This window comes from Prunus mume, linkage group LG2 (genome assembly GCF_029339155.1).
Source record: "Prunus mume cultivar Tortuosa linkage group LG2, ASM2933915v1, whole genome shotgun sequence".
Lineage (NCBI taxonomy): Eukaryota > Viridiplantae > Streptophyta > Magnoliopsida > Rosales > Rosaceae > Prunus > Prunus mume.
Genome location: NC_142699.1, coordinates 41,693,536 through 41,765,624, shown reverse-complemented (window position 1 = coordinate 41,765,624; position 72,089 = coordinate 41,693,536). Strand labels below are relative to the sequence as shown.

The window sequence follows — 72,089 nt, the reverse complement described above, 5'->3', positions numbered from 1 at the left end:
GTCGGTTTTAATTAACGTCGTTATAAATATATTATAACGTCGATTTCTATTTTGGTGCGTCGTGTGAAATTATATACTGCGTCGTTTGTTTATAAATAACCGTCGTGTGTTTTCTTGTGCTGACTTTTTTGTATGTCTTTGTTTTAGGATGAATTGCAAAAACAAGTGGCTGAAGGCGTCTGAGTGTAACTGGCAGTAATGATGTCTTGACCTTGGCTTTGGGTCCCGAGCATCCAGGGAGAGTAAGAGGGGTAGGTGCTGGGATTTCCCCTAGGCAATTCTTCAATTTACCTAGACCACAGAGGGTAAAGTTTGCTGATCAATTGAAGGAAAGTGTAAGACTTGTCCTTCAAGAGGAGACTAAGAAGATGGAAGCTAGAACCAAACAATTAGTAGAGGCTGAGAGGGAACATTTACTAAGTCAGCTTTCCCACCTCATCCCCAATTTTGATCCAAGCATGCTTAAACCGAAAACTAGCCCCTCTCAAAACCAAGGTCTACAGCAAAGTCCCATAAATCCAATGTCTGATAAAGCAAGCTGTTCTGGGGCTGAAGGGAGATCCCAACATTTAGAGGATGATACTTGCCAAAAATGGGGAGCAGCAGGAAGAAACGGTAACATAACTGAACTTTGAATTCTCTGTTTTTTTACATTAGACGTCGTTATTATGAATAAACCCGTCGTTTTAAAAACATACCACGACGATTTTATAAATAACCCGTCGTGTTTATTTAAATATCACGTCGTATTTAGTTTACTTGTTTTACACGCCACTAGACGTCGTACTTTGTGGTTTTTAGACGACGGTTTTAGTCCTTAACGACGTAATATACAATTACCACGACGTTTATTATTTACCATCGTTTAATAATTTTAAGACGTCCATAATTCTTACATACCGTCTTAGGTTATGCCTTACCACGACGTTTTGGTTTAATTTTTTTACTCTCTGTACAATCTGTCTTATATATATATTTCTTTATTATTTAAAACAGAAATCTGGGGCTTTAGATAATCAAGATGAAGAGAAGAAAGGAGAAAACAAAGATGAAGGGAAGAAGGAAGAAAAAAAAGAGAAAAAAGATGAAGGCCAAAAGGAAGACACAAATGATGAAGAGAAGAAAGAAGAAAAACAAGAAGAAGAAAAGCATGACGAGGAGGTATATTCTCATAACTTTGCCTTTTTAATTTGTTTTTCACATTTCAGACGTCGATATTTTTCTTTAAACCGTCGTTTGTTTTCACATTAGACGTCGGAATTTATTTTCTACGACGTCGGTAGATATCTAAAACGACGGTATTTAATTATCGTCGTTTAAATTATAATAAGACGACGTTTTTTAATTTAAACCGTCGTTTTTAATGAATTACCACGTCATTTTATTTTGCTTTATTTCTTTAAACAGGGTAATGAAGTAGTTGATTATTCGAATGTGGAGGTGCCATCTTCCTTACAGTCCCTTTGTCGTTATGTGGAAACGACACTAAAGCCTCAGGAGAAGATCATGACCTTCAACATTGAGAAGGAGGTGTTTGGTGCAGATCGAAGTACCTTCGTCTTGCATGAAGATATTACACAGTTTGCAGGCATGGAAGAAATTGGGGCTACTGTGGTTGCAGTATATATGAGGTTTGTCCTAATCAAATATCAAACATTATATCATAAGACGTCGGTTGTTTAATTATTACGTCGTTTTAAACCACTAACCACGTCGTTCTTTTTTTACCGTCGTGATAAATTAGTTATCACGTCTTTTCTATTTCATTCGTCGTGTGAAATTGTATAATACGTCGTTTGTGTATAAATAACCGTCGTTTGTTTTATATATTTAGGTGCTTATATGATGTTTTGAGAGAAGCAAATATGTGCAGCATGGTTGGCTTTATCGACCCTGCTCAAGTTAGTGCCAACGCTGGGTCACTAAGCTGACAGATCACGAATTGTAGCCAGTCGACTTCAAAAAACAGATGGTGAACAGATTTTCATGATGCCTTACAATCCAGGGTTAGTCTCCTTAAAAGGATTTTGTTTGTATGATTTTCACTAATTGACCACTTATAAAACTGTTTAACTAATTCTGTGTCGTTTGAAACATCTAACCACGTCGGTTATTTATTTATTGAGTCGTTTGAAACAACTAACCACGTCGGTAGTTAATTATCGTCGTGATAAATTTATAATGACGTCGATGATTAAGTTATTACGTCGTGTGAAACTATATAATACGTCGGTTTTTATAAATAAACGTCGTTTTCCTTACAGTGCTGACTTTTTATATTAACCGTCGTTTTTATTTTATTTTTGTGCAGCCGTCATTGGGTCTTGCTTGATTGTGAGGGCAAAGAGGGAAACCGTCTATTTTCTGGATCCTCTGCTGGAAATCGTGGGTTGATGAGGAGGGCAAAACATCGTGAATGTGCTTTAAAATTTATAATTCCCACATAGGCGACCAGGCCGTAAAGCACCAATCTGGAAAACTCGCCAGGCACACCAAAGCAACCCAGCAGTGTCGAATGCGGGTATTATGTGATGCGCTTCATGAGGGACATCATCATGGATCCTTCCTTGGAGTTTGAGAAGAAGGTAAGAATAAAATTTTCAGAAACATTTTTTGTGGTTTTTTGTATTATCAACGACGGTCATTTAAAATTACCGTCGTTGAATCGATATACTACGTCGGTTATGAAAAAAAAACGTCGTCTATTTCTGAATTTCTTTTTATTTTGTAAAGCTTAATAATCATTATTTATGGATTGCAGTTTGCCAAGGGAAAAGATCAAGCGTCATACCCCCAATCAGCCATTGATGAAGTCAGGAAAGAATGGGCAGAGTTTGTTTGCCTTCATATGGATTAGAGGATTTTTGGAACACTTGATATTTTTATATGTACTAATTTTGTCTATAATATATAATGTACAAATTTTGTCTATAATATACATCCTTTTTTTCCCTGAAAATTTGTTGAGGTTTTCATAATATAAAAGAAAAAACTACCGACGTGTAATAACTTTCCAACGACATAATTATGTAAAAAACCGACGTAAAATGATATTTAGACGTGATGGGACGTACATAAGACGTCGTTTTGATGACAATTTCGCCATGGTTTCGCTTTTAAACGACGTGCTTTTGAACAAGTAAGTCATTTATTAGGGTTTAGGTTAATACCTTATAACGACGGTGATTAGGTCGTTGAATATGTATTTTACGTCGATGGTGAAACAACCGCCATGGTTTCTCTTTTAAACGACGTCCTTTTTACATGTGAGTCGTTTATTATTATTTACAACGTCGTGGTTTGTTGTTGATATAAGAATATTTTATTATTTTTAATTCAAAATTTTAAAAATAAATTTAAAATAAATTCAAAAAATTCAACTTCAACTCCTATGAAGTCATTGATATATTTTCTTCCCCTAAAACCCAAAAAATGCAGTTTGTGTAATAAAAGATTAAAATGTCCAACCTAAATAAAATTGTTTTGATGAGTCATAGCATCACTTACATAGTTTGATGGTTTAGGGTTTAGGGTTTGGGGATTAGGGTTGTTATTTATTAGGGTTTATGGTTAAAGTATAATTTTGGGGTTTAGGGTTTATGTTTGTTATTTCTTAGGATGTAAAACCATAAACAATTTTATAAAATTAAATTTTACAAATATATAATTTAGGGTTTTAAAGTTTAGGTATTACTTTTAACGACGGTGATTGAGTCGTGGAATATTGAGTTTACGTCGTATGGTAAAAATCCGACGTCGTTTCTCTTTAAACGACGTTTTGTTTACACGTGAGTCGTTTATTATTGTTTACTCGGTCGGTAGTTAATTAACCCCGCCGTGGTTTGTTGTTGACATAAGAATATTTTATTATTTTTAATTCAAAATTTTAAAAATAAATTTAAAATAAATTCAAAAAATTCAACTTCAACTCCTATGAAGTCATTGATATATTTTCTTCCCCTAAAACCCAAAAAAATGCAGTTTGTGTAATAAAAGATTAAAATGTCCAACCTAAATAAAATTGTTTTGATGAGTCATAGCATCACTTACATAGTTTGATGGTTTAGGGTTTAGGGTTTGGGGATTAGGGTTGTTATTTATTAGGGTTTATGGTTAAAGTATAATTTTTGGGGTTTAGGGTTTATGTTTGTTATTTCTTAGGATGTAAAACCATAAACAATTTTATAAAATTAAATTTTACAAATATATAATTTAGGGTTTTAAAGTTTAGGGTATTACTTTTAACGACGGTGATTGAGTCGTGGAATATTGAGTTTACGTCGTATGGTAAAAAATCCGACGTCGTTTCTCTTTTAAACGACGTTTTGTTTACACGTGAGTCGTTTATTATTGTTTACTACGTCGGTAGTTAATTAACCCCGCCGTGGTTTGTTGTTGACATAAGAATATTTTATTATTTTTAATTCAAAATTTTAAAAATAAATTTAAAATAAATTCAAAATTCAACTTCAACTCCTATGAAGTCATTGATATATTTTCTTCCCTAAAACCCAAAAAAATGCAGTTTGTGTAATAAAAGATTAAAATGTCCAACCTAAATAAAATTGTTTTGATGAGTCATAGCATCACTTACATAGTTTGATGGTTTAGGGTTTAGGGTTTGGGGATTAGGGTTGTTATTTATTAGGGTTTATGGTTAAAGTATAATTTTTGGGGTTTAGGGTTTATGTTTGTTATTTCTTAGGATGTAAAACCATAAACAATTTTATAAAATTAAATTTTACAAATATATAATTTAGGGTTTTAAAGTTTAGGGTATTACTTTTAACGACGGTGATTGAGTCGTGGAATATTGAGTTTACGTCGTATGGTAAAAATCCGACGTCGTTTCTCTTTTAAACGACGTTTTGTTTACACGTGAGTCGTTTATTATTGTTTACTACGTCGGTAGTTAATTAACCCCGCCGTGGTTTTTCATAGTTTTAACGCCTTTTTTGATTTTGCGTGGTACATAGTTTTACCACGACGTCCTTAATGTAATAAGCGTCATGTTTAATGTTAAATTTTAACGACGCGTGTTTTTTCGGTCGATGTTTTAAAAAGCGCGCTTTCTTAAAATATTCGCGGGACCTAAAATTTTCAGATTTGGCTCTTATTTTTATACTTCTAACCCTGAACCCTAAAATTGTCAGATTTCGCGCAACATAACATTTCGCTCTCTCACTTCATCTCTAATTCAAAGTTGGGCCAGGCTGTGTCAAATCCAATTTGGTCATAATCTGTGAGCTCTGCCAACCTGTAAGTACAAACCCTCTCTTCCCCTTGTAAATTCATTGAATGATATATTACGTTGTTTTGTTAAAGGGTTTTAGGTATATGTTTTGCGATCTGTTAATAATGTTGTTGGAGGTATGGGTTCATGGATTTTCTGTTTAATGTTTTCTTGATCACTCTCTGTTATGTTGAATTGGGAATGGATTTCATTTTGTCGGATCTTTTAATCACTCTCTGTTATGTTGAATTGGGAATGGATTTATTGTTTTCATGCTTAGTATATGTTGGTTTCACGTATATGTTGGTTTCTTGCTTGGTTTCATGTCTATGTTGTGTTCTTAATAGGGTTTTGGGATCTTGAAAATAAACTGGATATCGACGCGTTTTCAGGCATACGACGACGGTTTTTACTTTAAACCGTCGTTATTACTTATACACGACGGTGTTATGTAACTACCGTCGTGGTTATAATTAGACGACGTAAAATCCGTCGTCTATATATGTCAAATACGTCTGTTTTTGTTTAAAAACCGTCGTCTATGTTGTATATTACTTGCTATTAGACTTTATATAATCTGCTATAGTGATGGTCATTGCTTTCCTTTTCACTTTATTATATATAATAGGGTATAGTGTCGGAGATGGATAAGTCATGGATGCACTCGGATAGAAGATCGAAGGCATATGAGTTAGGGGTGGAAGCATTTTTGAACTTTTCTGTAGAAAATCTTCTAACTACCACACATATCCGTTGTCCATGTGTTAAATGTGTTAATTTGAAATTGTTTGGGGTTGGAATTATAAGGGATCACTTATACTTTAATGGAGTTGACCAAAGCTATAAGAATTGGACATTTCACGGAGAACCTTGGGAAGCAGCGACTACTAATGCTAGTAGAAATGTTGAAGAAGATGATGACCATAGTAGGTACAGTTTTGTGTCTGAAGAAATAGAGATGGATGATAATGATTTTGGTGATTTTGGATCTGATCCTTATGAGTTTGCCAATGTGATTGGGGATGGAGATCAACCATTGTACCCTGGTTGTAGAAAGTACACGAAGTTATCGGCATTAGTGAAGTTGTATAATTTGAAGGCAAAATATGGGATGAGTGATGCTGTTTTACAGAATTATTGATACTTCAAGGCGATTTGCTTCCAGAAGGAAATACAATACCGGCCTCTATGTATGAGGCAAAAAAGACTTTGTGTGCATTGGGGCTGAGTTATGAGAAAATGCACGCATGCCCCAATGATTGCATCTTGTATAGGAAGGAGTATGAGGATTTAACTCATTGTCCTAATTGTGGTATCTCAAGGTGGAAGGAAGGCAAAGATTCAATCTTGAAAGAGGGTGTGCCAGCGAAGGTGGTGTGGTATTTTCCTCCAATTCCAAGGTTTAAAAGGATGTTTCGATCACATGAGACCGCTAAGAGTTTGACTTGGCATGCTGCTAGAAAATCAATTGACGGTTATATGTCTCATCCAGTGATTCCCCGTCTTGGAAACTTCTTGATGATAAATGGCCCGAGTTTGGTAATGAGCCGAGAAACTTGAGATTGGCTCTGTCATCTGATGGATTCAATCCCCACAGTTCTCTAAGTAGCAGATATAGTTGCTGGCCAGTTATCTTAGTTACATATAATCTCCCTCCATGGCTGTGCATGAAACGAAAGTTCATGATGTTGACCTTATTGATTTCCGGTCCTAAACAACCCGGAAATGATATAGACGTCTACTTGGAGCCTTTGATTGATGATTTAAAATCTTTGTGGGATGGGATTGGAGGAGTGTATGATGCACATAATGGAGAATACTTTACACTCAGAGCTGCATTAATGTGGACAATTAATGATTTCCCCGCCTATGGAAACTTATCTGGTTGTGTTGTTAAAGGATATAAAGCTTGTCCAATATGCGGCGATGATACACCTAGTCACAGGTTGAAAAATGGCCACAAAATTTGTTACATTGGGCATAGAAAATGGTTACCGATCAATCATCCATATAGGAGGCAACGTGCAGCTTTTAATGGGAAACTGAATATGGCACGCCTCTGAGCCATTAACCGGAGAAGAAGTGCTGCATATGGTTGAAGATGGTGAGAGTTTGTTGGAAGAAGAAATCAATATTCTTTGATCTCGAGTATTGGAAATACCTTCCTGTGAGACATGTCCTAGATGTTATGCACATTGAGAAGAATGTTTGCGATAGTATCATTGGTACATTGCTGGAGATCCCTGGAAAAAATAAAGATGGGATTGCTGCTCGATTAGATTTATTGAACATGGGGGTCAAAACTGATTTGCAACCCGAGTATGGAGAAAGACGTACTCGTTTGCCTCCAGCCTTGGAATTTGTCAAGAGCAGAGAAGAGAGAGGTTTGCAATTCTTTCTATGGTATGAAGGTCCCTGAAGGTTATTCTTCAAATATAAAAAATCTTGTATCTTTACATGGATGTATCCGTTTGAAAGATATATGAAAGTGCTAAAGGGGTATGTTCATAATCGTACTCGTCCCGAAGGTTGCATTCTTGAGCGGTATATAGTGAAGAAGTGTAGAGTTTTGTACCGAGCATTTATCTGATGTTAGTACAGTTGGAGTGCCTTCAAGCCAAAAGATGGGAGTTTCAAAGCCATTATCAGGTTGCACAGTGAGCGTAGTTGATCGGGACCTGTTAAACCAAGCACATCTATATTTCTTGGAGAATACGGAGAAAGTCCTACCTTATATCGAGTACGTATGAGTTTTATTCTTTAAGTTTCCATTTTAAATTATTTTTTATGTTTATCTTATATGTTTGGGACCGTAATACTTGAATTTTGTGTGTCATGTAGGCAACATATGATCCACATCCAGACCACTTATCCAAAATTTAGAAAGAGAACAAAGTGGCTGCAGGATAAGCACAATAGCACTTTCATTCAATGGCTACGCTTCAAGGTATATGTTATTCAATAACATATTGTTAGATTGAATTAAGTTATATGATTAATTTGCAGGTTCAAAGTGAACTTAATGAGGAAGACAATCATGGCGTATCAGAAAATTTAAGGTGGCTAGCAGCTGGTCCAAACATGGCAGTGCCATTATATAGGAGCTATCTCATTAAAGGTATTAAATTCAACATCAAGGCACAAGATGATGTGCGGACAACTCAAAATAGTGGAGTTTATTTACTTGCACATACTATGCAAGTTGCTAGTGCCAAGGATAAAAACCCAATTCTCTCAAATATGGGTTTCTATGGTGTCATTCAAGAAATTTGGGACCTTGACTACCAAAAGTTTACAATCCCAGTCTTTAGGTGTGATTGGATTGATAATACTTCTGGTCTTGTAGTGGACGAACTTGGATTTACCCTTGTAGATTTGAGTAAAATTGGACATAGGAATGACCAATTTGTTTTGGCTTCTCAAGTCAAACAAGTATTTTTTGTTGACGACCGATGCATCGTGGTTGGTCGGTAGTGTTATCAATGCCTAATAGAGAATATAATGATGTTATTGGTGATGATGTCTTAGGTGATGTGAGAATTGAGTGTGAGCCATTTACTAGGGGATGCCAAATGTTGACACATTTGATGAAGTGGTGGTTGAGTTAGGGAGTCAAAATATTCGAGATGGGTGTGAAGATATATGGGTTGAATGATGCTTTTAATTGGCAGTGTATGACATTAATTTTGTAATATATTGTAATGTGATTTCTTCACTTTCATTATACAGGTTTTGGCCACAAAACAATCAGAACAAAAATTACTGGTTCCAGATTACAAAACACGACGGTTTTGATAAAAATGTGAAAAACAAACGTCTGTTCTAATAAATAACGACGTTTTGGAGCATTCAACGACCGCAATATATTTACCGACGTCTTAAAGCAAAGTAACAATGAAGAACCACGACGCTATTGTGAAACAGTAATCCAGGATAACACGTCGGACAAGCATAAAGAACCGCCATGTAATTCAAAATAACACGACTCCAATCCCATAATACCGACGTCTAAAAGATGAGAATTTTAACCTGAACGTTACAAAAGACGACGTCGTCATGAATTTACCACGTCGTAAGTTCTTTAATAAACGAAGTGGAAAAGGATGAATTCACGACGGTATTTGAAGTCCATTAAATTCGTCGACGTTAAGATTTATGAATTAGACGACGTTAATTTTTTTAATGAAGACGTATAAATTATTAAACACGACGGTCTTTTTCATGGTACCGACGTTGTATATAGACTACAACGTCGTCATTATAAATTACTGTGTCGTAATTAATGACACCATCTTTTTTCATGTCGTTTATTTTCAAAATATGACGTATAAATTCTGTAATACGGCTCTCATTTATTTGGAATCGACGTTATTTATCAAATTCAACGTCGTCTCTGTAAATATATGCGTCGTAAGTAATGACCCTGACATCTATTTCCACGTCATAATTCATAAAAACATCGAAGTGGAAAATTTATTTTACGACGGTTGTGGGAAATGTTGTGACGTAGTAGGTGTCAATAACGTCGTCTATTATGATTGTAAAGACGTCGTATTTATATTTGTCATCTGTTTCCTTTTTAACGACGTTTTTTTTGTTGGAGTTGGTCGTCTATTCTCATCCTCGATTTTTTTTATGTCTTTTTGCAGCACAAAGACGTCGGTTTTTATTTTTTGATGACGTTTTTGTTTTAACAACGACGGTTATTCACCGTCGTGGTTTTGTTATGGAAAAGATGTCGGTGGATTCCACGACCATTTGAAAACAGAATACACGACGGTGAATTCCCGTCGTGGTTTTCCTTTTTTGTAGTAGTGCCTTACCAGTTTCCTCATTATTTTCTCTATATGATTCATTAGTTTGCCTAAGGTTTTGCAGGTTTGTTCTATTGCATTAACTACAGATGGTCCAGTTGAACTATATTGGTCTTCTGCCCACATGCATTCTACTTCAATTAACATATTTTGATATTCTTTTTCTCCTAAAATGTGTTCTAATCCTATATTTAAAATTAAGTCTTTCATTTCTTCATATGATAATCTATGTAATCCTAAATCATAAGTCTTATACTTTTCTTTATATTGTTCTTCATTTAAATTATCTATGTCATCTATGAGTTTATCAACTATATTATCAAAATTATGCTCAATCATATTTATTTCTAAAATATCAAAGAGATATGAATTTCTTGTGCTTCTCTTTCTAAGTCTATCTTTTTCTTTTAGTATGCCTAAATGTCTTGGAATGCTTCCTATGGATTCTTTACAAACTTCTAAATGATACTAGTTCCTTATTATGTTATTATGTACTTCTAATTTCCTTATGGGATAATTACTTACTTCTGGTGATTTTATTAATTATGCTAGATTCCTAATTTTTACTTGGTATGCGAATTTTTGGCATTTTCAATTCTTGCAATTTTTCTTTTATTCTAATAGGTGTCCACTAAGGTCCAAACATGAAACGGTTAGGGCTCCAAACCAATCCGTCAAAACTAACTAATCCAATCCAATCCAATTTTATTAGTTTCGATAATATTGGTGGATTGGATTGGATCCAAAAAATGAAAAATCGATTGGATCAGTTTGGTTAGCAGATTCGGAGTTTGAAATCCAATTCAAACAGAACCAATCCAACCTTTTAAAAAAATATCCAAATGTTTAGCTTTTCTAGTGTTTGAACCTAAACCACTTTTCACGTTCCAATTACACAACCTTGTTGATATTCTTTCGAAAAAAAATATATTAATATAGCATAAAAAGTCTAGATTTCTAATTTTTTGTTGTTGACTTTTGCGTTTCTTGTTTTAAGGAATGGATGTAACTTGGGCTCTAAAATTTATTTATGTATATAACATGGTATTTTCTAAAATTTATTTATGCATATTTATGTCTAGATTTCTAACTTTTTGTGTCAAACTTCATGTTGTGGTACCAAATCAATGTGGTGTTGTATATCTCTCAATAGCGGCAACTTGTCAGAAAATAGTTCCTGAAATTTTGACAAAATCTGTTGCATTTCAGGAGGAATTACAATTTCTTCTTTGCTGGCCTTTAACAGCCCCCTTCAACACCATGGGACAAAAATAATCTACTTCTTTTATTGCCTCATTTAACTCTTGCTCGCTGCTTATTAGAGTTAGAAAACTAGAACTCTTAGTTTCAGGCTCAACTGATTTTTTTGAGGGCACTATAGTAGCCATCGCAATCTTGTGGTTGTTCCAGGAAAACAAGATCACATTATCTCGACCCTTGAAGGTTGCATCCACATCAAATTGCCAAGGTCGCCCCAACAAGATATGGCATGCATCCATTTCAATAACATCACATCCAACATCATCTCTGTAATGCTTACCAATGGAGAGTGGCCCACTGCAAGTCTTAGCAACACGAACTGGAGGTCCCTTTTTAACCCAACCTAGTGAATAAGGGCTGACATGTGGCTCTGTTGGTAGTTTCAAACACTCCACCAATTTTTTTGACACAAAATTCTCGCAACTCTCATTGTCTACGATCACATCACATATTTTATTTTTGATTGAACAAAGAGAACGGAAAATGTTGTCTCTGCCCTTCCTCTTTTGGTGCCAAAAGAACTCGCTATAAAACCAAAGTAAGCCTTTCCATTCCCTCCTCAATTGCAAACTCAGCCCCTACATAATCATCATCTACAACGTCATCATTTTCTTCATCATCACCAACATCTTTTATAAAATTAGCTTGCCTCCGCTCGAGACAAACGTTGGAACGATGCCCTGGTTTTTTGGCATCGGTAACAAATATCCATCATGGGCTAAGCATACGGGCTCTCCTTCTGGGGCTGGTTCCAGGTCTACACTCTACTGGAAGTCCGATTGCTGCCTTCATTACCGCTTTTACTTTGGAAGTTCGACGGTTTTGACGATCCTCTGAAGTTTTGCTGCTGCGTTTTTCCTTTATCACTAGGAAAAGAAGCAACACCTTCTGAATGTTCCGTTGTATTCCTGTGGTAATTAGGGGGGTGTATTCAATTGAGATTTTAAAAGACTATTTATAAATAAAAAAGTCTAGTAGATTTAAGAAGAACATAATGACTTATAGGATTTTATTTATGGATTTATATAATAAAGATTTTTTACTTAAGGATTTTAAAGATTTCTATAATAGGATTTATAAGATTTGAAAGGACCACATGGATTTTTTCTAGGTTCGACATAAGATTTTTTTAGAAGAAATAGACCTGTAAAAATTAAAAGCTATTATTTCATTGTTTGTATGTCTTTCTCAATACAAAAATAAGTAAGAAATAATATTATTTCATCAACTTCCAAACTCTTGCTGCCCCGTACCAGCATCCCACGCTTAGCATACAGGTTTGCCAATTGCACAACCACACTCTGGCTCCAATTGCACAGGTTTGCCAAGCTATCTGCAGCCTCTATGCCAATCCACACGCTTCCATGAACCTTACACTTACATGAACCTTACAGGATGAAAGGCTGCGACGTAAGGCTGTGCTGGGCATATATACCTTGCAATCATGGAGTTCCAAGTTACATTATCTTTGCCATCCAAATTTTTGAACATGTAAAGCGCATCTTTGACATCCCCAAGATACATTATCTTTGCCTTCCAAGATACATTACTTAGTTGTAGTTCTTTCATTAAGTAGGTTTTGGCTCTGGTGACTTTTCAGGGTCCACTTTACTTAAATTTATGAAGGCCATTCTTGATTATGAAACAACTAACCAATAACTTTACAGTGCTCTAAAAGATTTCTTAGTTGACTTCAACTTTTATGGCTTAGTTTGTGACTGTCAGTAATGACTTGTTTATTGAGATGACATATCACTTGCTGGCAGAGAGCACTTTTGCCATGCCTAAGAGCTACACTGCCTGTGCAAGCACTCAGAACACTTGCATACGTAAAATCATTTGGTTTTGAAGAATGCCTTATCTCACTAAAAAGCTGCACACACACATCAACCTGCCACTCTTGTGCAAACCCTGAAATAATGGATGTCCATGACACCACATTTCTCACAGGCATTTCATCAAACGCCCTATAGGCAGTCTGTAACTCACTGCATCAACCATAAAACTTACCAAAGATCTTCCAATATACACATTGGCAACAAACCCACTTCTTATTGGTCAATTATATAGAATCAGAGGAAAAAAAAACACAGAAAAACTCTCTATGTGCCCCTCCATGTCTTCTATCTCGTCAGCCCACCCCCCAACTGCCCCACCACAAAAAAATCAGAGAACAAAGTTGAGATTTTTATTTGTGAATTGGGGGGTTGAAGGTGATGGAGAATTCACAAGATTTTATTATGCAACAGAAAGGGAGATGGGGATGGAAGGAAGGTCGTTGCCTACACCCAACAGCAAGTAGCTCTAGGTATTGATGGTTTGGTAGTGCACAACTGCTTGGGCGGAGGTCAAGGTGAGGAAGGAATTAATAAAAAAAGTATCACGTGAAAATCTGATGGGTTAAGGTGGGATTTGAGATAGGGTTTGGTATTTATACCTCTCACTGAAAAATCTCACATATTCCGCATAAAATTAATATTTAATTAAAATCCTAGAATCAAAATTAGCAAGTTTTTGAATACCACAAAACTTTTTGTTACTTGTTTAAAGTCTTGTTTGAATACCGCCAGATTTGGTAACCCTCTTTAAAAAGTCTTAATAGTCTTAATGGAATACCACAAGACTTTTTAGATTATTTAAAAGTCTTAATTGAATACCACAAGACTTATTTATCCCAAAATAATCTTTTAAAATCTCAATTGAATACACCCCCCTTAGTTTGGCTTTTCTCACAGCTCAGCCTTTAATGTCATATTAATAGCCTCCTGCAAAGTCCACATATTTTGCAAACCAATTTTTTCTTGAATGGAAATTTTCAGGTCATTAATATACCTTGCAACCTTTTGATTTTCGGTCTCGGTCAAATGATTACGCTTCGCTAGATGCATAAACTCTTGTATATTCAGAAACCGAGCGATTGCCTTGCGCATAACTGATGTACATGCGGTACAAAATTTGTTCATAATCAGTAGGTAGGAACCGATCCATCATAAGCTACTTCATCTTTCACCACGTACGAACTCGTTGCTTTTCCTTGCCTCTGTCGTGAATTCTACAACTGATCCCACCATACAGCCATTGTAACTTTCAAACGGAAAGCAACCATCTTCACCATTTTGTTCTCTGGAACCTCCATAGTTTCAAAGAACCTCTCCACTTCTACCCACCAATCCAAGAAATCTTCAATTTTTAGGTTTCCCCAAAAATTAGGGATTTCGGCTTTAATCCGATAATCACCAAAATTGTTGTGATTACGATGATGTGGATTGTTAACCGGTGGTGGTTCCTCAAGTTCTTCTTTGAACTCCGACTCGCTCTTTGGAACACGTTGTCTCCTATTATTTTTTCCAGCATTGCCTCTTTGGTTGTTGTCTCTGTCTTCTCTTTTATTGTTATTTATGTCTTCTCTTCCATTGTTGCCGCCAATAACTTGTAACAACAACTCATGCATCTCCCTAAGTTGATTGGCTAAATTGTCGATTCGTACTTTTTGAGCGTCCAAATCTGCCCGAGTAATTGGGACAGTAGTTTCACGATCACCCATGATAAGCCAATAATACCGAAACGAGAGAGACCTACTCTGATACCACTTGACGCAGCACAAGTAAATAGATTTTCAAGCGAAAATCCTAAAAAACAATAATCTGGAATCCACCAAGAAATTAGAGAGAAAATTCTCTTTGAATTATTTGATTAAAGTCGAGATGGTTTCAACCAAACATGACAGCTGATTAAATACAATGTTCTCACTCATTGAACTGCCCTGGGGAGTTATTGAAAACATAAGAGAAAAGAAAAAAAAGTCTGTAAATTGAATACAACGTTGTCACCCATTGGACTGTCCTGTGGAGTTATTGAAAACGTAACAGAAAAGAAACGGAAAGTCTGTAAATTGAATACAATTTTTAAATGCACTTTTGGAACGTATTATGCTACCCAATCAGAATTTGGATGTCAAATCTGTAAATTCCTGCTACGTCATTTTTCCCTTCTTCGCTCCAGTTCTTCTTCAATTCATTCAACCATTTGTTCTACCTCACTTAGGTTTAAGTGGTGAGCAAAAACATTTTCCTCTTTAAATAGCTTTTGTGTGTTTTTAGCTCAATTTTAACAAAAAAAATAGATACCAGCATCTGCTTTGGGCAGGTTAGTTAAGGTTGGCCTGTTGAAATCCAAATCTAGCTTCATCTTCATGGTAAAAGAATTTAAACAAGTCTGTAATTACCAATGACATTGCATAAGAAGCAAAGTTACTGACAGTTAAAAACCATTATATCATCCTATAAATTAAAAACCTAAATCGCTCAAGTAAGGGTGTCAAACACGAGTCCACCCAAATTCCGTTGTAGACCAACTGTGTTTTTCCTCCAGCAGAAATTGACAAAATAATTGACCCAATCATTAATGTGCTGGGTAGCAATAGCAAAGCGATGGGTTCAGGTAGAAGAAACTATAATTAACATGCGCATCATCATTGTAAAAAGAATATTAAATGTAGAACATAAACTCCATGGAAACAGAATTTTGTTTTTCTTTAAAAAATATTTAATAGAAGATGCCAAATCCGTTTGTAACCGCAACTAAGAATAAATTAGAAAATAATAAATGAATTACAAAATTTAAAATTTTTAAAAAAAAAAAAAACAGAGAGAAAAAGATGCCCAAAAAAATCTGTAATGAAGGCACTACATGCGCAGTATGTCCTTCTGCCAGCTCAATACATCATCATTTCTTCTTTCCCTTGCTGTCCAAAATTCGCACCATCGTCTTCGTCTTCCGGTCTTTCTCTTCTCTGCTCTGCTGTGTATCTCCCTCTGCAACAAAAAAAAACAAAAAAAAACTCACTCCCATTCTCTCCATTCTCGAACTGCGAGCTCAATTCTCTGCTAAACAACTTCAACGAAGAAACCCCGAAAGGAAAAAGAGCAGAAAGAAGAGAAGACCCAGAAAGACGACATGTCGTCTTCAGACGAGGAGGGGTCAGGGGAAGAGTACCTGTTTAAGATCGTGATAATTGGAGACTCGGCGGTCGGGAAATCGAACTTGCTGTCTCGCTATGCGCGCAACGAGTTCAATGCACACTCCAAGGCCACGATTGGGGTGGAGTTTCAGACACAGAGCATGGAAATCGATGGCAAAGAGGTCAAGGCTCAGATTTGGGACACTGCTGGCCAAGAGCGCTTTAGGGCTGTCACCTCTGCCTATTACCGTGGCGCTGTTGGAGCTCTCATTGTCTATGATATCACTCGCAAGACCACTTTTGAGAGCGTTGGTCGCTGGCTCGATGAGCTCAAGAGTAAGTTGCTTGCTTACTTGGGACATTTGCTGTTTTTGCTTTTGATTTTGGTGCTATGATTCTTAAGCTATGAAATGCTAAAGTATGGAGGATTTTGAAATTTGTGGTGGTTGAGTTTGTGGGTTTGTGTTTGTTTTTTCTGTTTGTCGGTTTGGCGGCTTTTTGGGTTTGATTTGGGTGGATATGACTTTAGATCTAAGCTTATGATGATAAATTCTATGGTTGAAGACTTCATTTTGAAGAAAGCTTTATTTCTTTTTTGTTTTTGTTTTTGGGTGGTGGTGTAAATTCTCTTAAACTTGAAAGAAGGTCTGCTTATGTTGACTAGAATATGTATGCTTTCTTTTAAATAGGTTCCAGGAGCCAATGGTATAAATAATTCTATGTTCATTTGGCTGTAGAATCTAGGCCTTAGGTGCATCGTTTGGCTAGTTGAGAAAATCCAGATAATTGGATGGTTTTGGCCGTCTTATTGTATCTGATTTAGGGATTTGATAAAGAACAAGACACATCCACATTTAACACTTCGTGGTAAAATGTGTGTAGTGTGGCATGGGAGCTTTTGTAAGGAGGTATAATATATTATATATAGGAACCTTTACATTTGTAAGGAGATGTTTGATAGATAAACGACGATTGGCTGATTATAGCATCAGAGATATCAGTACTACGGTGGTACATCTGAAAGTAACAGTTTTGACCATCTGAATTTATTTGTGAAAGAGCATCAGCAAGTGTAAGGATGGCTCTTTTAGAACTCCTAATTGGATTTTTTAGGAAGGGTTCAGGGATGTGCTTTCCTATCAGACCATCTAGTTAACCAAATGTTTTGTATGGTATTTAGATACCCCATGAAGTTCTTATTAAAAAAAGGTACCACATTAAGTTTATGCCTCTGTTAGTTGATTTTGTTCTATGTCTGAATTAGGCTAGCAAGAACTTGTCATTTAATCTCCAGTGTCCCCTTATTTCCAAAAATTCAGTCAACCTTATTGTAAAGCTCCTTTTATGGTTTAGCAGGGGTTCCATCTCTACCCTATTTCTTTTCTGAAAAATTCAAACTTTACAAATAAAGTTAATTAAAACAACTTCTTTTCATTTTCCAGTAGTCAAATACAGTCTTTCTATTGTATTGTGCTGGTGAACTGCTTGTCCATTGTTATTGTAATTGTTATGTTCTTAGTTTTTTTAAAAACAGACAAACAAACATACGATACTTTCAGTAGTGAAATACATTAGGTTTTTTGCGCCCACAATGGCACTCCTTTATTTTCAACCCTTTCTTTTTCCTTTTTATTTTTATTTTTTGGTCTGAACCGTTTATGAATATCAGTTGAGTCTATTCATGGTTTCTTGTGTTAGCTACTCCTCTCCAACCACTCGCAGGCTCACACAACCATTCTGTGCACTTTCTTCGCATAAGCTTTTCCTTTAGGTCTTTTTTTTTCTTGGTGCTACATCTTCATGATGGTTATGATCAAGCCATTTCTTTTGTTAACATTATTAATTCCTTTTTGCCATGGTCACTTAGTTTCTTTGAGTTAGGATTGATCACCAAGTTGTTGTTTTTTGTTAGTTGTTAGGTGAATTTATTTTCTCTTCATTTAAACCCTGCATGGACCATCCCCTTGTGAAACTGAAAAGTATTAATTTAAACTAACTTAAGCACTTCTGAAATTTTTTGACAAACTAGTAACAATACAGGACTCCTCCCTATGACAAACTAGTACCATTCACTTAATTTCCTGCTCCCCAAAAAATTTTTCAAGCAGACTACTTCTCTATTTAGTGTACCAATCCAGTCCATCCACCTCAAACTGCACCTCTTAATCTTTAGTATAATGCCTGTATACAATGCCTACCATCCCCACATCAACCCCCCCTCTCCTCCAAAAAAAGAAAACCAATCCTTTCCAGTTTTTATTTATATATTTATTGATTTAGTGACCTTCACTCTTGTTTTATGCTCCAAGGTAACTTCTTTCAAACCCATTTCCCTAAAAAAATCGTCAGCGTTCAAACTCTATATCATTCTCCCTTCTTCAACTTTTCTTTTTTAGTCAAATATATTAACACTAGCCCAACAAGGACCTTACACATTTGAAAATCACCACTATCTCATCTCTCATCTGGAGGAATGAACTGTATAATGCCACATGTTAACTTAAATATCTCACAACATGAACTGTAAATTTGGTCATTCAACAACGGTTGTTATGCGACCTTGAATCTTAACCATACAAACCAACATGGTGTCAATCACTGTATATGAATAAATGAGTATTGAAGATTCTATTTTCTTTTGGATTATTCTGTATGGCTTGTCTGATCTACAGATGCAGCATTGCATGCTTTGCATAGCTTGGAAATCTCGATTGATCTTCAATCTTGAGATTTTTGTTCCACTGGTAGATAAAATTGTACCAAACCTATGGCTTCTAAAATCAAATATGAAGGAATCTCTGATGTCCAATAGACAAATTAGAAAAAAAAAATTGGCATCACACCGAAGGTTTCTTGGAATTGCTCCAAGCCAAGCTGTGATTCATGCACCAGTTCTGTCAACAACTCTGTTTTTTTTAGTATCCCCTTTTATAAGGTCATTAGTGCATGGATCTGGAAAGATCCATATTAGTATACTGAGGAACTCTAAAGACATTACCTAATACATTAATCATCTGACCTAGAGAGTAAGAAACAAGAAAGACCCTCTTTTATTATACTTTTGAACTTGGCCTCGGCATCAAGTTGTGATGAACCATTTTTAGGTATGATGTGAGATCTTTCTTCATTAGGAATTCAAATCATGAAATATGTGCATGAGATATGGTGTCTCATTAAAAATGATGTGGTAGCATCCCGAAGTGGTGCCAGTTGGTCAGCTTATAAAGTTTCTTGTTGTCATACTCATACAACAAACCTAGCATTGGTTCTGCCCTAAACAGGAATTTAGGTGTTTAGAGATATGTGAGGGCTTCTACTCACAGCATGGCACATAAAGCCAATGGGTCTCCAGGACCCAAATTTCTAGCAACAGTTCTGTTGTAGTGAAAGCAATACTGTCTTATCAAGAAATACATACCTTGTGTAATATATTTGTACCTTGCTATTATTTTATGGTTTGAATGATTTTTTAAGCTGAGTTTTCTTTTCAGCTCTCTTTCGTGTCCCTTTTCTTCAATAAAGATAGCTTGGATTGTAATAACTGATTATGTATATCATTTAATTTGTTTTACTGCATGTATTTACAGAATGTATCCTTGTTATTGTTTCAATATCCATATTGCTCAACTCTTTGCTTATTGATGATTACTTTTTGGTTGCCATAATCTCCATTTCTTGTTTTTTCACTAATTCTTTTATTATGCTCTTGGGGTTTGATGTGTTAATTATTTGAGCTTGATTAATCAATGCTGCAGCCCATTCGGATACAACTGTGGCAATGATGTTAGTGGGGAACAAATGTGATTTAGAGAATATTAGGGATGTCAGTGTTGAGGATGGTAAAAGCCTTGCTGAAGCAGAGGGGTTGTTCTTCATGGAGACATCTGCCCTGGACTCAACAAATGTTATAAAGCATTTGAGCTTGTTATTCAAGAAATATATGACAATGTCAGCCGGAAGGTCTTGAACTCAGACACTTACAAAGCAGAATTATCTGTCAACAGGGTAAGCCTCGTTAATAATGGGGCAGACGGATCAAAGAAAAGTCAGGGCTACTTTTCTTGCTGTTCCGGGTGATATGGTTTATGTCTCTGAAAAACATGTAGGAATGGGCACTTCAGGGCATTTCCAGGGCTGGTTATTCAATTTGGTTCAACAATTGGTTTGTTTGTTTAGTACTGGATATGTACTTAAAGGTTTCCAAATAAGTCAATATTATACAAAGAAAACGTTATCTTTAGTTCATGTCAAACAAGTCAAAGTTTTTTGAGGTTTACTCTGGATACAAAGCCAATGTAACTGCTAGAAAAAGAAGGCAGGCACCCATTTTGTTTTGTGTGATTGTATTTGTTTGGGGTTAAGCATATTAAGTTCAGCAAGTAGACAGAAGTTGTATGTGATTTTATAGTGCAGTGAAGAAAACATCAAATGATGTTATTCTGATTCGGGACATGCGCATTTATCAAAGAAAAGATTTTAACAGACTTTCTTTTGTGAAATGCGTTCTGTGATTTGAATCCTAGAAGTTTTATAAAGTGTTTTTGCCAGCAGGTTGTATTATGATTTTCTAGTGAACTGCAGAAAAAGGAGTCAAACCTTTTACTTGTTCATGGAAACATGTTTTTACACAGCCACTTACTTTTATGAGGTGTTGTCTGGTGAGCTGATTAAGTTGGCAGCTACATTCTTTGAATTTCGCCTATCCAGTTGTATGAGATTTTCTAGTAAAGAAGCTTAAAGTGCACATACCATTCTGATGTGGCCTTGATTGATGATTGTATGCCAGCATATCCTCTCTTTTTCCCTTTTTTTTTTTTCTGTTTTTGGCTTGGATTCTTTTTCTTTTCCTGGTATGTAGGAAAAATTAACGCGGTTGCTAAGGTTATAAGATTGGTTGCTAACCAATTTATCTGCGTAACGAACAATAATGATACGGTCACCAAATTTGCGAGGAAGGAGAAAATTTGATGGTAAATTTGTGAATTAAGAGAAAACTTGAAGGCACTAGTTTTGTGTTGAGGTATCAATATCTACCTGTTCACATCTTGGAATGAGTAATGAGATGGCAGTTGGTTGCTTGCTTGCCTAACCTCACTTCTCATTTTGCCACAAAGTTGAAATTTTTCAATGATGCACCACCGCCCCCAAAGATCCGTGTTCTAGCACAAATCAACCTTTGTCACAAAATTCAACACTTTAGTGTGTCTGAGAAGTGGTTCTAGCAATCACATTGTAGGTGGAACATCAGTTTGGGGTGTCAGATATGATTGAGAACCCAACTCACAAGAAAAAGCCAACCCTACCACTATTTCCACCACCATCAAAACCCAATAGAAAAGAAATCACCAAGACAATGCCAAAGTAAGCAAAATCTAATCAAATTCAAACCATCAATTACCACAAAGATTACTTTTAAGACAAAATACAATAAAAATAAAAAGCATAACTTGTTGAAAGAAAAAGATAAAAAATCAACCAAGATAAGCTGACCCACCATCATGACTTCAGTGGGTAACCAGCATAAGCTTGGAATCTTCTAGAAGCTTTTGCCCCTAATGTCTCTTGAAATCTTTCTTTTCACTTCCCACTCAATTGCTTATATGGATGGAGATAGTGACACTGATAAAGATAGTTGCTTTATCTTATTTTTCTTCTGTTTGCCCTCACATTTTCTTCTAGAACTTGAGGGGTTTTAATCCATTTCTCCTTTTTTTTTCAAATATTTTTTTTTGGGTTCCTCAAACTCATTGAGACCTCCAAGACTTGGCCATTTCAAATCCATTCTGGCCATAATGATAATCCTGAATAGTTTGGTTAATTTCATCCTGTGAGTTCATCACAAAAGGCCCATGCTGAACCACTGGTTCATTGATGGGTTGCCCTCCCACCAACACAAATCTCAACGGCTCTGATGACTTGTTGCAGACACTTAGACCATCTCCAGGACCCAAAACAAGCACATGATGAGCTGATGCATGCGCTGACCCAAACACACCTTCTCCTTCAATTATGTATACAAAGGAAGTCCAGGTTTCTGGTATGCTTTGATGAAGTTGAGCTTTGGGTTTTAACGTGAAATCGAAGAACAATGCCGGGGTTCGGGTGAAAACAGGGGAGCTAACTCCCATTGTTTCTCCTGCTATAACTCTGACTTCAACTCCATCTTTCTCTGCCCTCCTTATGTCCTTACTTAGGAGTTCTTGATATCTTGGCTCAATCCTGCAAAAATAAATAAATACATAAGTAACAGCTTCTTTTTCAATTTAGAACACCATGACCGATTCCACTTTCAATCAATTGAAAATTCAATTCAATTCAAACTCCTTGAAATAAATAAACATATATATATATATATATGGAGAAGTGGGGATTCAAACTCACAACATTTTAAAATCAAGTGGAGAAAAATACTACTAAATCAATAGTTAGTTAAATAAAAAAATTTTGAAAATTGGCTCTTTAAAATGGTTTTATTTAGCAGATCAATGATCTTATATTCAAACCCTTATGCCACCTTAGTAGATTGTATGCAAGAAATCCCTCTCCTTGTAGTTTAGATTATCGCTTGTATTCACACAGAAAGTAAATGGACTTTTTACTCACAAATCTATAAAAATGTAATGTACACCATTTTCAATCCCTCAGTAACATTGTAAGTGCCTTAGAGTAGAGGCAGAAGATGAGGAAATAGATGGAAGAAGAAAAAGAAAAAGGTTTTAGTAAATCATTATAAGTTAAACAAACAAACTTTAGTTTCTTTTTTATTATTATTTGAATTGTTAATAGAGTTCCACCGAAACCACATGTAATGAGCATTCCATGGTCAACTGTTTAAATTTAAAGATACAGAAACCAGATGTACCAAAAAAAATAAAATAAAAAGGCAGGCGTGGTGAGTTGGCCACATATTGGGCATTATAATTTTATGCATAAATGGTCAACTGAGGCCAGTGTGAATACAAAACAGTTTTGGAAATTTCGTTTGGCAATATACTACGAATATTATGTCAGCCTACAAAAAGGATCCAGGTAGATCCAGTTTACACACAAAATTACAGATACCAGTCATATTCACCGAATATAACGTCAACATTTCCACAAAACCTACACCTTTTGATGGGGAGAAAAGAACAAAATTACACAAAATTACCTATCCTCTCAAAATATTCCTAATTTTAACTTCTTCTTAGAAAATCTCGACAGTACGGGAGAAATTTTTATTAAACACCAAAGAGAAAATGGGAGGACTTGTTTGACAATAGAACCGACTTTGAATCTTTTTTAACATTGGAAAGAAAATTACCACTAAATCAAGAACTGGTTAATCCTAATTTTAACTCTTAATTAGTTTTTATTGTTCAATATGTTTAAGTTCTTAAAATAGGCTATTGTGACGTTGTTGTTGGCCTCATCAGGGCCAGCCATTTGCTAGTCTCCCAAGAAGTGGCCAGTTGCGACTGGCCTCCAAAGGAGACTGACTGCAAACCAGTGCCTCCCAAAAAAAAAATTCAGCCATGGCTGCCTTATTTTTATTCTAAAGATTAATCCTTTAAAGTATTAGTAGAAACGGGGTAGCAACAACACCAAAAAAAGAGACAAAATTATTATAGACACCATAAATTTTGTGCTGTGGATGAAAAGAAGAACGAGGAAGTACGTACATTTTGTCTTTGCGGGATAGATTGATCCAGAGCTGCAAGCCTGTGTTGGGTCCTTCTCCTGCAGGCATTTCAGAATGAACTATACCTCTGCCTGCTGTCATCCACTGCCACAAAATCACATCCAAGACAGCTTAATACATGTCCAATGATATAAAGATTACTGATAGAATCATCAATATTATGTGATAATTCTTCTTTGATTTTGAATTTGAGTCTACTTCGAAGCTCGTTTATTTCCAACAAGTAAGATATTGATACGTATACGAAAACACAATTTGTTTTACGAAGAAAAAAGAAAATTGGTGAATAAATTTAGTGATCTTAGCATTATGAAATCAATAGTTACCTGCACATCCCCAGTCCAGATTGTACCCTTATGCCCTGCAAAGTCTTGGTGAGTGATGCCTCCCTGAAACCCCAGTAAAATTATAAATTGAATTCTTTAATGAAATCAGAAATCCAGAATCCAAATATGTTTCTGAAAAAGTAACCCCAAAAAAAAAAAAGTACCTGTAGCATGTAGGTGACAGTCTCAAAACCTCTGTGAGGATGATCAGGAAATCCAGCAGGAGGGGATACTGCAAGATTAAAACAAAAAACAACAATGTCAACACAAAATCAATCTCATCATCCAAAATGTAACCGAGACATGAAAATTAATGACAAAGTTTACAGACATGTAAGTACATAATATACCTGAAAAGTCATCTAGCATGAGAAATGGATCCAGGTTCCTCAAATCACGGCTGCAAATCAAATGCCCAAGAAACAGAATTAATCCACAAAGCAAGGAAAACCCAGAAGTCGAAAACTTAAGACCACAAGAACCCATAAATTGAAACGAGGAAATGAAATCCCAAAACAGAGCAGAGGAAATATGAAAAAAAAAAAGATGAAATGGGCAAAAAACCATGAATCAAACCTTCCAATGGCTCTCCTGACAGTAGCGCCATCGCCCTCAGATTGGGACTTGGCGAGGACCTTCTTGACCACCATTTTTGGGGAGGTAAAAGCAGGGGATTGATGATCCGATTCAGACATGATGTTTCTGATAATGGAAGGAACAATGGTTTTGATGTGGCGGTTGTTGGGTTTGGTAAACAGTAACTTGCTGTATCTTGTTGTAGCTATAGAAATAATATCTCTCATAAAGCTGCTGCTGCTGCTTCTTTTATAAGGGTTTTGGTGGACAGCTTGAGAAGTTGGATGCGTGTCTTTATAACTTCCATGATACGATATATATAACGACTTTGAGCCTTCCCTTTGATGAGCAGCAGTGTGGAAGAGAAAGCAGCGGAATGGAAAAAAAACCAAAGAAAGGCTTTTTATTTTTATTTTTTTTATTGTTTTTAATTTGTTTGATTTTTTTGGGGTCAGGGTTGGTTGGGTGACTGGGTCTGACATACACAAGGAAAAAGAAGGAAGTTGGATGCGGGGGAAAATATGGGAGTGGGGACCACATGGCCTCCTTGGACCAATCATGATTGGTGATGTCAAGCTCTTGTCACCATGAGGTTAGAGGATGTGAGCATTGGAGAAGAAAATGAAGACATTGCCCTGTCCTTTCTGTTAAATACATATTTATCTTCTCTCATCTTTCTTCTTTCTTCTGTCAAGTGTGAAACTGAAATATGGGATTTGACCTACTCATGTGGACATATAGCATTCAATTATTCATCCTCCCGTCATCTGCTCACTCTCTTTAGGTCATCAAACAAGAAATCATTTATCAAAACCTTCCCATAAAGTTTCTAAACTATTCACCTCAACAGAATCTCAATCATCAATGCACGATTTTTATTCTATTATTAGGAAGATTACAAATTTCATCATATTTTAAAGTGTGAACTCTTAGGATTTCAGAAATAAAATTTAATGAATTGTGATTAATTTGCATAACACGTCTCTCTAACAGCTACAAACGTGTTCACATGCAATACAAATTCGCATTGTACAAAATCCAAGGTGGTGGAATATGGAAACGGAAGAGGAAAGAGGGCATAAATTCTCTCTCTATTTCTATGTCTCTACTGTATTTCTATTTTTTTTTTTATCCAATAAAGAACTTTCATTCATTTGGAACCAACATCAATACAACAAGAAATCCTGGAATCTCTAGGTGCTGCAACGTGGCCTCGTTAAAACTTTGTCATAAAAATCGTCAATTGAGGAAATCCGATCAAGAAAAAAGAGTACCATAACACCACAACACAAATTCAAAACTCACATTTATATTATTTCTATTTACTTTAAGGGGAATGCTAGCAACCTTTTCTCCAACAATCTTCTTTCCAACCTTCTCTTTTGGACCTTCTCCCTTTTCCTCATGACATATGTCATTTTCCTTACACTAAAAATAATGTAATTAATGCATCAAATAAGGTAACATTTGTTTCCAAATTTACCCTTATTTTTTGTATTGATTTTAATGTTTCCTTAAATTTATTACAACTTTCTTATCACCTTGTTAAAAAATTAAATAAGCAAAAACATTAGTTTTTTTTTTTTCTTGAAAGACTCCAACAAATAAGACTTACCTAATTAATGGTTTAGAAAGAAAAAAAAATCAATAATTAGACTTATCGAATTAATGGTTTGAAAATGCAATCAATGAACTTCCTTTTAAATTCTCCTTAGAAGGACGCCTTTTGTTTGTATAAAAAAAAAGGATATATCTTTTGTGGATTTTTTTTAGGTCATTATTGTGTTTTTTTTTTAACCCAAAAAACCTCTAAAAAAAATAGACATTTCCTTTTTTAAAAAACAGAAATTTTTTAATTTAATTTTTTACATACGGTAAGAGAATTGTAAAAAAAAAATGATAAATTGAAGGACAATACATTTACTAAAGGTAAACTTGGAAAACAAAAGGTGGTTTGTTTGATGTATTAATGTCATTATTTTAAGTATATAGGAAGTGACGCATGTCATGAGAAAAAGGGAGAAGGTCCAAAAGATAAGGTTGCTAGCTTTCCTCTTACTTTAATGGCATGTTTACTAATCCGTAATTAAATTATGAGAAATTGAATTGAGAAGAAGTTTGATTGAGGAGAATTAGATTCCGGATTCCTATTGAAGTTGTTTACTAAACCATATGGATTGAGAAGAGTTAGATTCTGGATTCCTATTGAAGTTGTTTACTAAACCATATGGAATTGGAGCAGGAGTGGTACTAATTACTAAAATGTCCTTGTTGTTGGGTTAAAGTAGATGGCAAATTTGGAAAGTTTAAATTGTGTGAGGATATAATAGGTAAAAAAGTTGAATTCCTAATGAGTTAGTTCTCCAGAAATTAGAATACTACCTCCCACTTAAGAATTGAATTTATTCCTAATTTTGTGTGGGCCACACTTGGCTTTGACTTTATGAGTTTTGGTACTACATGTTACACTATGATGCAATTTACTCAAAGTGGCATAGCTTTAGTGATACAAATGTGACAACATGTATTGGTTTTTATTAGCTTGTTTAAAGTGATGTCTTTAAGAACTTTGTTTTGACGTAAAACGTTTGTGGGTATTGTAACTGGTAAATCCTCAGGAGACACAACTCCTCATACTAGGAACACCTAGAGGTTTACCAGCTTGTGGCACATGCTAAGTGCCAATCGAGATTACATGCGAAAGTGGTTTAGTTAGTTTTTCGTTTTGTTTTTGTTTTTGTTTCTAGTTTTGCTTGGGGACTAGCAAAAGATAGGTTTGAAGTAGTTTGATAAGTGCATTATTTCCTATATTTTTATACTTTTTATATTTGGTTTTTGAGGTAGTGTATGACTCGTGCTTGTTTTTGTACCCATTCGATAACAATGGAAGCTCGTGTTTCTGTGCTAGAAGCTTATAATTCCAAAACCCAACACCTTCTGGAAGCAATTCAGCATCTTCTTGAGGAGAAATTCACTCGTCTTGAGACATGATTTAATTCAATTGATTCTCATCGTGAGGGTTCTGATTCGCCCCTTACATCTGATGTCAATGATGTGGTGACTGATTTCGGCGGCGGGGAGAGAAGGAAAAATGGGTTTTTGATGCATCATGAATCCATTTTGCTGCCCAATTCTGATGAAGACATCTTTTAGAGTCCTTATTGCAAGAGTGAGAAGACTTCTCTACTTCCTGTCTCTGTTGGTACATTCATGCCATCAGAAATCACCACGCCTAGGGATGCTATGCACATCAAGTTGACAACCAATGGGAAGCATTTTTTGTAATTAAAGTGGGATTTGTTGGTTTTCAACTGTTGGTGCAAGCGACATCCCTGATTCCGGAATCACCATTCACACAAGGCTTGCATGCTTACTTGTCTTCTTTTTCCATCAGTTTAGTTCAACAAATTATTGGGTTTTTTTGTCTTTGAAGAATCTTGATCCAGAAGCTTGGAAGCAATTGGGTTTTCGGGTTCATACTTATGGCAGATCACCACATGCTCTCCGCCTATTTGCTTGAAATGCCACACTCATGTTGGGGATGCAATGATGGTAATGTAATTCTTGATTTTGATCTTGGCTCCCATATGGGCATTCAAGACAAATGTGGTGGTGCATTTCTCAAAAGTTACTTCATTGGAGTGCTGATGATGGAGTTTCACTAGGCCTTGTACTTGCTTTGTCATGTTTCTATTCAAGAAGCATTTGCTATTTCTTTGCAATTTCCTACCAAACTGGCAAATTTACATTGTGGGTTGGGTTTTCAGTGTGATGCACGCTTTGTGCATGAGCATACTTGTGCTAAGAAGCAATTCTTGTTGCTTGTTGTGGAGGGTAATGATTTTGGAAGTGAATGGGTTAATTTTGAATTGCAGCATATTGAAGTGACTGCTTGTGTTTTCTTTGGCACACCAACTCCAAAATCGATTGAGGCTATGAAGGTTCATCATCGTAGGGCCTTGATAACACATGTGGAGCTTATAAAATTGATTAAAGAGCATGCCTTTTCAAAATATTTTCATATTTCATTGCTCAAGTTGAAGTTGCTTTCAATAATGAATGCTGTTGCGTTTTTCTAGCACCTTCTTGTTTTTCTTCTAATAAGTTTCCAATACTTGTAAACTTAGTTTCAAAGGGAGAGGTAATGATAGGAATCTCCATGGCAACTTGTTAGTCATAATTCCAAAATTTCATCCTTGAGGACAAGGATTATTTTGGTAGGTAGGATAATGATAGGAATCTCTATCTGAGATAGCACTATGGTTTGTTAACCATTAGCAGCTAGGCTATGGCTAGTTGAGAGTTGGTTAGGTTAACTCTATATTAACTGAGAGAGTTTGTATTGAGAAGTTATGTTAAGAAATATACATAATTGTTCTTTGTTTCTCTCTGTTCTTGGTCAATTCCTAAGGTTGAAAGATAGAGTCTTATCATGCGCTCTTGGAAGGGTTTTGACTGAAAATTGACTTTTCAAATGAATTTTAGCGCAAGGCTAATTGGAGAAGAAAAGTAAGACATTGAATATCATTGTGCCAAAGTTTCATAATTTTCTATCAAGCCAATTGCTCCAGACTTGCAAGTCAAGACAGCCTAAGTTGAAATCCCGTCAGAACTGCGCTGCTATGGAAGATTGAAGAGTTGAAGACTTTCCCGATTTTGCCTAGTGGCGTGTGATATATTCTCGGAAAGCTTAGAGATCAAGCTACATTTCTCATATATTTTTTTCAGAATTTTCTAGGTAGTAGAACGACCCAAAAATGTGCGTGCAAATTTACTAATGTGTTTTCTAGTCAAAGAATGATTCTTTTCTAGTTTGTTTCCTTATTTTTTTAGGATATTAGTTTGCTTTAGGAGAATTTTTTCAGACCTTTTTAGAGTAGGGTTTAGTTATTTTATATTATATAAGACCACCCTAAGCTCTTTCTATGATAAACCATATATCTTTTCACCATCTTTCAATACACCCACAAATATATCAGAGAGAGAGAGAGAGAGCCAAGAGTTTGGTGCTGCGGTGCTTTTGGAGCTTACGAAGATGTTGCTATGGAGATTCCAGAGATCAAGTCCATCGGCCTAATTGGTTTTATGACAATGATTATTTTGTTTATCTTTTCTTCTGTCATGAACTAATTTCCCTTACTAAGGTCACGTTGTAGCCAACCCATGAATACTTAATGTTTTTTTTTTTTTTTTTATAGTTACATTAATTTCTAATTACTATTCCATGTTGAGTATTTGTTAAATTTCTTAATGCTTTAAATATCTAGCAAATATTTAATTGATTTGATTATCCAAGCGGAGATCGAGAAGAGATGTTTGGGGCCCAAGGCCCATCTTTTGACAATTAAATATATATATTTATTACCCAAACCATGATGAGGCCTATATATTCCAAGCCCAAACCATGATAAGGCCTAACTTTGCCTCCACTAGACCCATACCCTATTAGTATTTCTAAAGTGTTGGTGCTTATAAACCATGGAAGGAAACAACTCCCTTCCAATATGGGACTAAATGCAAGTGTATTTTTCCTATACAAACTCTAATAGCAGGCTCTCATAGAACTTAATGGATTCTTGATTTTCTAAATTCGTTGCTCAAGAGAGAATGAATTGTTAATTGAGAATACTTTTGGTTGAGCTCGAGATTGGACATCGAATAAATTAAGAGAAACCAACTGTCAAAATGGGTAGTATTTGGCTATATGAATTAAGTGAAATTGGTTATGGTGAAATCAGATGGTCTAGTGTCTCCTCAACTTGATTTTCTAAATCGTTACTTAGATTGTTATTTTTCATATTCGTTTTAATTTAATTTAAATAGATAAATCACTCTCCTTAATCAATTGTTCAAATAAACTTTGTAATTAATCATAATTGGTAATTAATAGGAAAGTACAGTTTTCATGGAAACAACACTTCACTTATTTCAATATTACTTGTACGGATTGTGCGCTTGCAATAATTTTCACAACATAAGATAGTAATGGGTGCTAACTAAATGAATCTGAGCTCAAAAGGCCCCTCTTCCAAGAAAAAGGAGTTGGATCAAAAGGAGTGTGGTCCAAGATGAGGCATGGGCATGGCCTGCCTTGCCTCTGGTCCGGCCCTAATCCCAAGGGGTTATTCCAAGTCCAACATTAGATGTTGCTAGAACGATGGTTAATCCTACTATGTATGGGAGTTAGCAGAAGTTAAAATTCCACCTATAGGAGATGAAAAGATATGCATACATAATACATGGGGATAAAAGATAATTTTCAAGGTATCACACTTCATACTTCCTTTCTTAGTATTTGAATACTAATTTGAGCATTATAGTCTTTTTGAAAAATTATCTCGTATACATGGACTTAGCTAAGTTTAAAACAGATGTCTCCCTACTCTGCACCCAAGTTTGAATTCTCCTCTCATAATTTAGATTAGATTAAAACAGAGTATCATTTGTATTAAAAATAATAATTATTATTATTATGATCTCAAAAGGCCCATAGCTTCCATATTTATTGATAACTTCCATCCACTAACAACAATTTTTCTATGTATTATGTAGGCTACTTTGCATGCCAAAGAGCTCCCACCACAACAAAAAAAAAAAAAAAAAAAAAAAACCTTCAACAAAGAGAATGACTATTGACTGCACATTAGGGTTAAATGAACTGGGTTGATGTGGTCTATGTGATGAAGGATGGCAATGGGCAAGAGGGCGCTGTCACCTCTGTAGTTTCAAACATATGTACAATAACATGCCATTGTATATACATATTGCAAGAAAACTCTCATATTTACATTAATGGCCCTCCAAACAAGTGTATGGTATGTTAAATTTAATCAGTCAAACTAAAGTTTGTTCTTTATATTTTGGCCTATTATATTTAAAATCCTAATTCCGTCCGTGGCCATGGGTGGTCATCAAGTCAGTATTGAGCCAAATTTGTGTATGTACATATTGTAACTTGGCCTCCACCAAAACTCACACACAGACACGACACTAATCTTGAGAGAGAGTGGACTTGGCGTAGATTATTTTGTTTTTCATCTTGTATTGAATTGAACACCAATGTCTAATAATATTATTTTTCATCGGTTGTCATTTGTCAAAGAAGAGGTAGAAAGTTCATGTGTTCTTTATGAAAATGAAAAAGAAAAATAGATGTTCAACATCATAAGAAATATGACAACACTATGATACATATAATAATATTTCTATGTAATTAATTGAGAATAACAAAACAATGTCATCCTCTCCGTTTGAACTAAATTTTTCTCCGACATCACACCTTCCTCTTTTGTCATGCAACCTTTGAATGCATTAGCTGTTAAGCATTTTAAAAGACATCCCTTCAGTGTGTAACGTGGTTGGGCCAATTCAAGAGAGTTGTGATTGTTGAAGGCTGTTCCACCACGTCAGTCTATAGAGAAATCCAATCAACGGTATGCAGAGGACAATTCCGATTTAAATTCCCCACCAATACTGTACACAAATCACGTGTTTTAATACGAATAAACAACGAAGTTGATATTTTTCGCTACGAGCATATAAGGTTTCAGTTGATATTTTCGCTCTATCCAAAACGAGCCGAATATCATATGATTCACCCATCCTATGCGTTTATGGCCATACCTTTTAGAACACATGTATTATTCTTCCTCTTCTTCTTCACCATTCCATATAATTCTCAGCCAAATCCAAATAAACAGAAAATCCCAGAGACTAAAATCAGAGATGGGATTTGAAAATGAGCATATTGTGATGCTGCCATTCATGGCTCAAGGCCATCTCATACCATTTCTAGCACTAGCAAAGCAAATCCAGCAAAGAACAAACTTCACCATCACCATTGCCTGCACCCCCCTCAACATCCAGTCCCTCCAATCCACCATTGCCACCTCATCAAACAACAACACCATCCACTTGGCTGAGCTTCCATTTTGTAGCACAGACCATGGCTTGCCCCCAAACACTGAAACCACAGAGAACCTGCCTCTCAACAAAATGATCAATCTTTTTGCTGCATCCCTCAGCCTTGAAACTCCTGCTCGCCGCCTGATCTCCAGCATCATCGAAAAAGAAGGCCGCCCTCCGCTTTGCGTAATCTCCGATGTGTTTTTCGGATGGGCTAATGATGTTGCAGACAGCTTAGGCACTGTCAATGTGAGCTTCACCACAAGTGGTGCTTATGGCACCGCAGCCTTCGTCTCCACTTGGCTTAACCTCCCACACCGCTCTACACACAGGGACTTCTTCACCCTGCCCGGGTTCCCAGAACGGTGCCGTTTCGATATCTCTCAGCTGCATCCATTTTTAAGAGCTGCAGATGGTACAGATTCTTGGTCAAGATTTTTCCAGCCCCAAATTTCACTTTCTGCTAAATCTTTTGGTTGGCTGTGTAATACTGTGGAGGAAATTGAACCCTTTGGATTGGATATCTTGAGGAATTACGTGAGGCTTCCTGTTTGGTCCATTGGGCCTCTCATTCCTAGAGAGGCACTCAAGAACTCATCCACTTCGGATGTAAGTGTCTCAAGGCAACGTGCAGGAAAAAAACTGAGTTTTCCTGCTGAGAAATGCCTTGAATGGCTCGATTCACATGGTTCAGATTCTGTTATTTATATTTCTTTTGGTTCTCAGAACACAATCAGTGAAACTCAAATGAAGGAATTGGCTATTGGGTTGGAAGAAAGTGGAAGGGCTTTCATTTGGGTCATAAGGCCTCCTGTTGGGTTTGATTTGAAAGGAGAGTTCAGAGCAGAGTGGTTGCCTCAAGGGTTTGAAGAGAGAATGATCAAAAGCCAACAAGGGTTGTTGGTGCACAGTTGGGCACCTCAGTTGGAGATTTTGTCACACAAATCCACAAGGGTGTTTGTGAGTCATTGTGGGTGGAATTCAGTGATGGAGAGCTTGAACCAGGGTGTGCCAATTGTTGGGTGGCCATTGGCAGCAGAGCAGGCTTATAATTCCAAGATGTTGGAGGAGGAGATGGGTGTGAGTGTGGAGCTGACAAGGGGTGTGCAGAGCAAAATTGTTGGGGAGGAGGTGAAGGGTGTGATTGATCTGGTGATGGATGAAAGCGGGAAAGGAGGAGAGATGAGGAAAAATGCTGCTGTGATTAAGGAGAAGATAAGAGCATCAATAAAAGATGATGATGAAGAAAAAGGGTGTTCTGTTAAGGCAATGGATGATTTTGTTGCTGCTCTTTTATCAAAGAGACAAGAATCATCAAAATCCAGTAACTCCATTGTTAGTAATTAGGTTTTTCTCTTGAAGAGAAATGAAAGCATCTTTGTAACTTTCAAGTCATTTGAGAAATGACCTATTGTTTGGAGTTCTATTTTTATTTATTTATTTATTTTTTTTGCTCTACTGTCATTTCTTATAGACTATTCATAGAGATGGGAGTCTCATATACAAGAGATTGTCATTAATTTATGGACATTCAAGAGAAAGCATTAAAAAAGATTGTTAATTGTGTGGATGTTCATAAACATCTTTGGGCACAACATGAATATATCTTATTAACAACAAAAGGCAAACTCAATTCTGCCAATTGCTCTGTCTCTTACTCACTCTCTGTTATTTCATCATACACACACACTCTCACTCATTCACTCTCTCTCTCTCTCTCTCTCTCTCTCTCTCTCTCTCTTTATGATTGGCTCTTGAAGTGTTTGGTTCTTACCTCTTTGATAAGAGGAAGATAGAGGACTGGAGAGAAGCTCTGCAGAAGCTGAGCAAGATTCGTCCAGGTGATCTTCATGATGTGCTAAAGATAAGTTATGACGCACTAGACAAGCCAAACAAGTATATCTTCCTAGAAATTGCATGTTTATTTGTAAAGATGAACATGAAGAGAGAAGATGCAATTAACATATTGAAGGGTTGTGGTTTTGCGGGCTGGATAGCCATTTCTGACCTCACAGCAAAGTCACTTATTAAGATCACTGAAGACAGTACACTGTGGATGCATGATCAGATTAGGGACATGGGAAGGCAAATTGTTAGAGACGAAAACCTTTTGGATCCCGGCATGCGCACTAGACTGTGGGATCGTGATGAAATCATGAATGTCTTCAAGGATGATAAGGTAAAGATTCGAGCATGATAAATTTTATTCTAATAATTTTTATTGTTTATACATATTCATACCTACTCGACAATAAGGAACAAGACATATACAAGGGATAGTCCTAGACTTCGAATCAAGGACAATGAAGGTGAGGGATCCGGGTGGTGACAGAATTTCTTGGAATAACTTTCGAAGAGGCCCAACTTTTACCTCTGCAGTTACATACGTTAAGGAAAGATACAAAGCACATCACCAAAATAAAGCAGAGAAAAAAAGAGAGGTTATAATTTGCTCAAAACCCCTTGCAGCAATGGTCAATCTTAGACTGCTTCAAATTAATTATGTGCATTTGGAAGGGGACTTGAAGTTTCTTCCTGCTGAGTTGAAGAAGTTACAGTGGAAAGGTTGTCCTCTGAAATCTCTCGCTTTGGATTTTTTTCCTCTCCGACTTGCCGTCCTTGATCTTTCAGACAGCAAACTCAAACGTTTGTGCGTGGGCGTGGTCACAAGGTACGTATAAGCTTAATTATCAGATCCATCATCTTCATTATTATTTTGACATTGTATGCATGTGCATGACTGATCTTTATTATTTTATCTTTCTATTTCCAGGTGGCTGAGAAACTGATGCTCTTGAATCTGACCGGCTGCTTCAATCTAACTGCTATTCCTGATTTATCTGGTAATGGGGCCTTGGAAAAGCTTATTCTTGAGCATTGCACCGGACTCACTAAGCTTCACAACTCTATTGGGAATTTGCAGACATTAGTCCACTTCAACCTTCGAGAATGTTCCAACCTCATTCAACTTCCAAATGATGTCTCCGGCCTGACAAAACTTGAGAACCTAATCCTCTCTGCTTGCTTGCAACTGAAACAACTGCCAAACAACATGGACCGCATGGTATCATTAAAAGAACTTCTCCTTGATGACACTGCTTTAATAAGTCTTCCCGAATCTATCTTCCGGCTTACAAAACTTGAAAAGCTCAGTTTGAACAGGTGCAAATATTTGAAAGGGCTCCCCGACTTGATAGGAAAGTTGTGTTCTCTGAAAGAAATCTCCCTTAACAGGTGCGAAAAATTAGAAAAAATACCGAATTCACAGGATCTTTGGCAAACCTTGAGAAACTAACTTTGCTCTGGTGTACATCACTGAGCATTATTCCCGATTCAATTGGCAACCTCAAATCGTTGATGGAGTTTTAGATTTACGGTAGTCCAATCAAAGAGCTGGTGTCCATTGGTTCATTATCAAACTTGAAGTAATTGACAGGGAACGGTCAATTTTTCAGCAGATTGCCTGATTCAGTTGGAGGTTTGAATTCTCTAGTTGTGCTAAAAATAGATGACACTAATCACAGATCTCCCACATGAGATTGGTGCCTTGAAAACACTTGAGAAGCTTGAGATGAGGAAATGTGCATCTCTTAGATCATTACCAGAATCAATTGGAAGCATGAGAGCCCTAACTTCTATAATCATAACTGAGGCTGCTATCACAGAACTGCCAGAATCAATAGGGATGTTGGAAAATCTTACCATGTTACAGTTAGACAGATGTAAGCAGTTCTGTAAGCTTCCAGCTTCAATAGGACAGTTAAAGTCCTTGCACAGATTGCTGATGGTGGAAACTGCAGTGACAGAACTACCCGAAAGCTTCGGAATGCGTTCTTGTTTAATGGTTTTAAATATGGGAAAGAAGCATCAAAAGAGGGAAGACACAGAAGAGATTAATTTTATAGTCCCAGCTTCTTTCTCAAATCTATCCTTGCTATATGAACTGCATGCTCGTGCTTGTAATATATCTGGTAAAATTGCAGATGATTTTGAGAAGTTGTCATCACTCGAAATCTTGAATCTAGGCCGTAATAACTTTTCCAGCCTTCCAGCCAGCCTGAGGGGCCTGTCTCTTCTCAAAAAGCTTCTATTACCTCACTGTAAAAAGCTCAAGGCTCTGCCTCCGCTTCCCTCGAAGTTTAGAAGAGGTGGATGCTGCAAACTGCACCTCATTAGAAAGTATCTCTGATATTTCAAACCTGGAAAACTTGGCGATGCTGAACCTTATAAGTTGTGAGAAAGTTGTGGACATTCCAGGACTTGAATGCTTGAAGTCCTTGGTAAGGTTGTATGCAAGTGGTTGCACAGCTTGCTCATCAGCTATTAAGAAAAGGCTTGCTAAGGTGCTCTCCTAACTCTCTCTCTGTCTCTGTCTTTCTCTGTCTCTCTCTCCCTCTCCCAGTGTGTATACTATATATGTATGTGTGTGTACATGTATATATACATATATAAGAAAGTGAAAGCTAGCAAGTACACACACTTATATAAGAAAGTTATAAGATAAATGTAATGCGAAGAGAGCCGCCGATGATGAAGGGGGTTGAGCTGAAGATGTGGGGGATCCATTTGGTCTATGAAGGTGATGATGATTATGAGGGAGACGAAGAATCATTAAATGAAAGCCAGCAATCTCCTTCAGAAAAGATGGCATGGTTCTTCAGCTCTTTTGAAGAAGGTGACTGAAGAAAATACTTCAGTTGACCAAAGCAAGTGAACAAAGAATGTATATGGACCCTCAGTTACGTTATCTCTATCTTCTCAGTGCAGCCTCCTTATATTCTTACTGAGTTTTATCATTTTTATTTTTACCTTAAATTTTTATGTGGCTACTTTTTTTTTGTTTTCGAGCACCTTTCCTATTGAGAGGGCAAAGAACCCTAGTGCATTGGTTTGGAGCGATGTCCAAAACGTAAGGCACAACCCAAGCGACTGGCAAGAATAGTCCAACACTTATATCACGAATGGTGCATATATAGCTGCAACTTTGATTCGAAATTATCGATCCTTCAATTGGCATCTACATTTCTCTGCACGCATAACAAGTGAAGCAGAAATGGCTGGCGAAGACGACGCCGACGACGCCGTTTCACCAACCGCGGGAGGTTTCCGGCTACGCTGGGACGTGTTCCTGAGCTTCAGCGAAGACACCCGCTCAACGATCACGAAGAATATCTACGAGGAGCTCGAGAAAAGCAGCATCCGAGTCTTCCGAGACGACGAAGGTTTGAACCGCGGGGACGAGATCGCCTCTAGTCTGCTGGAGGCGATCGAAGACTCGGCGGCGGCCATCGTCGTCTTGTCGCCGAGATATGCCGAGTCAAGGTGGTGCCTTGAAGAGCTGGCTAAGATGTGCGAGCGCAGCCGGAGACTGCACCTGATGATTCTGCCTGTGTTTTACCAAGTGGACCCCTCCGACGTTCGACGGCAGAGGGGCCCATTTGCAGAGCATTTTAGAGCTCATGAGCAAGTGTACGAAAACGCCGTCGTCTCTAGGTGGAGGAGCGCCATGGCGAAAGTCGGTGGTACAGCTGGGTATATTTTCAACGCCAGGTAGTAATTAATCGAATTAAATTAGTAATAGTACTAAAATTATAATCATAATTCATAACTAGATTCCCACTCAATCAGTTTGAAAACCCTCAAAACCCTAGCTTAGCTTAGCTACCATGCAAAAATTGAGATATGATTAGAGATTTAGTTATCTAATGTTTAAGGTTTTGGTATACGACATTCAGATATAACAAAGTGTTTTGGAAGAATTAATTAAATAAGTGTGGTGGGGTATTCTTTTCACTTTGTTTAATTCGTTCATTCATATGTAATATAGTAATTTAAATTGGGCAATACTGTATAAGATTAGCTAATGTATCTTTCTTTCCTCACCGCTCTGTCGTTTGACTCGTTTTCATTCGGATTTACGTTCTGAAGTGTGAGATTTTGGCTTGTTTCTGAGAACCACTTGTTTTCGTAAATAGCTGCTTCGTGTGTTTTGCTGCATAACATGATTTCATTCTGAGGACCACCCGTTAACTAATTGGTGTTTTCATTCTACGTCCTGTTCCTCTTGTATGATCACTGATAACATGATTTGCAGTTGATTTGTTACTTTTGGCGTGTTTCAAGATTTTTAGTTGTCAAGATAAACTTGTCTGTAACAGATACAATTAATTCCCAGGCGTTCTATGTTTTGCTTATCACCCTAAGGGCCTAAGTGATGTATTTGTGATTATGTATATTGACAGCAAAGAAGCAGAGTTGATTCAATTGTTAGTCAAAATGGTTTTGACTGAAATACACAAAACCCCTATGGGTCTTGCTGCATACACTGTGGGACTTGATTCCCGAGTTGAAGACATGATGAGGTTGTTAGATGTAAGATCTAAGCGCATTAGAGTTGTCGGAATTCATGGCATGGGCGGTGTTGGCAAGACAATGCTTGCCAAGGCTCTTTTTAATAGACTTGTGGGTTATTTTGAGTGCCACAGTTTCATCTCAAGTGTTAGAGAAATTTCAGCAGGGCTGGAGGGTTTAGTATCACTTCAAAACGGACTTATTGCTGGTCTTTCTTCTAATCAGGTGTCTGTAAATGAACTTAATATTGGCATTTCTGAAATCAAAAAAATTGTATACGAGAAGCGAGTTCTTATTGTATTGGATGATGTTGATAATGTAAACCAACTAAATGCTTTAGTTGGCAACAGACAATGGTTTTATGAAGGAAGCCGAATTATTGTTACCACAAGAGATCGAGAAGTCTTACCCAGTCATCTTGTGAACGAGTTGTATGAGGTCAGGGAGTTGCAATTCCCTCAGGCACTTCAACTTTTTAGTTACCATGCACTGAGAAGAGAAAAACCCACAGATACTTTCCTAACTCTGTCTGAGCAAATTGTGTCTCTCACAAGTGGGCTACCATTGGCTCTTGAAGTATTTGGTTCTTACCTTTTTTATAAGAGGAGAATAGAGGAATGGAGAGATGCTCTGCAGAAACTGAAACAGATTCGTCCGCGCAATCTTCAGGATGTGTTAAAGATAAGTTATGATGCACTAGATGAGCAAGAGAAGTGCATCTTTCTAGACATTGCATGTTTATTTGTAACAATGAATATGAGGAGAGAAGATGCAATTGACATATTAAAAGGTTGTGGTTTTGATGGTGAGATAGCAATTGCTGACCTCGTAGCAAAATCTCTCATTAAAGTTTATGAAGACGGTATCTTGTGGATGCACGATCAAGTTAAAGACATGGGAAGACAAATCGTTACAGAGGAAAATGTTGTAGATCCTGGCATGCGTAGTAGACTTTGGGATCATAATGAAATATTGAATGTCTTCAAGTATGATAAGGTACAGATTCCAGCACTATTATTTTTATTGTTTATATATTCTTCTGGCTAAATATAGATGTCAAAGACGCTTCGACCAAAAAAATAGATGTTGAAGACGCTTGAATGTCCTAAAGGATGATGCATTATTGTTTTTCTTCACTCAGGTTCTTACATATTTTTCCATACCTTGATAATAGGGAACAAGAAGTATACAGGGGATAGTCCTAGACTTTGAATCAATGAAAAGGCTGGTGAAGGATCCAAGTGGTGATAGAATTTCTTGGGATAACTTTCGAAGAGGCCCAACTTTTACCTCTGCAGTTACATACCTAAAAGAAAGATACAAAACATATCTTGAAACTGAAGAAGAGAAAAAGAGACAGGTTACAATTTGCTCTGAACCCCTAAGAGCAATGGTCAATCTTAGACTGCTTCAAATCAATTATCTGAATTTGGAAGGCGACTTCAAGTTTCTTCCTGCAGAGTTGAAGTGGTTACAGTGGAAAGGTTGTCCTCTGAATTCTCTTCCTTCTGATTTTCCCCCTAGCCAACTTGCCGTCCTTGATCTTTCACGCAGCAAAATAGAACATTTGTGGCATGGGGGCGGTAACAAGGTATATGCTTCACTATCTGATCCATCGTCTTTATCATTATAATTGTGTTGTGACCAGCAAGAATTTATATCACTGATCTTCATAAGTGTCTGCCTTGTATCTCTGTCTCTTCCTTTCTATTTCTTATGCACAACTAATGCAGTTTGGTAGATGCTCATACACTTTTGTTGTTTCCAGGTGGCTGAGAAATTGATGCTTTTGAATCTATATGGCTGCTTTAACCTAACCACCATTCCTGATTTATCTGGGAATCGGGCCTTGGAAAAGCTTATTCTTGAGCGTTGCAGTAAACTGACTACGCTTCATGCCTCGATTGGGAATTTGCATACATTGGTCCACTTGAACCTTCGAGACTGTGAAAACCTCATTGAACTTCCAAGTGATGTCTCCGGCCTGACAAAACTTGAGAACCTAATCCTCTCTGGTTGCTTGCAACTGAAAGAACTGCCAAGCAACATGGACAGCATGGTATCATTAAAAGAACTTCTCCTTGATGGCACTGCTGTAAAAAGTCTTCCTGAATCTATTTTCCGGTTTTCAAAACTCGAAAAGCTCAGCTTGAACCAGTGCAAACATTTGAAAGGGCTACCTGAGTTGATAGGAAAGTTGCATTCTCTGAAAGAAATCTCCCTCAACGATTCTGCTTTAGAAAAACTACCTGTTTCCTTTGGATATTTGGCAAACCTTGAGAAACTAAGTTTGCTCTGGTGTAAATCACTGACAACTATTCCTGATTCCATTGGCAAACTCAGTTCGTTAATGGAATTTCATACTTACGGTAGCGGAATCAAAGAACTTCCTGTGTCCATTGATTCATTATCAAACTTGAAGGAATTATCAACCGGACACGGTCAAATTTTGAGCAGATTGCCTGATTCAATTGGAGGTTTGAATTCTTTAGTTGTGCTAAAAATAGATCAAACATTAATCACAGAACTTCCACATGAGATTGGTGCCTTGAAGTCACTTGAGAAGCTTGAGATGAGGAAATGTGGATTTCTTAGATCATTACCAGAATCAATTGGAAGCATGAGGGCATTGACTACAATAGTCATAACTGAAGCTGATATTACTGAGTTGCCAGAATCGATAGGGAAGTTGGAAAACCTTACCATGTTACAGTTGAACAAATGTAAACACCTCTGCAAGCTTCCAGCTTCAATAGGACAATTGAATTCCTTGCACAGATTGCTGATGGTGGAAACTGCAGTGACAGAACTACCCGAAAGCTTTGGAATGCTTTCCAGTTTAATGGTTTTAAATATGAGAAAGAAGCATCAAAAGAGGGAAGATACGGAAGAGATTAAATTTATACTCCCCACTTCTTTCTCAAATCTATCACTGCTATATGAACTGCATGCCGGTGCTTGTAATATATCTGGTAAAATTGCAGATGATTTCGAGAAGTTATCATCACTTGAAGTCTTGAATCTAGGCCGTAATAACTTTTACAGCCTTCCAGCCAGCCTGAGGGGCCTGTCTCTTCTCAGAAAGCTTTTATTACCTCACTGTAAAAAGCTCAAGGCTCTGCCTCCGCTTCCCTCGAGTTTAGAAGAGGTGGATGCTGCAAACTGCACCTCATTAGAAAGTATCTCTGATATTTCAAACCTGGAAAACTTGGCGATGCTGAACCTTACAAGTTGTGAGAAAGTTGTGGACATTCCAGGACTTGAATGCTTGAAGTCCTTGGTAAGGTTGTATGCAAGTGGTTGCACAGCTTGCTCATCAGCTATTAAGAAAAGGCTTGCTAAGGTGCTCTCCTAACTCTCTCTCTGTCTCTCTGTCTTTCTCTGTCTCTCTCTCCCTCTCCCAGTGTGTATAACATATATGTATGTGTGTGTACATGTATATATACATATATAAGAAAGTGAAACACAATCATAGGTTTGGAAAATTTTGTTGCAGAGCTACATGAGGAAAATAAGCAATCTTAGCATGCCCGGGAGCAAGATACCAGACTGGTTTTCTCAAGATGTGGTTAAAACAAAAAACCGTGTTCTCAAAAGTGTGATTATAGGTGTTGTAGTCTCTCTCAACCAGCAAATACCAGATGACATAAGAGAAGAACTCCCTGCAATAGTAGACATTCTAGCACAGATCCTCATACTGGATTTTTCTATCTTCCGTTCAGCTTTGAACTTATTGGGAGTGCCAAATACAAATGAAGACCAAGTTCATTTGTGCCGATACCCAACTCACCATCCCTTGGTTTCTAAGTTGAAAGATGGATATAAGATAAGTGTGATACGGGGAGAGCCACCGATGATGAAAGGGGTTGAGCTGAAGAAGTGGGGGATCCATTTGGTCTATGAAGGTGATGATGATTATGAGGGAGATGAAGAATCATTAAATGAAAGCCAGCAATCCCCTTCAGAAAAGATGGCAAGGTTCTTCAGCTCTTTTGAAGATGGTGACTGAACCGAACCTGGAGTTTTGAAAAAGATGATTGCATTGCACCTCTGAATGAATCTAGTTTTTAGCAGATGAGGGAAATAGTTCAGCCGAACAAAGAATGTCATTATATATGTGACCCCTCTGTTACACATACATTATTTTTTCTGTTGCTTTATCAAGGATTTATATACATAACCAAAGCCAACTATTTTTTTGCCTCCTTATAGTCTGTCTGAGTTTTTATTTATTTTACTTTTCATTTTTATAAACAAAAGTAGCTACTTTTTGGATAGCTTTTTTTGATCGCAGAGTGACTTTAGTATGTTATGGCACTCTCAATAATAAAGGTCTTAAAAAAAAAAAAAAATAATGAATGGACACAATGTCGAACACGTACGGCATAAGCCCAAGTAACTGGCAAGAGTTCAATACTTTTGGTTAGCTGCAACTCTGATTTGAAAGAATATTAATTAGTTTTTCTATTTAAACTCCGTACTTTCTCTTTGTTTACCCTAACTTCTAATTTAAATTTTCTTAATTTTTAAGAAAACATTACTATCTTCCCAAACTACTCCTAAATACACACCCATCAAAAAAGAAAATTTTAAAAACTCATCAACCTCACACCCTACACCCTATTATCTTGCCCCTCACCACTCTAAGTTCACCTCAACCTTAGAATTACAGGTCTTTAATTGCAGCATCCTCAATCATTCTGGGAGGAGTCCCAAATCAAAAATAATCTCACATTATATACCTCAATTGACGACCAACAAGTCACAATTTGTATATCGTATTTAGGATTTGTGAAGAGAAGATGAGAGATAGTAGGTTTCTTGGATCGAAAAAAAGAAAAGTAATCTGGCAATAGAAAGGAGTTCGTGTTTTTTGGTGGGGGCGTTGGATGACATTTTTTGTCTTTTTACACAATAATAAAACTTAAGACCTTAATGATTTAACTATTAGGGTTTAAATAGAAAAACTTGTTATAAAACTAGGGGGAATTGTGGAGAGCAATAAGAGAAAGAGAAAGACATATAATTTGTTCTATGAACTTGTATATCATTCATCTTTGATACCTACAATTTATAGGCTTCCGGGATAGACAAACATTCACCGCCCATTATTGGTAGGTTACAAACACATAATTACAACCCATAAATGTACTAAATACAATCCTTAGTGTATAGGTTACAACGATATTATGATGTGTTTAATGGTAGTTATTATGAGTGATATTATGGTAGTCATCCACAATTAATAGATTTACAACACAACCAGAGCAATACTTCAAACTAACTTACAATTCCTAGTCATATCCAAGCAAATGTGAATCTTAAGAGAAAACAACTTTTAACTTATGTTCCTTACTAATTCCAAGCATTTTCTTGACTTCCACAAAGTCATAGAATTAGTATTGGTCATGAAGGCTCTTGGAAACACTCTCCCTCAGACTGCACCTTTCACCCACTGCAGGAGCTTGGCATCCCATAAGTTTCTCTAGAAAATAGGCAGGACATACACAATTGCTGTCACAAAATCAACATTTTTTCACAAGTCAAATGTAAATACCGAGTGTAATATATGCTGCAGCTGCATTCATCATTCAATCATTATATTTGAACCTTCCGGGTTGGTGCTAGCTCTACGAGTCACCATAGATACCTGAAATTATGTTTGAAAGAAAACTTAAAACTACATTTTAATCTTTAAGTCCAGCTGTAGACAGTCCATAAAAACCTGGCAGAATGGCTGGAAGAGCATCGAATTGCATAAAAGTGAACAAAATTTGTACTGTTTCAGTGGGACGAACACACGTCCTTTTGTGTTTATTTAATGGCCATGTGTTCATCCCACTGAAGCAAACTAGAGAAAACCCCAGTATTTTACTAGTTTAAATGATCCAAACTATTAGATCGCAGGTTATGTAAACCCTTCAAAATGTTTGTATGTTGTGGTTATGGTACTGCTTTCAATTTGTAACACATGAAACCTCACATTATGAAACATAGCTCTAGCAACTCATTCAAGCACTTCGGAAACCACGCATTATGAACGAGGCTACAGCGGGTGGGTGCAATGAAGAAGGCATTTCAGTTATGCGGAAATAGGTAAGTGGATGGAGAGGCGGTACGCAAACACAAATCAACATCTGAACTAGCCTTAAAAACATTAATGCAAGAACTGATCTAATTTTCGCAACGTACCGAACCAAGAGTTGTAAACTCATTCATTTTGCATCCGAATTCCACATGATCTAATTAGCATTGTCCTATTATCGTGAACCATTGTAAAGAATTAACCACATCAACACAACAACCAAAGTATCTGTCAAAATTAAGGAACTCACAAGAGCAATATAACAACACAGAGGAAGGGAGAGAACTTCATTTTTTTTTTTAATTATCGAGAATTATGCCTTAGGCAATTTTCTTTACTTGTGTTGTGATCAATTACTGTTGAAAAATTAGGCCTCAGGCAATTTTCTTGAATTGTGTTTTTTTTTTTGGGTATGATGATAAGCTCTGTTTCATTATTTATTTTTTTTCATTGTGGGAATTATGCCACAAGTAACGTGATTAGTGTTCTGGTTAGGCTTCTCTCAGATTTGCTAAATGTGGTCCTTTATCAATCTTGCAGATTTAGCTCTGTATTTTTTAATAAGACTGTATTGTATTTTCTAGTAATTTAAATAGATAATAATAACATGAGAGAGGATGGGTAGCGGTGACGGGGGCGGTGACGGGATTCCCCGAAAACTCTTAACCGGAGATGGGGTGGTGACGGGGGAGGGGATGGGAAGCAGGGACAGAGATGATATTGTCATACCCGATCCTTACCCGGCCCGTTGCCATCCCTACTCTCTCCTCTCTCACGGCCACGCTTTTCTCTCTTGTACAGTAGAGAAAACTCCATTCTTTTTAGTTAAAGTTGTATCTTCCGAAGACCATTTAGCTGACTTAGGCATCAAAGGACCTTTAGCCAACACCCCCAGGTGTGCTCCATTGACCGAATCTATTTTTCAGGGATCGGGGAAGAAGAGGATTGCATGTGAAGAAGAGGATCAAGTGTGAAGATGATCTTTTGCGAATATTCTCACCAGAGGAAATTTGCACAAACAAGCTTGTCATTGAAAGAAAGATGGGAAGAGGTGTGCTCAATTTTCAGGCATTACGGCTAGAGAGAGAGAGAGAGAGAGAGAGAGAGAGAGAGAGAGAGAGGGGAGAGTCCCCCCTTGGGAAACACACAGCCCCGCTTGGAAAAAGAGAGTTGAGAGAGATTTTTAGGGTTTCCCATATTCGATATTTCTTTGGTCCTTGTTTAAAAATCAAATTTAAAGCTATAGACATGATGTTCAACCTCTTGCCATATCCACGAATAGTGTTTAATATTAGAATTCCAAAGCACTTATTCTTAAGTCCCTAAAACATTGGCTCCATAATTTGCAAACAATAGTTCATTTATCAAATGACTTGGAAGTCACAAATATTCGTCCATTTATTTTAAGAGAAAAACTAATTACTAACACAATAGTTACTGGATTTTGATGATTCTTGTTTCTTTGATAAAAGAGCAGCAACCAAATCATCCATTGCCTTAACAGAAGACCCCTTTTCTTCAGCATCATCTCTTATTGATGCTCTTATCTTCTCCTTAATCTCAACGGCATTTTTCCACATCTCTCCTCCTTTTCCACCTTCATCCATCACCAAATCAATCACACCCTTCACCTCCTTCCCAACAATATTACTTTGCACACCCCTTGCCAGCTCCACACTCACACCCATCTCCTCCACCAACATCTTGGAATTATAACCCTGCTCTGCATCCAATGGCCACCCAACAATTGGCACACCCTGGCTCAAGCTCTCCATTACTGAATTCCACCCACAATGACTCACAAACACCCTTGTGGATTTGTGTGACAAAATCTCCAACTGAGGTGCCCAGTTGTGCAACAACAAGCCTTGTTTGCTTTTGCTCATTCTCTCTTCAAATCCTTGAGGCAGCCACTCTTCTCTGAACTCTCCTTTCAAATCAAACCCTACTGGAGGCCTTATGACCCAAATGAAAGCCCTCCCACTTTCTTCCAACCCAATAGCCAATTCCTTCATTTGGGTTTCACTGATTGTGGTCTGAGAACCAAACGAAATATAAATAACAGAATCTGAAGCATGTCGATCAAGCCATATTCAAGGCATTTCTCAGCAGGAAAACTCAGGTTTTTTCCTGCACGTTGCCTTGAGACACTTAAATCCAAAGTTGATGTGTTCTTGAGTGCCTCTCTAGGAATGAGAGGTCCAGTGGACCAAACAGGACGCCTCAAGTTTTTCCACAAGATATCCAATCCAAAGGGTTCAATTTCCTCCACAGTATTGCACAGCCAACCAAAAGAATTAGTAGAAAGTGAAATTTGAGGCTGGAAAAATCTGGACCAAGAATCTGTACCATCTGCAGCTCTTATAAATGGATGCAGCTGAGAGATATCGAAACAGCACCGTTCTGGGAACCCAGGAACGGTGAAGAAGTCCTCCTCTGTAGAGCGGTGTGGAGGTTGAGCCAAATGGAGGTGGAGGCTGCTGTTCCACACGCACCACCTGTGGTGAAGCTCACATTGACAGTGCCTAAGCTGTCTGCAACATCATTAGCCCATCCGAAAAACACATCAGAGATTATGCAAAGCGGCGGGCGACCTTCCTTTTCCATGATGTCGGAGATTAAGCGGCGAGCAGGAACTTCAAGGCTGACAGAAGCAGCAAAAAGATTGATCTGTTCGCTGAGAGGCAAGTTCTCTGGGGTTTCAGTGTTTGGGGGCAAGCCATGGTCTGTGCTACAAAATGAAAGCTCAGCCAAGTTGATGGTGTTGTTGTTTGATGAGGTAGCAATGGTGGATTGGAGGGACTGGATGTTGAGGGGGGTTGTGGCAATGGTGATGGTGAAGTTTGTTCTTTGATGGATTTGCTTTGCCAGTGCTAGAAATGGTATGATATGGCCTTGAGCCAAGAATGGCAGCATCACAATGTGCTCATTTTCAAATCCCATCTCTGATTTTGGGTTTTTCTGATCCTTTGGATTTGGGTGAAATTATATGTAATGGTGAAGAAGAAGAATAATATATATGCTGTTTTGAAAGGTATGAGCATAAATGCATGCGTGGGATGGGAGAAATTTATGATATTAGGCTCCGTTTGATGGAGGGATGTCAAAGGAATTATTTGGATTTGACAAGCCCAAATTTGCTATAAGAACAAAAACCAGGTTAGATTGAATGTATTTTAAATAACTAAATGTATTACATTTAAAATCACTACTGCAAGGAATAATTTGAATTGTAATTTTGTTCCTTTTTCTCTTGTCCCAATTCTTGGTATACATGAATTGTAATAGTCGATACAAATAATTTTACTCGATAATGTTATCTAAATTCATCGATTTAGAATCCCTACATCCAAATGTAATATGTGCTCGAAGTTGGTATTAGAGTACATCGTTGTAGTATAACTCGTCCACGTGTTTGTGTAAAATATCATAACATGTGAAACTCAATATACCATGCTACCACATTCATGTACCATACGATAATTTCTCCGCATTTTACATAGATCTAGTGAATTGGCCAAACTTTTGGTCTTAATCTTATCCTTAAAGGTCTACAAAAATTCACTATTTAACAAACTCTTAAGGGTTCGTTTGGATGAGTCACTTGGACAAGATTTGGGCTTTCCTGGCACTTATAAGTTCTGTAAGATGAGACTTTGTGAAACCCAAGTCCCTTCATTAAGGCCGGCCTAAGCAAGCGTTATTTCGAAATTCATTATGATCACCACCAACGAACCATAAAAGTCATTAAATATTTGGATACCACTAAGCATTTAAAGACTTTTTAAAAGTCACAGTCAAATACCACTAGACTTTTATAAAGTCTTTAAAAATTTGAGTTAAATACCTCCAGACTTTTAAATTTCATCAAAATCATAAAACGCCACATAAATATGGATTGAATACACTGCTGACAACTAGTTTTAGGGTTGTGCAAGATCCAATCCAATCCAATCCAATCCAATTTAATCCAATTTTAATCGATTTTGATGATTTGGCATATCGGATTGGATCGCTAATTTTCAAAACAGACATGATTGTCTCTAATGATGGATTTGCTTGTGAGAATCCAATCCAGTCTAGTTAGTTTCATGCTTATTTGCTCGTGTAGGTATTTGTAATAGAAAATTTTATGAAAATTTTAAATCATTTGATGGAGTTATGTTTAATATATTATAGAATCAAAATAATTTTCTCTAGCATTTTATTTATATTTTACATTTTACGTCTATAAATATGTTTGATTAGATTAAACCTAATGTTAAATGTTTCTTATTTCATTTTTATGTTTTCATTGTCAAAACCGATCATTCAATCCAATATCAATCTGATCGGATTAAAGAGGATTAAACATTTAACTGATCAGATTGGATTTGAAAAATCATAATCTAATCTATATTGGATCAATTTCGAACCAACGCATACCCCTACCTTATTTTAAAAGCTTTGAGGAATTAACAAATCAATTTGTGTGCGGTGTTGGTGGGGAATTGGGCGTTGCATGATTTAATTTCTATCAAGACTGACATTGTGGAAGAGCCTTCACCACAAATCATAACTCTCTTGAATTGGAGTCTGATGCTGACCCAACCATTACGTACTCTAAAGGATCTCTGTTCTTATTTTATGCTAAAAACGAATGCACAATGACAACCCATGACAAGTTGCAATATGTGCATATATGAGTTTGGTAACCTTTGACCAAAAAAAAGTTTGGCTTAAAACTTAATTCATTAACCCCAACTACTGCACAATGACAACCCATGACAAGTTGCAATATGTACATACACAAGTTTGGCTTAATCTAGACGTAATTCATTAACCCTAGGTAATGTATAGTCAATAGGGCGGAGCCAGTATATAGCCTGCAGTGGCCCTGGCCCCAAAAGTTCTCAAACATTGTCGATAAATTGGCTGTGAGAGTTAACGTTTTCTGAAATAACTCTCTTTAACTAATACTTTTGAGAATTAGCGATAGATACATTACATTGGGGAGGGGGGCACTTATCCTAGAATTCGAACAGTATTGTGTAAAATTGTGATATTGCGTAAGTATGTGTTGGTCCCAGCAACTCAATGAACGAAATAAAAAATAAGTCCAACTACATTAGCTAATTCCTTCCATAATCAATACATGTAATCTTCAAAAATAATTTAGCTGCTTTTGTTTGCATTACTTTATATTGTTATAAATTATGTGAAATTGTTTTTATTAATTTTCTTTATGTAAGTGGCTATATTGTCTTTTTTTATTTTTTTGGAAACTGGAAATCAACACCAGGGCGCAAAGAGCGCAAGCAAATAACACAAGCAGGAGTCCATTTAAGAGGGGACTACAAGCACACATACATCACAGCAAAAGACCAAACAAGATACAAGTTAAACTAGAAATGCCAGAAAAAGAAAAGAAACAGACGGTGATATAGATAGGTGAAAGATGTCGAAATCTGATCTAGCATTCCTTAAGCGCTACGAATTGGGGGAGTAGGAAGACCATCTTTGTCCAAGATTCCAATCAAGGAGGATGGGGGTCCGTTGACCCAAATAGAGAGGCTCATCCTCAACATAGCTAACTTGGCTAAGTGATTGGCTGCCAAGTTTGCGGTCCTAGGGAACCATGACCAGTTACAATCCCGAAAGGTAGAGCAAGAGTTTCTGATACAACATAGAATTGAATAAAGCTGCCACCTACCCAGTGGGATTGAACGATTAAGGCAAGATATGGCCTCTTTGGAATCAGATTCTGTTTGTACCCAGCTTTGGTAAATGGACCAAAAATGGTTTACTTTTAAAAGAAAGCATATTTTAAGAAGGCCCAAGCCCAACAACCTTTATCTTTTTTCTCAAAACTAAAGGGCCCCCGTCTCTTCGTGGGTTGTTAGCATGCAATAAGTTAATCTAAGGCCCAAAATCAGGAAGCCCAGACTTTTGAGTCACACTAAAATTAACAAAATCGGTAATCGTTATACATAGGCCCACATGAGGGTCTGAAGGAGGTTATCACCATTAATGACGACTTGACTCTCTTCTCACCCAGCAAGAAAGCAAGTGGTACAAGAGCCACCAAAACCAGAAAAGGACCAAGTTGCCAACTAGATCTTCGAGCACAAAGGATTCAAGTCAGAGGAACATCACGAAGGACCAGTAGTTCTTGTTAGAAACATCCCATCATTCCTTCTACAAACCGGTTTAGATCAGCTGACCTTGGGTAGCAAACCAAATATCCTTTCTTAGCTTCCATCATTGCAAGCTATATCTTTGCCTATAAATAAAGAGCTTCCACCATAGAAGAGGAGGACTCTCTCTCCAAACTAGACACAACGTCTCAAAAAACACTTGAAAAGCATAAGATTTTTTCGAATCAGCCTGCATAAATTTCTAGATAACTAGTTGACAACTCATGCGTTCAACTTTTGTTGCTCTACCATCTTCATGGTATGATTTTCTTTTAAAATGATCAATTTGAATTTATGTAATCATCTAACTGGATAGATAAATCTCCAGTCTTTCCTTGTTTTGTAATATATGTTTGGATTAATCAAATGGATTAGTTAAAAAGAAATTTGGTTCTCTCTTTGTCATTTGAGTTAAGATTAGATGAAAAGATTACAGTTTTAATTGCTTCATTAAGCACTTATCATTTAATCGCTTATATATATAGATTATAAATCATTTCGGTAGATAAATTTAAGTTCCCATTTTTGCACTTTTAAGTTTATCATTCGGACCCAAAAGAGGGATCTGGGCCCGAATAAGGTCAAAAAGATAGGAAGTGGATTTTGGCCCGAATTATACCATTGGGCCTGAATTGACTATTGGCCCAACCCGAGGGTTATATGAATTTTAAATCAGGTTGCTAAGCCCAAGCAGGGTATTACTAACCACAATCTTGTTCTCTCCCCTTACTTGCTCAGGTGCCGCTCATACTTGTCAAGCTGACATACACGAACAAAAGAATATCGAAGTCCTCTTAGTTGAGGCATGAAAAAGAACTAATCCAGGCCAATACCCCCCTTGGAGCGCTATGGCTTGAGTAGAGGTCCAAAGAAAAAGCGCGAACAACATCAAATCAATTCACAACACTTTCCCATACCAGGTTTATTGGACTAGTCTCATATCCAATAGTGGCACGCCTACGCAACCTCACAAATCATAATCGAAAGGAGTCGAGGGACAGGGCCCTATCCGAGCCCACTCGATCCTGTCAAACTGATTCAACTTTCAATTTTGTTCAAAAGTTGAAAGTGTCCTCATTGCAAGCTAAGAAACATCAATCGGGGCATTGGTGTTGATCCAATGACCTCTCCACTCCTCTGGGCAAGCTGATCCCCTCATCCGCGAAGGAGCGCTCGACAGAAAAAAGGACCAACATATTTGTTGAGGCCCAAAAAATTCACGGTCGGGCCCGAATAAATTATCGGCCCAAAATGACACTCTATCAAGGAAAGGCGTAAAGCGGAGTACACAAAAACCCGCCACATGCGAGTTGCAATCCACATGCCATGCTAAATAAATAATTCGTCATGCTAGAATATATCGGCCCTGCAAATCCATGCTAATTATCCCATCAAGCATAATAAAAAGCATGCCAAGCGATGTGTCATGCCAAGCGACATGCCATGCCATACAAAGCAGGAAATCATTATTACACACCCAACCACGCTACAAGCCTAAGTGGGCCCAAGTCACTCGAATGTCCGGGGCTTGCTTGAGTGAGTTGTGGTATGGATGGTAATAAATCAACATGAGGCCCATTGATGGGCCAAGAAATGGAAAGTCTCGGGTTGCTTGGGAGCCTCGAGACTCAAGCCCATTTCTTAGGCCCAAACATGTGGGTGAGCACAAGAGGAAAAGAAATAGCCCAAATAGCCCAAATAACCCAAATAGCCCCAAATAGCCTATTGACTCAAAAGCCCAATATTTAACAAAATAGCCCACTTATTTAATGAACCACCTTGGCCCATACAAAGCTTCACAATAAGCCCACAAAAGCCTCAGCCCTTTGCTGGAAAAATAGAAGCCACGTAGAGAAGGTCTGCAGGTTCATTAAACAAAGCCGCTGGAGGTTCCAAACATGGGGGGAGCAAGTTCCAAGCAAGAAACATTCAAGGAACCAAAGAATATTAGACTGCGAGTTGCCAGAAACACCCTTCGAACCAGCATATATTTCCCAACTCCTTTTCCCATCAGACTTGGCCATGGAAAAGAGAGAAGAAAGCAATAAAAGAAATGGCTGGGAATGGGAATCACATCGAGACAGCTGCGGGAAAATGGGGCCTTCAGCTCCCAAAGTTCCTAATTTTGTGCTAATAAACAGAGGAAATTTCACCAAGATAGGAAAAGCTAGGGGAGGAGAAGAGAAAGGAAGGGAAAAGCTTAGCCAAAATGGGTAGAAACCATTAGGGTTTCTTGGGAAGGGATGATTTCCAGCGCCTATAAAATGAGGCCTCTTCTACCCAACAAAAACAACCCACGCCTAGAGAGCAAGCTTTCTCTCTAACTTGCAAAAACCCAGCAGTCTTGTGCACTATTCACCATCTTCTCCATTCTTCTCTTCTGGCAAATAGAGTATCTGTCAAGCTGCCAGAAGAGCATTGTTCTTCATTTCTCTCTTCCTAGCCAAATCTCCTACAAAATCTCTCTTTTCTCACCTTAACACTTCCCTTTTTCCCTCTAAGAAAGCCTAAATTTCCTCTTAGTGCTAAACTCATGTTGATTTTGCTCCCATGCCACATGCCTCTCATGCCAAGCTTAAAATTTTATCTGTAAGCATGCATAAATTATCTGTAAGCTGCCATTATTTTGGTTGGTGAAGGTAACCAAAATACTTCCTAAGGCTCTACTGCCCTTTCGAGGTATTTTGGGGCTTAATTTTCGAACTCAGGCAAAGGGGACAATTTCATCATCTGCTTTTTACAGAGCCCAGCCCATTTGCATGCTGGAGGAAAAAGTCCCCTACAATATTCAATGACAACTCTAGTGTGCCCTTGTTGAACAGCAAAGTTACATCCTTCCAAAATAGCCAGAGTGTCTCAGCTTCGATGATAGAATCTGCAGCAACAGAGCAAGCAAGGCCAGCTGGCAAAACTCCACTAGAATCACTTAATATCACTCAAATACCTGCCTTATGGTGCTCAGGTAGAAACATCCACATTAATTTTTACGATACCATTAGCAGGAAGGGACCAAAATTGGGGAGTTTGGGCCACAAGTACTGGGGTTCTGCGACTTGTATTCTTCGAGGCTTGTGCATTAAGGTAGCTCCTATCAGCAGCATGAGATTCACAAATTACCACCATTGGTGATGGCTGGTGAGATTCGATTGCCATCTTGCATCCCATTTTCCAAATGTACCAGCAAATGTAACCAATACTAGTCATGATGTTGTCCTTGTCACCAAAATTTCCATTCGAACTCGAGGAGAGAGATAAAAGCCATTATTGGAATAATTGCTCTGATTAATACTCACCTATATTACCGTTGGACCAAGGTTCTCAACTGTACCACTATATTGGAATTGGAAGAGACTTCTTGGGACTAAATACTAAGAGAGTTTTGCATATATATATATGTACTACTAAACCTCTTGTAATTCTCATGATAAATAAGATCAAACAACTCTCTTTCAAGTGGACGTAGGCTATATCAAGTAGCTGAACCACTATAATTATGTGTATCTTATTCTCCTTATTTCTCTTTATCTATTTCTTTATGGTATCAGAGCAGGACTCTTGAGTATCCTGTCTCTTTGAATTCTCATGGGTGTTTTCATCTGACAAGGCTTCTGTCTTTACCATGGATGTCGATAGTAATCCTAATCTTCATCTCTGTTCAGTACTTTTAAATGGGTTTAATTATATTACTTGGTCAAGAGCTGTTATGCTGGCTCCTGGAGGAAGATCAAAGCCTGGTTTCGTCAATGGAACCATTCGAGCACCAGAGGCTAGCGATCTGTCACGCCCCGGACCCGGGGGTCGATGGAACCCGCGCCCGGTGTGTGAGAAAATGAAAATGAAAATAAAATAAATAGAAGCCGAAACAGGGTTTAAAATAAACTTCTCTTATAAAAATAGATCCAAAATCTTACAACTTTACAATAAATAAAGCTCTATCACTTTTATCTAATTCAGCCTCAACTGGTTTAGTCCTTTTCTTGCCCACTAATTCAACTGAAAAATTAAATAGGGTGAGGGGTGAGCAACCACAGCTCAGTAGGGACATGAAAGCTTACCACAGTAGATTGATATAACTAAATTAAGTGACATGCAATCACACAGCCAAATATCACATTATTAATAATAATGCATGAATGAATGCTCTTCATCTATTCCTGTTAATTCATATAACTGGACAAGCAGACCTGCACGTCCCATACCATGCTTATACCACTTGGTCCCGAATGCCCGTTTATATGAACTAACACCCATTTCAATCATCCCATAATTCCCCTTTTGTTAGTCATCTTGTCTAACTCCCTTTCGCTAGTCCCGAATCACCTAATAAAAACCATGTGCACTGTGGGATCCCTGAGACCTGGTACCTGCTAAAAGTTAGACTCAACTACACAAAAGACTATTTCCATTACCCTCTTTTCCATTATTATTTTCTCCACCCAACATCTCCAACTAATTTCCATGGCATGATATAATTATGCATTTCACATATCCATATATCTCACAACAATGTAACATTTAAAACATCACCAATGTATATATATAATTATGCCAACCAGTCAAGAACATATAAACATTTCAGGAAAAATATTCAATTGTAACAAGAATATTAATCAAATAATCATATCACGCATAATAGCCAACATTATTCAAATAGTTCACAATACGTAAATATCCTATACAAGAACATTATACAATATCACACGTAATATAGAGCCCACAAAATTTAATTAGATCAATCCCCGTAAAGGCCCCTAAGAAACCCCTACCTTGATTCCAAAGCATTGCTCCAATTTAAGAAAATATAAGCTAAGCCCTATACCTCCTCCAAGAACTATATCACAACTAACCCTCTCTCTCTCTCTCTCTCTCTCTCTCTCTCTCTCTCTCTCTCTCTCTCTCTCTCTCGTTTTCTTTGTTTGCACTTGTTGTGCAACTTAATGTCCTATATATATATATACAAGGAACACGTCGGCACTCTCTCTCTCTCTCGTTTTCTTTGTTTGCACTTGTTGTGCAACTTAATGTCCTATATATATATACAAGGAACACGTCGGCAGGAAGTGATTTCCTATTGGATGGTTTATTGGCGGTTGATAAAAACTTATTGTCCAAGTAATAGTTATCAATATGTAGTTGCAGATAAGGAAGTGACTCTTCCAATCCCTCTAATCCTATTCTTATCTTCTTGGTGAGTTGATAGCCTTGATACTTAACAGGTTTTGTACTTTGACACGTATTAACAAGAACTATTTTAAAACATATACATATATATATATATATAAGGATAAGTATATATGTAATACACATATTTAATAAGATATATGTATATATATATATAATAAAATAATATATGTAATAGGATATAAATATTTATTAGTACAAAAAACAATATATATATTTAACTATCTATGTTATCAATTTAAATATATAACTAAATATGCAGCAAAATATTTATTCTTTATATTTATATATATATATATATATATATTTTTAAACAGGTCTTCACACGATCCAAAGTTTGAGGACTGGTTCTGTAAAGACCAGCTTTTTATGTCTTGGCTACTTAACTCCATGGAACCTCAAGTGGTTGAGATTTTTATCTTTTCAGGTTCCGCACATCATTTTTGGGAATCTGTGAAAGAAATGTATGCGCAACAAAACAATGCTGCTAGGATTTTTAAGTTAAAGAAAGATATTGCTGGGTGTTATCAAGATGGGAAACCAATCATTGAGCATCTTGGGAAGCTTAAGAGCATGTGGCATGAGCTGTCTCTTTATAGACCTCATACTACAGATTCTACTACTCCTCTAAAACGAGCAGAGGAGGATAACAAATTTCAGCCTTAGCAAGTTTAGATCAAGAATATGAAGATCTTCATAGTCATATATTGATGAGTGCTGAGATACCTTCTTTGAACAACGTGTGCACAACAATACATCAAGAAGAAATCAGGAAGAAAGTCATACATGGAAACGAAAACAGATGCTGAAAGTTCAGATTCTCGTGCATTTGTGGCTAGTTCCAAAATGTCAGAAAGCAAGTCTTTCAAAATTAAGAAACTAAACATTACTTGCAGTTATTGTGGGCTAAAGAAGCACACCAGGGATAGATGTTGGGTTCTCCATCCACATTTGAAGCCTAAATTTAGCAAAGATAAAGGTTAACAAAATTTTGAAGCCAATGTTGCTGTGTGTTCTAATTCTGTACCCAATGATATCATGGCAAATTTCACATCAAATCCTTCTGCCTTGCTTGGTCAATTTGCTACTTATCTTCAACAACATGGTTCATCTGGAAATATAACTCACTACTACAAAAAAGGCCAAAGACGACAGGAATTCACCGTCGTGTATTTGGTTTTCAAACCGTCGTGAAATCAACTGCCGTCATTTGGGTTTCAAACTACGACGGCTTTTCACCGTCGTTGTTTATCTATAAAGACAACGGTTTTTAAAGAAAATTTTCGTTGTTTAGAGGTAAAGATCGTTAATTATAGGAGGAAAGACGACTGTTTTTAATAAAAACCATCGTGTATTGTACGTAAAGATGACGATTTTTTTATGAAAACCGTCGTGGATTGTTTATAAAAACATCATCTTTACATACAATAGACGACCTTTTTTTTATATAAAAAGCGTCATCTTTACGTACAATAGACGATGCTTTTTTATAAAAGGTATCATCTTTATGTACATTAGACGGCGGTTTTTTTATAAAAAGCGTCATCTTTACGTACAATAGACGATGGTTTTTATAAAAGCGTCATCTTTAAGTACAATAGAGCGGTTTTTTATAAAAAACATCATCTTTACGTACAATAGACGACAGTTTTAATAAAAAGCGTCATCTTTACATACAATAGACGACGGTTTTTATAAAAAAGCGTCATCTTTACGTACAATAATGCTTTTTGATTTCCTATGATGCTATACAATGATTTTAACTAGAAAACCAACCATAATGCTTTATCAAAAATAGTTTCTTTCATAAAACTTGAAGATTCAATAGTTATTACATAGTTAACCAATCTTTATTCTACAACAAACATAATTCCTAACAAGACCTACGTACTCCTAATCCAAGCATTCCTCATCCAAACATACAAATGATGCACAACTGAAGTCTCCTCCATCATCCCTGTAAATAAATCAAAATGACAAAGAGAGAAAAAAAAAAGCTAAGATTATAAACATAAAAAATTAGGTGGAAGAGAAATTTTACCATTGGTCCATATTTCCATAAAAACTTGTAAAATGAGCATAAAAAAGACCATCGAGAATTTGCAAATTTTCAACAACAAAAAAACATACGACTCACATAGAAAACCTGCAAAAGAAAAAGTTATAAATCTGCAAGCTTCCTCCTCATCTCCTGATAACCAAATTAGAAAATCTGAAAAGAAACCAGAAAAAAAAATATGAAAACAAATCAGACAAATCAAGAGAGACAAAATCTGAAATTAGGGAGACAAAAAACATACCAAAAACGCAAAGAGACTAATCCAGAATTCACTAGCAAGATATAGAAGGGTATTAAGAGATTAGGTGACTTTCAAATCAAACCTTTCAACCAGCTTTGATTCTCAAATACAGAACATCCCTCTACATCTTATGGATTTGCTAAGACCTCAATCTCTCAACTCCTTTATTGATATCGATTTTTTGATGATTTTGTAGAAAGTTTCATGAGGGTGTTTAGAGAGTGCAGGAAGGAGGGAAAGATAAGGTTTTCAGAGACGGGGGAAAATCTGAAAATTTGTTGAGCGCGAATTCACTTAAGTAGACTTTTTTTAGCGCGTTTTAAAAGACGACGCTTGTTAACGAGAGATAAGATTTTCAAAGACGGGTGAAAATTTGAAATTTGTCGAGCGCGAATTCACTTAAGCGGCTGTTTTTAGCGTGTTTTAAAAGACGATGTTTTTTAAAAAAATTTGTCATCTTTACATATAATAGACGACGATTTTTATAAAAAGCGTCATCTTTACATACAATAGACGACGGTTTTTATAAAAAGCGTCATCTTTACATACAATAGACGATGGTTTTATAAAAAGCATCATCTTTACATACAATAGATGATTTTTTACCGCTACACTCCTTGACTCTATATGAATACAATGACTGAATTTGATCTTTAATTTAAAATATTTACACTAGTGGATACCACAAAATCTTATGTTATATTTAACGAAAGTACAAATATACTCTTAATTGTTAGTGAATATTTTTTTTTATGGCATACGCATTTTAAGAAACTAGTTTCAACAATCCAACCGTCAAAATTGTTTATTTATACTTCAAGATCATATACGCCAAAAATCGGAAAAAATAAACACTCAGAGATCAAGTAACGAGACAAAAAAATTTGACGGTTATAAATAAAAAATCATGATTTAACGGTTATTTTAACTCTGATTTTGATGATTTTTTACCGCTACACTTCTTGACCCTATATGAATACAATGATTGAATTTGATTTTCAATTTAAAATATTTACACTAGTGGATACCACAAAATCTTATGTCATATTTAACGAAAGTATAAATAAACTCTTAATTGTTAATGAATATATTGTTTTGATGGCATACGCATTCTAAGAAACTAGTTTCAATGATCCAACCATAAAACTTGTTTGTTTATACTTCGAGATCATATACGCCAAAAATCGGAAAAAATAGATGTTCAGAGATCAAGTAACGGGACAAAAATTTTCGACGGTTATAAATGAAAAATCATCATTTAACGGTTATTTTAACTCCGATTTTGATGATTTTTTACCGCTACACTCCTTGACCCTATATGAATACAATGACTGAATTTGATCTTCAATTTAAAATATTTACAGTAGTGGATACCACAAAATCTTATGTTATATTTAACGAAAGTATAAATAAACTCTTAATTGTTAATGAATATTTTTTTATGGCATACGCATTTTAAGAAACTAGTTTCAACGATCCAACCATCAAACTTGTTTGTTTATACTTCGAGATCATATACGCCAAAAATCGGAAAAAATAAACATTCAGAGATCAAGTAACGAGACAAAAAATTTCGATTATAAATGAAAAATCATGATTTAACGGTTATTTTAACTTCGATTTTGATGATTTTTTACCGCTACACTCCTTGACCCTATACAATGATTGAATTTGATCTTCAATTTAAAATATTTACACTAGTGGATACCACAAAATCTTATGTTATATTTAATGAAAGTATAAATAAACTCTTAATTGTTAGTGAATATATTGTTTTGATGGCATACGCATTCTAAGAAACTAGCTTCAATGATCCAACCATCAAACTTGTTTATTTATACTTCGAGATCATATACGCCAAAAAACGGAAAAAATAAACATTCAGAGATCAAGTAACGAGACAAAAAATTTACTGTTATAAATGAAAAATCATCATTTAACGGTTATTTTAATCATCATTTAACGGTTATTTTAACTCCGATTTTGATGATTTTTTACCGCTACACTCCTTGACCCTATATGAATACAATGACTGAATTTGATCTTCAATTTAAAATATTTACACTAGTGGATACCATAAAATCTTATGTTATATTTAACGAAAGTATAAATAAACTCTTAATTGTTAGTGAATATGTTGTTTTGATGGCATACACATTCTAAAAACTAGTTTCAACAATCCAACCGTCAAACTTGTTTGTTTATACTTCGAGATCATATACGCCAAAAATCGGAAAAAATAAACATTTAGAAATCAAGTAACGAGACAAAATATTTCAATGGTTATAAATGAAAAATCATGAATTAAAGGTTATTTTAACTCCAATTTTGATGATTTTTTACAGCTACACTCCTTGACCCTATATGAATACAATGACTGAATGTTTTCTTCAATTTAAAATATTTACACTAGTGGATACCATAAAATCTTATGTTATATTTAACGAAAGTATAGATAAACTCTTAATTGTTAGACGACGGTTTTTTTTATAAAAAGCGTCATCTTTACGATACAATAGACGACGTTTTTTATTATAAAAAGCGTCATCTTTACATACAATAGACGTCGGTATTTTTTATAAAAAGCGTCATCTTTACGTACAATAGACGACAATTTTTTTATAAAAAGCGTCATCTTTACATACAATAGACGACGGTTTTTATAAAAAGCGTCATCTTTACATACAATAGACGACGGTTTATAAAAAGAGTCATCTTTACATACGATAGACGAGCGGTTTTTATAAAAAGCGTCATCTTTACATACAATAGACGACCTTTTTTTATAAAAAGCGTTATCTTTACATATAATAGACTACGGTTTTTATAAAAAGCGTCATCTTTACATACAATAGACGACAATTTATAAAAAGCGTCATCTTTACTTACAATAGACGATGATTTTTATAAAAAGCGTCATCTTTGCATACGATAGATGACGGTTTTTATAAAAGCGTCATCTTTACATATAATAGATGACGGTTTTTAAAAAAGCGTCATCTTTACATACAATAGACGACAATTTTTATAAAAAGCGTCATCTTTACATACAATAGACGACCTTTTTTTATATAAAAAGCGTCATCTTTAAATATAATAGAAAACTTTTTTTATAAAAAGCGTCATCTTTACATACAATAGACGACGGTTTTTATAAAAAGCGTCATCTTTACATACAATAGACGACGATTTATAAAAGATTCATCTTTACATACAATAGACGACGGTTTTTATAAAAAGCGTCATCTTTACATACTATAGATGATGGTTTTTATAAAAATCTTCATCTTTACATATAATAGACGACAATTTTTATAAAAATCGTCATCTTTACATATAATAGACGACAGTTTTATCAAAACAACCACGTCTTTACCAAAATAATGACACTTGATTTTTAAAAGACGACATTTGTCATACATGCCGTCATTGTTTTTTGGTCATATTTTAACTTTGAAGAAAACCTTTTTAATAAGACGACGCTTTTTTATTTGTGTGCGTCGTTATAAAAAAAATATTCAACAGTACCTCTGATTTTTAGTTGTTTAAGTCACTTATCCACGACGGTTTTTTCTTCTACCGTCGTCTTTTTCTGGTCGTCTTTTTCACTTTTTGTAGTAGTGACTCAGAATGGTGGTGTAAGTCAAACTGATGCTCATGCAAATATTGCTACAAATTCATCGGCTCTTCTTGGCCATTTTGCGTCATTTCTTCAACATTTGGGCAAATCAGAGAATTCTCCTCTTGATGGAACTGTCGCTTCAGGTATTTTCTGTGCCTTCATGTCTGTACTAATATCTAATTTATACTCAAATTTTTGGATCATTGGTACGGGTGCTACCGATCACATAACAAATTAAAAGAATCATCTTCATAACTTTAAGGCACCAACGGAGACGCAATCTGTTTCTGTGGCAAATGGTATGAATGTTCAGGTTATGGGTCAAGGAAGGATTAAATTCTTTAATTCAAAAACTGACTCTACTGCTCTTTATGTGCCTTCCTTTCCATTCCAGCTCATGTTAGTTGGAAGGGTAACTAATTCTCTAAATTGCAATGCTATTGTTTCCCCTCATGATGTGATTTTTCAAGATCGAGTCACATTAAGGACGATTGGTAGTGGACATTATTTGAATGGCTTGTACATCTTACATCAAATGCCCTCAAAATCTACAACAGGGGTGTTCAAAGCCAGTTCAAGTCCAAATGGAGTTTTGTGGCCCCAACGTCCTGATCATCCGTCCGATATTGTTTTATCAAATATGTTTTGTCCTTAAATAATGCATCTCATGGCTGTGAAGTTTGTCGGTTCTCAAAGCAAACTCGGTTGCCTTTTAGCTCATCGGTAACTCAAACAAGTAGACCTTTTGAGCTTGTTCACTCGGATTTATGGGGACCAGCTGCATTAGAATCGCATGATGGTTTCAAATATTTTGTCATTTTTGTTGATGATTATTCTCGAGCAACTCGGTTGTATTTGTTGAAATCGAAGGGTGAAGTTTTAAGAACTGATAACGGCACCAAATTCGTAAATAGCTCTATGACTCAGTACTTGAGCTTTTATGGTATCATGCATCAAACAAGTTGTGTTGGAACCCCCCAACAAAATGGAATAGCCGAAAGGAAGAATCGTGATCTTCTTGAAGAAACAAGGTCTATTATGTTGAATATGAATGTTCCAAATTTTTTTTTTTGGTCACATGGTGTTCTTATAGCAGCATATCTAATCAATAGGATACCCAGTCCCATTTTCAAGCTTAAATCTCCCTTGGAAATTCTCAAGAAAAGGAAGATTGATTTATCTCATTTACGGCTCTTCGGTTTTGTGTGTTATGTTCATGTTCAAGCTTCAAACGATGACAAACTTGATTCTTGAGCTGTTAAGTGGGCTTTTATTGGTTATTCCACAACTCAAAAGGGTTACAAATGTTATGATGTAAAAGCAAGACCGGTTCTGATCTCACGAGATGTCAAGTTTGATGAATCCAAATCTTTTTTTGAAAATACTTTAGAGAAAAATCCTCAAGGGGAACAATTATCTGATGGTATTCCATTACCATTGATAGAAACAGATTTATTTCCTTGTTCATCAAATGATATTCCTATGAGAATTTTTTTCCTGAGCATAATGATGAGCATAGGGCTGAAAGTCCTAATGGTGTTCAAACTGAAATAAATGGTGAGTCTGAAGTTACTGTCATCACTGCACCACGATGCAATCCTATAAGAAAAAGACATCAGCCAACAAGACAGAAGATTACATTACTTTTGCATCCAGGTATCCTATAGAGAACTACATCTCTACTGCAAATGTATCTTTGTCTCATACGGAGAGAACTTCATATTTTTTATTATCAAGAATTATGCCTTAAGAAATTTTCTTGAGACTTGTGTTGTGATCAATTATTGTTGAAAAATTAGGCCTCAGGCAATTTTCTTGAATTGTGTTGTGATAAATTATTATTATTATTATTTTTTTGAATGGTGATTTTGTTTAACTTTAATCTCTGTTTCATTATTTTTTTCATTGTGGGGAATTATGCCACAAGTAAAGTGATTAGTGTTCTGGTTAGGCTTCTCTCAGATTTGCTAAATGTAGTCCCTTATCAATCTTGCAGATTTAGCTCTGCATTTTTGAATGAGACTTTATTGTATTTTCTAGTAATTGAAATGGATAATAATAACATGAGAGAGAGAGAGAGAGAGAGAGAGAGAAGAGCTTTTTAGCTTTGTGGGAACGTGAATTTTGGCAACCAATCACAAGTTGACACATGGATAAGAGAATTTTCCTTAGGTAAAATAATTGTGCTAATTAAATATTAAGATATTATCCTGTCATCCCATTTAAAGAAAGGAATAATTCCATTCCGCATGAGAATTATTCTCTACAAACCCTAGCCAAGGAGGAGACACTATACAAAGATGGCATTTCACTACACATGAGATAACTCTAAACTCAGTTTTGACTTAAAACTCTAGCAAAAACTCTCTCCCTCTCACGCCACTCTCTCTCTCTTAGGGATGACAAAATTCCCCCTCAGGCCCAAGACCCAATTTGGCCCTAACGGGAGGAAATTTCAGGGCAAAACTGGGATCCTCGATATCTTAAAATTCCCGTTAGGTATGGGACGGGGATGGTATTAGCATCCCCATCCCCAAACCCGGCCTGATAATTATAAGAGTAATTTTAAATTAATACATATATAATATAATACTAGCCTCTCTGCATGCTTTCGCGTCTGCGAGAGGCCTTTAGAAAGAATTTAATTTTTTTTTAGAATTAAAAAGATAATGGGTAGTTGTTTTCCGTAAAAATAGGGCCCAGTGTCTGATTTTTCTTTTAATTTTAATTTTTTTTAAGTTTAAATTTACCATATTATCCTCATTTAATTAATAATTTTAATTCTTAATGTTTGCATTAACCAACCTTGTATTTTGAATATTTTATCATTCTCTGCCTTTTGCTTTATATATATAGATAAACATCATTCAAAAATTAAAAATAAATAAGAAACCACCCCACCACCCCACCCCACAACACCCCAACTCACATACTTCATCGTCTTTTTCTTTTGTGTTGCATCTGACATAGCAACAAACCCTCATGTTTTAGCTTAGAAAAGAATTAAAATTGTTGGCCATATAGAAGTTAATAGGTTGTTGTTTGTGAGTGGATGAATTCAACAAATTAACAGTACCAAAAGAAATACTCAACCTCTGTTGTCATTGGATTTAGATGCTTGTATATTGAATGAGTTCACTACTACAAAATAGGCGTTGTTTATGAGTAAAGCCAACGGTTTATAAAAAAAACCATCATTATTTATGGGTAAAGATGATGGTTTTTATTTAAAAGACGACAATATTAAAACCGTCGTCATATATGAGTAAAGACGTCGGTATATAGTAAAAAAACGTCATTGATTGTATATAAAGACAATGATATTGAGCTAAAAACGGTCATTGATTATATGTACAAATGACAATTTTTCAATAAAACCATCATTTTATTATCTTTAAATCTGTCGTCTAATAAACACCCAAGCTGTTACATTTTTGTTTTTTGTTTCCTATGATTCTATATAACGATTTTAACCAGAAAACCAATATAATGCTTTATTAACGAATATATACACTCAAAAATGATTTCTTTCATAAAACTTGAAGACTCAATAGTTATAACATGGTCAGCCAATCTTTATTCCATTGCATGCATACCTCCTACCTACAATTAGAAATAATGAAGCTCACAAATTCTACTAATTTGATCTTAACTTCATCAATTTATTCTTGGGTTGACTTAGCTCTGCATTCTTGCACATTTTCCAAGTTGGTGGTGTCAGAAAGACCTGTAATCTGCTAAACCAACTTAGAAATTTGCCTCTCATACTTCCTCAAATCCTAACAAAAAGAAAAGGAGACCGCAATGGAGCCTTCAAGGCTTAATGTTTGGGTGCTAGCAGACCGCAATGGAGCGTAATCTCAGTGTCTGGTTTTCGTCATCAAACTGTTTAAGCTTTTGTAGCCTCCCCTGCTCTAGATTCAGAGCACTTTGTGCTGCCTTGAGTATATTACCTGCCATTAAATTGCCCAGTTCATGTATCATATGGTGTAAAACTTCTAGAAAGAAACAACTGAAAAGCCCATGAAAAGAAAGAGGTGCAAGAAAGTTCTTTTATTTCCCATTTATAGGAGAAATACCTGCCTGGGAAGTGGGAACCAGTTATGGGATATCGGATACATGCCTAAAGAGGAATTCAACACGAATTCAACCAAAGAAAAATTTTGCATCGCAAATGAGTAGAAATGGTTAACCATGATTAACTGAGATAGCATAGGTTAGTAGTCGAGCATGTAAGACAAATGCAATGAAAAGCATATACAATGAGCAAGTTGGGGGTGGAACCCTGGTTATTAACCAAGTTACTCAAAGTTCACTGGAACAGCTTTTACTTGAAATGCAAAAAAAACCTTTCCGACACATCAACAAAGAACATTGAAAGCAATACCACAATGAGGCCATTGCATGCACACCATATCTAGAAACTTACCAACAAAACAATAATGATATAAAAAGGCCAAACAAAAAGACCTCAGCCTCTGCTTTGGCTCGTTCTTGTCATGTCGAAGTTTTTCTTCTTGTAGAGATTTTTTCTTTCTTTTAGCATCTTCATAAGCTGCATCAATTCTTATTTTTCTTCTTCTATTTGAGATCTGACTTCATGGTCTCGCTGGACAGCAGCCAAGTGATTATTAAGTGCTTCTGCTCTGCATGTGATTTAATAATTGTATTATCAATTAGATTAACCAGCGGAGATATTACTGAAACCAAGAAAGAATAAATGAAAGTTGAATTAAGCATTCAGATTTTAAGTTTTCCATAATATAAAATTTTATATTATGTCCCATAAAAAAAATGTTTCCAAACAAAGCTGATCACAAGTAAAGTTATAATCTGGCCAATGGCCAAAAGAAAAAAAGAACAATTTTAGTAACAATATGTTGATAGACATTTAAAAGACGCTCCCACAGTATTTCAGAACAGAACAGAATCAGAAAGCTTAAAGAGTGATATGAAGACTTGCTTATTATTGTTGTCCCAAAAAAATCAGGATTTCAAACATAATAAAGCATGAGCTTTTCTACTACCTCTAATAACTGAACTAAACTACATCTTTATGTTAAAACCTAAACAAAAATTGAACCTAAAGCACCTCTAACGTAAAATCAACAGTTTATCCCTTCTTCAGGGCATTACACTGTTCAACAAGTTCTGCATGACGCTTCTTACTGCTTTGGAGATCAGATTCAAGTCTGCTATACACATTCCTAAGCTGCGAAAGACCAAAACAATATCAGCACGAATCTACTTGTAGGAATTTCAGCACGAATCTACTTGTAGGAATTTCAGCACAAATCCTACCCTGTAGAACTGAGCTTATAATGTAAACCATCAAAGGTTCAACTGGTTTCCAGCAGTGCTAGGAAGACTTCAAAAATACACATGAAATTTTAAAATAACATACATTACAAAATGCCAATATAAACAAGCATTTTGGATCATATTTTTCACAGACTGATCATCATCCACGATGCAAAGCTGTATGTGGAAACATCTACTTACAGAGGTTCCTATCTTGTCTTTGAAAACAAGTTCATCATCCACTAAACTTTGGATCACATCTTTCACAGACTGAGAAATAATACCTTTCTTTGGGCCTGACTTCTCAAGCTCCTTTAGCTGACATCACTAACAAACATATAAACGGAGCTTTAGAAGTACAATATAAGCTGAAACCATTGAAATTGTTCACAATGACAAAGAGATTAACCACATTTGAAATTACAGAACTCAATTGAAATCACAGAACTCAATTGAAATCAATTAGAATAGGGTCCGCAAATTAAAATTAGAAAAAATTGAATGATTTCATTAAAATTATAGCATCAGGGCGTGATAATACTCACAAGGAAGAAATCTTGAGAGTCGTAAAAGATTTGAAGCATCTTCTCACGCTTCTCATCCACTAGGGACATGGCGAGCTCGGCGAGCTCGATGAGATGGACGGCGCGGGCTCGGTGACCTAGACAGCGAGAGGGAGATGGCGATCTCGACGAGTTCAATTACCTGGATGGCACGAGTGGAGATGGTGCTTCAGATATGTAATAGAGATATGAGATTGGAGGCAGAGCTCAGTGACGACGACAACCAAGGGACTCAAGATGGGTCGCAAATGGTGACCTTCGTCGGCGAGCTAGGTGACGACAACCACAGAGAACAATTACAGATTTGTTCAACAGACTAAGAAGAAACAGATGGGAGGGAGATTCAGAGAGTTAAGGGTTTTGATTTTCAAAGGGAGGGAGAGAGAGGGATGTTCTTCCAGCTATGGGGGAATTCTGAAATGTTTAGGTCGAGGGACAATAACTTAAGTGTCCTTTTGTTTTAGCGTGTTTTCAAAGGACGACGTTTGTCAATTCCACACCGTAGTGTATTTAAAATCAACTGCTTTTAAGACTTCCACCCACAAAGGCTAAATCTAAGAAATGGCAGAGCTACTATTCATATGAATAGTATTAGTCTTTGCGTTGTGGTTCACCCATGAAAGCCCTCCATCGATGAGCCCAGCCCGAGGCCAGGGAAAAAATTTGCATTCAGTGAGCGGCCCGGGCCGGGGTGTGGGACCCACCAACCCGTCTTGGCGGAGGCAAGTTCCTCGAGGTCCAAAATGAGGGTGACGTCGGTGGCGTCGACAGCGATAATCAAAATTTGAACAGCGTGCGTGTGACGCAAACCCAATTTGGAAGACACGTGCACGCCTCGATTTGATTCCACACCTTCATCCAACGGTGGTGATTTTCCAAATAAAATTATGAAAAAATCGAAATTTTAAAAAAATACTAAAAAATTCTGATTTTTTTTCCTATAAATACCTATAAATACCCTTCACTTTCAACACCAATTCTCATACATGTTATTCTATTTCTACAATTACTCAACATTTTTTTCACTCTTCACTCAACATTTTCTTCACTCTTCACTCAACATTTTCATCTCTTTCACCTTGTAATTTTATTTCTTATTTTTATGGCTTCTTCTATTGAAACCGGAGGGGCGTGGAGCACCATGGAAGATGTTTCTTTGTGTGAGGCTTGGCTCTGAGTTTGTCATTGTCCCGTGACAGGCAATGAGATGAAATTTTTCCATATGTGGAAAAAATTCATGCCGAATTTTGCGAAAAATTCCGGACTCGCCTCATACGGAAATGGCATTGTCGAATAGGTGGAAACTTCTCAACAAAGAGATGGCAAAATGGAGAGATGCCTTGGCAAAAGCGATGAACTTGTATAGAAGTGGGGAAAATCGTACTAACGAGGTAAGTATTTTATAATTTTTGTTTTATTAAGTTTAATGTCCTAATATATATATGTTGTTAATATTTATTGCATTTTCAATATTTTGTTAATATTTCTTGCATTTCAAATATTTTGTTAATATTTCTTGCATTTTCAATATGTTGTTAATATTTCTTGCATTTCCAATTGTTTCTTCATGTTTCTTGTATTTTCAATATGTTGTTAATATTTATTGCATTTCCAATTGTTTCTTCATATTTCTTGCACTTCCAATTTATTTGTAAGGTTAATTGCATTTCCATTATTTTTATTTTGTTACTTGCATATCTAATATATTTTAAATATTTATTGCATTTCCATTTTTTTGTTAAATAGCTCATTCAAGCACAGATGTGGTTTGGTGCAACCGGGGGTGGCAAAAAAAGTTTCACCCATCATGAATGTTGGGAGGTGGTGAAATATTGTAAACGCTTCATAATTATTCCCACGGGTCCCGACGTTGTGTTAAACGAGACGCCTCTCCGTGATGCAACGACATCGGATTCACCTCTCGATTCCCCTATGAGTGAAGACTCACCCATCCAAAAGGAACCGAGGCCCATTGGCCGAAAGGCTGCGAAGGCAAAGAAAGCGGGTAATTCAAGCAATCATAATTCAAAGTTTTTGGAGGAAATTGCAAGGCAAAACGCCATAAGAATTGAAATGGAGCAGAAACGCCAAGATATGAAGGTGGCAATTCAAGCCGAGTGTGCACGAGAAAAGGAGTATTTGCGCAAAAAAGATATGGAGAAGATGGATTGGGAAACTATGGCGATGGATACAAGCCATATGTCCCCTGATACAAAACAATATTGGAAGCTAGAACGAAGGGATGTTATGAGAAGAAGACTTTTCCAGGATGATGGGCCTAGCAACACGGATTGGTTAAATGATCAAAACCATTAAATTAGTTGGCATACCTTTTATGTATTTTTATTTTTCATGTTTTCTATTAAAGTTGGTGTACTTCATGTATTTTATTTTAGTAGTAGTAATTCTTAATGACTTGTATTGGATTTCTTTATTTAATAAACAAAGCATTCAATAAAAGACCATTTTATTCAACATATTCCATACATCAAACAAAACATAATTAAAATTAAAACAAAAACTACAAACAAGGCACAATAATAAATAAAAAAACAACACAACCAAACCATAAGCAATAGTAAACAACACAACCAAACCATAAGTAAATAAAACATAACCAAAGCATCTATGCTCCATCATTCATCTTCATTCCCTTTCACCGCCCATATATGCTCTATCAAGTCAAGTTGACGCTTTCATGAATATACAAAGATTGCATCTCTGTATATCGATCTATCATCCGGGTCATCATACGATCGTCCCTCACCAACGGTTCCGGCTCAAACGGTTCTCCATTTGGCCCCATGGGCCTTTCATAAATTCGGGTCAAGGCCGTGTTTATTGGATCCGGTTCATAGACCTCTCCAGCATCATAATCGTACTCAAAAATTTGAACCCAAAAATTTATCTGAAATTTGAATTTTGAAATTCATCCGAAATTTGAACTCAAAAATCTTATCCCGAAATTTTATCCGATTATGAATAGTCTTGACACGTAGGAACCCGTAAATCTTATCCGAAAATATTATCCAAATTAATTATTGAGGTAAAAAAAGTTGTGAATAAAACAAAAAAATAAATAGTAACTGGCCTTAGCAAGGGTAACGGGTGGAAACACAAAATTCTGATTTGCAAGAGCAACCACTATTCACGTGAATAGTAGCTGCCCTAGCTCCCCCCCTTGCCATGGCCAAGGGCAAATGGGGGGGGTTGCTCTGAGGGCAAAGTCTAGGGCAAGTCTAAGGTAATTACTATTCATTGTACTTTATTTCCTATTTTTTTATACTTTAAACCATTAATTTTAATAATCTTTTGTAATTAAATTTTCTGATAAGATTTTCACCCTTTAAAATTGTGCCACGTATACCATGTCAGATACGATTTTCAGATATTAAAAAAAAATTATAATCTCATATTTCAGATAAGATTTTCACCCTCTAAAATTGTGCCACGTGTCCCATGTCATATATGATTTATTAAAAAAAAATTATAATCTCATATCTCAGATAAGATTTTCACCCTCTAAAATTGTGCCACGTGTCCCATTTCAGATATTTTTAAAAAATTATAATCTCAGATTTCAGATAAAATTTTCATCCTCTAAAATTGTGTCACGTGTCATCTCTATCTTCTAAATCCCTCTATAAAATTACACTATCAACTCATACCTCTCACATCATCTCTTATATATTCCTTCATTTCTCATATTTTAGAAAACACATTCTACTCTCAATGTCAAACTTGTCGAGGGTGTT

The 72,089-nt window shown here is 36.4% G+C and overlaps 3 protein-coding genes and 4 pseudogenes across 6 annotated transcripts; 4 read left to right on the top strand and 3 right to left on the bottom strand.

The window, feature by feature from the left end:
* Nucleotides 1–15,999: 15,999 nt before the first annotated feature.
* On the top strand, nucleotides 16,000–20,766 carry LOC103322514 (ras-related protein RABA5e). Its single transcript, XM_008224441.2, is given in 3 exon segments — nucleotides 16,000–16,603; nucleotides 20,023–20,172; nucleotides 20,175–20,766. Coding segments are annotated over 3 exon segments (660 nt in total). The 5' UTR covers nucleotides 16,000–16,263; the 3' UTR covers nucleotides 20,345–20,766.
* LOC103322515 (pirin-like protein) lies at nucleotides 20,540–25,220 on the bottom strand. 2 transcript variants are annotated; one of them, XR_016123565.1, is made up of 7 exons: nucleotides 24,851–25,220; nucleotides 24,625–24,674; nucleotides 24,439–24,506; nucleotides 24,275–24,337; nucleotides 23,929–24,032; nucleotides 21,302–22,486; nucleotides 20,540–21,177 (listed from the first exon to the last, which is right to left on the bottom strand). XR_016123565.1 is itself a non-coding variant. In XM_008224442.2 (6 exons), the coding sequence occupies exons 1-6, from the start codon at nucleotides 25,075–25,077 to the stop codon at nucleotides 22,012–22,014; spliced, it is 987 nt and encodes a 328-aa protein (XP_008222664.2). In that variant the 5' UTR covers nucleotides 25,078–25,220; the 3' UTR covers nucleotides 20,540–22,011. The 2 variants fall into 2 exon arrangements, 1 of the variants encoding a protein (XP_008222664.2); XM_008224442.2 differs by having other exon boundaries at nucleotides 20,540–22,486.
* A 7,165-nt stretch (nucleotides 25,221–32,385) lies between these two features.
* Nucleotides 32,386–34,392, top strand: LOC103322516 (UDP-glycosyltransferase 92A1 pseudogene; annotated as a pseudogene). Its single transcript, XR_016123564.1, has one exon. The product of XR_016123564.1 is annotated as a UDP-glycosyltransferase 92A1 pseudogene (transcript).
* A 110-nt stretch (nucleotides 34,393–34,502) lies between these two features.
* Nucleotides 34,503–37,438, top strand: LOC103322543 (uncharacterized; annotated as a pseudogene).
* A 187-nt stretch (nucleotides 37,439–37,625) lies between these two features.
* On the top strand, nucleotides 37,626–43,315 carry LOC103322517 (uncharacterized). Its single transcript, XM_008224445.3, has 5 exons — nucleotides 37,626–38,305; nucleotides 38,998–40,102; nucleotides 40,281–40,697; nucleotides 40,875–42,449; nucleotides 42,603–43,315. Exons 1-5 carry the CDS (start codon nucleotides 37,809–37,811, stop codon nucleotides 43,113–43,115), a joined length of 4,107 nt encoding a protein of 1,368 aa, XP_008222667.2. The 5' UTR covers nucleotides 37,626–37,808; the 3' UTR covers nucleotides 43,116–43,315.
* Nucleotides 43,316–46,606: 3,291 nt separating this feature from the next.
* LOC103322544 (UDP-glycosyltransferase 92A1 pseudogene) lies at nucleotides 46,607–48,134 on the bottom strand (annotated as a pseudogene).
* Nucleotides 48,135–65,979: 17,845 nt separating this feature from the next.
* LOC103322518 (meiotic nuclear division protein 1 homolog) lies at nucleotides 65,980–68,799 on the bottom strand (annotated as a pseudogene). The gene is made up of 6 exons (XR_016123566.1): nucleotides 68,317–68,799; nucleotides 67,974–68,089; nucleotides 67,815–67,853; nucleotide 67,772; nucleotides 66,900–67,682; nucleotides 65,980–66,423 (listed from the first exon to the last, which is right to left on the bottom strand). The product of XR_016123566.1 is annotated as a meiotic nuclear division protein 1 homolog (transcript).
* Between the last annotated feature and the right edge of the window lie 3,290 nt (nucleotides 68,800–72,089).

Excerpts from the sequence above, each read along its gene's own strand:
- LOC103322515 (XM_008224442.2), bottom strand. The coding sequence starts at position 25,077 with ATGAGAGATATTATTTCTATAGCTACAACAAGATACAGCAAGTTACTG. Across the intron at positions 24,507-24,624 it reads CATGCTAGATGACTTTTCAG|TATCCCCTCCTGCTGGATTT; the intron begins GTATATTATGTA and ends TTAATCTTGCAG. Across the intron at positions 24,033-24,274 it reads TCTGGACTGGGGATGTGCAG|TGGATGACAGCAGGCAGAGG; the intron begins GTAACTATTGAT and ends ATTTTGTGGCAG.
- LOC103322517 (XM_008224445.3), top strand. The coding sequence starts at position 37,809 with ATGGCTGGCGAAGACGACGCCGACGACGCCGTTTCACCAACCGCGGGA. Across the intron at positions 40,698-40,874 it reads GGCATGGGGGCGGTAACAAG|GTGGCTGAGAAATTGATGCT; the intron begins GTATATGCTTCA and ends TGTTGTTTCCAG. Across the intron at positions 42,450-42,602 it reads TTAAGAAAAGGCTTGCTAAG|AGCTACATGAGGAAAATAAG; the intron begins GTGCTCTCCTAA and ends ATTTTGTTGCAG.